General features: G+C 35.3%; 4 protein-coding genes, 1 long non-coding RNA gene and 1 other non-coding gene across 9 annotated transcripts in view; 3 read left to right on the top strand and 3 right to left on the bottom strand.

The window, feature by feature from the left end:
• Positions 1-1,039: 1,039 nt before the first annotated feature.
• On the bottom strand, positions 1,040-1,765 carry LOC140182794 (uncharacterized). The gene is made up of 3 exons (XR_011878923.1): positions 1,489-1,765; positions 1,322-1,389; positions 1,040-1,238 (listed from the first exon to the last, which is right to left on the bottom strand). It is a non-coding gene; the product is annotated as an uncharacterized lncRNA (long non-coding RNA).
• A 15,003-nt stretch (positions 1,766-16,768) lies between these two features.
• Positions 16,769-18,070, bottom strand: LOC112784919 (uncharacterized). Its single transcript, XM_025828282.3, has one exon. The coding sequence runs from the start codon at positions 17,726-17,728 to the stop codon at positions 17,108-17,110; it is 621 nt and encodes a 206-aa protein (XP_025684067.1). The 5' UTR covers positions 17,729-18,070; the 3' UTR covers positions 16,769-17,107.
• Positions 18,071-28,393: 10,323 nt separating this feature from the next.
• LOC114926097 (uncharacterized) lies at positions 28,394-29,059 on the top strand. The gene has a single exon (XM_029296551.1). The coding sequence runs from the start codon at positions 28,394-28,396 to the stop codon at positions 29,057-29,059; it is 666 nt and encodes a 221-aa protein (XP_029152384.1).
• Positions 29,060-40,624: 11,565 nt separating this feature from the next.
• On the bottom strand, positions 40,625-40,730 carry LOC112788371 (small nucleolar RNA R71). The gene has a single exon (XR_003195737.1). It is a non-coding gene; the product is annotated as a small nucleolar RNA R71 (small nucleolar RNA).
• A 10,366-nt stretch (positions 40,731-51,096) lies between these two features.
• Positions 51,097-60,343, top strand: LOC112783685 (protein STRUBBELIG-RECEPTOR FAMILY 1). Of its 3 annotated transcripts, none has more exons than XM_025826728.3 (19): positions 51,097-51,473; positions 51,862-52,311; positions 53,283-53,366; positions 53,524-54,093; positions 54,956-55,189; positions 55,490-55,619; positions 55,798-55,866; positions 56,018-56,083; positions 56,229-56,300; positions 56,533-56,604; positions 56,684-56,749; positions 56,875-56,940; positions 57,203-57,567; positions 57,692-58,080; positions 58,201-58,472; positions 58,683-58,821; positions 59,073-59,209; positions 59,301-59,457; positions 59,658-60,343. In XM_025826728.3, exons 4-19 carry the CDS (start codon positions 54,054-54,056, stop codon positions 59,718-59,720), a joined length of 2,337 nt encoding a protein of 778 aa, XP_025682513.1. In that variant the 5' UTR covers positions 51,097-51,473; positions 51,862-52,311; positions 53,283-53,366; positions 53,524-54,053; the 3' UTR covers positions 59,721-60,343. The 3 variants fall into 3 exon arrangements, with proteins under 3 accessions (XP_025682513.1, XP_025682515.1, XP_072086046.1); XM_025826730.3 differs by having other exon boundaries at positions 57,695-58,080; XM_072229945.1 differs by lacking the exons at positions 51,097-51,473; positions 51,862-52,311; positions 53,283-53,366; positions 53,524-54,093 and having other exon boundaries at positions 54,640-55,189; positions 57,695-58,080.
• Positions 60,344-64,895: 4,552 nt separating this feature from the next.
• LOC112782963 (katanin p80 WD40 repeat-containing subunit B1 homolog KTN80.1) overlaps positions 64,896-72,089 on the top strand; it is a 7,512-nt gene continuing 318 nt past the window's right edge. Inside the window, exons 1-18 of one of the 2 annotated variants that reach the window (XM_025825661.3) lie at positions 64,896-65,350; positions 65,827-65,957; positions 66,240-66,357; positions 66,615-66,841; positions 66,948-67,050; positions 67,844-67,914; positions 68,077-68,151; positions 68,236-68,379; positions 68,605-68,785; positions 69,093-69,587; positions 69,735-69,791; positions 69,872-70,353; positions 70,696-70,821; positions 71,043-71,117; positions 71,250-71,362; positions 71,504-71,620; positions 71,713-71,781; positions 71,933-72,089. The exon at positions 71,933-72,089 is cut by the window's right edge and continues 318 nt beyond it. In XM_025825661.3, coding sequence (XP_025681446.1) covers positions 65,326-65,350; positions 65,827-65,957; positions 66,240-66,357; positions 66,615-66,841; positions 66,948-67,050; positions 67,844-67,914; positions 68,077-68,151; positions 68,236-68,379; positions 68,605-68,785; positions 69,093-69,587; positions 69,735-69,791; positions 69,872-70,353; positions 70,696-70,821; positions 71,043-71,117; positions 71,250-71,362; positions 71,504-71,620; positions 71,713-71,781; positions 71,933-71,993 — 2,670 coding nt within the window. In that variant the 5' untranslated portion in view covers positions 64,896-65,325 and the 3' untranslated portion in view covers positions 71,994-72,089. Of the gene's footprint in view, positions 65,351-65,826; positions 65,958-66,239; positions 66,358-66,609; positions 66,842-66,947; positions 67,051-67,843; positions 67,915-68,076; positions 68,152-68,235; positions 68,380-68,604; positions 68,786-69,092; positions 69,588-69,734; positions 69,792-69,871; positions 70,354-70,695; positions 70,822-71,042; positions 71,118-71,249; positions 71,363-71,503; positions 71,621-71,712; positions 71,782-71,932 lie in introns of both variants that reach the window. The other variant, XM_025825662.2, reaches the window with a different exon arrangement.

A 72,089-nucleotide genomic window follows, 5' to 3' on the forward strand; every position in this document is an offset into this window, starting at 1 on the left:
AAGGATTTTTGTGAGGTGTCTAGTTTGAAAGTCAGTATTTCCAAAACAGCTATAACTTTCTCTAATAATGTGAAGGAAGAGGAGAGAGACCATAATGGGAATCTGTCAGTTCCAACAAAATCAAAGCTTGGGCAAGTATCTTGGAGCAATGATTACTAATCAATGAAAAGGGAAGGAGAAGTTTAAACATGTACTACAACGAGTGCATAACAAGTTAAAGGGATGGAAAAGACAATGTCTATCTTTAGCGGGGAGAGTAACACTTGCAAAGGCGGTGCTGAACCCTTTAGCATACTATGACATGCAACACACCAGAATCCCAAAAGCAATTTGTAGGGAAATAGAGAAAGCAATTCGATGTTTCGTTTGGGGGGATAATCAATCTCAAAAAAATTTCATCACATCGGGTGGGAGACGCTGTGCCAACCAAAACAACAAGGAGGGCTGAGTTTTAGAAAGCTACATGAGATGAATGAAGCATTTATTATGAAAATTCTATGGAGACTGTTCACGGAACAGGAAACTCTATGGACACAAGTGGTTACTCACGATAAGCAGGGAATGTTGGATGGGCTGGAGAATATAAACAGCAGTAATAAAAGCTCTCCTTTTTGGAGGGAACTGCAGAGAGCCTGGGCTAGAATGAAGCAGCACTGTAAGTGGATCGTAGGTGATGGTAAAACAATTCGATTCTACGATGACATTTGGCTATCAAGAGAGGAACCTCTTAGAGAAAACATCTTACAAGACATTCCAAGAGAGTGGGATCAGTACACGATTGGAGGCTTTGTGCAAATATAGATAATCAATGGCAGCTCAATATTTTGGAACCTTTTCTCCCACAGAATCTAATAGAGGAAATAAGAAAGACAGAGCCGCCACAACCCCAAAAATGAAAAGACACTATTGGGTGGAAATATACAGCAAATGGAGTTTTTTCTATTGCAACTGCATACAAGAGCCTAACTAGCTAGCAAGGTGAAAATAACAAAATTTGGAAAGCAACATGGAAATGGAAAGGCCCAGAAAGAGTGCGTACCTTTTTGTGGCTCATGAATCATGGAAGGCTGATGACAGCAGATAGAAAAGCTAGAATGATGGAAACTTCTTCTTACTATCATAATTGTCCCTAAGTGAAAGAATCGATCCTCCACGTGCTGCGAGACTGTCCTAGCGCATGTAGGATCTGGGCCAAATTAGTACACCCAAATGCTATTGCTCTCTTTTTCACAATGCCTCTGGAGTTATGGATATAAACAAACTTTAGCAATGACATGGACAAAAGCTCTGAGCACAATTGGATTGACGAATTTGTGCTAACCTGCTACTGACTTTGGAAGTGGCGAAATGAAGAGGTTCACAATCCAAGTTTCCTCCGCCCAGTGAATCCTATTTCAATCATAAGGGGAAAAGCTAAGGAGTATAAGAGAGCTCATCAGAAAGGCACGCTTCTATCTATTGAAACAGCTCAAAGTAGGAAAAACTTACATTGGAGCCCGCCCAAAAAGGGTGGGTTAAATTGAATATTGATGGCACATCACAAGAAAGAACAATGAAGGTTGGGTGCGGAAGTCTTCTTCGAACCCATAATGGGGAGTGGATTGGGGGTTTTCGAGCGAATTTTAGAAGATGCCAACCAGTGCAAGCTGAGTTGTGGGGTGTCCTCCATGGCCTTCACATGACGACAGACTTGGAAATGAGAAGAGTGGAGGTGGAAGTAGATGCAAAGGGGGTTTACAAAATCCTTCGTAGACCTTGGAAAATTGCTTTTATTCATATTGGAAGAGAAGCCAATCAGTGCGCACACTGGCTAGCGTGCAGTAGCATCAAGTTCACGGAGACTTTTCACTTTTTAGATGCTCCCCCGTTAGATTTAGTTAGTTTAATGAGAGATGATGTAAAAGGGGTTTTTTGCCCCAATAACCTTTAGTTTTGTAGTTTTTTTTTTTTGTGGGCCTGGTGCCCTTACACTTACCAAAAAAAATAAATAATATATTTATGTATAAAAAATATTTTTTAAAAAAAAATTATGCTTTGTCTTTCATTATTTTAAAAATTTAAAAAGTTAATCCTATGATTCACGGATACGGAATACAATATGACACACAACATGACACGTGAACACACAAATTTAAAATTCTTATAAGATACGGAAACACAGCATATATATAAAATATTTTTTAGATAAATTGTAATGATATTTTAATATTTTATTAATATTGAAATATAAAATAATTTTTAAACTTTTTTCATGATTTTTTAATTATATAAAGTATTTAAAATACCTTTTTTAATTATTAATAATATGGTTAAATACTTTTTTCGTCCCTAAGATTTGGGGTGAAAATTAAATTCGTCCTCGACCTTTTTTTTGTTATTAAAATCATCCTTTTGTCCATAAATAATATTTTTAAGACGATTTTGCCCTCTAAAAAAAACCTTCCCTTCCCCACTAACCCCCAACCCCCCTTTAAGGCTTCATCATCATAACCGAGCTTCTTTCTCTCTCTCTCTCTTTCTTCCCGTCTCCTTCTCTCCCTCATCACTAACCCCTAACCCCCTTCATCATCATCACCGAACCTCTTGCTCTCTCTCTTTGTCCCAAACTCTTACTCTCCCTGACCACTAACCCCACTCATCTTCTTCTCATTACCATCACCATCATCATTATCACAGAAACAAAGATTGAATCACACACAAATTAAAGAATCACAAAATAAAGAGACCATCCAGTAAAAATTTCTTCAAAAGCTTGAATCATAGGCGGTCATTGCTGCTGTCGGAGGAGGAGCCACAATAGATGGTGGCGGCGCTACGAACGATGCGGTAGAGGAGGGAGACGTTTGATGAGTTGTTGCCGATCTGGTCTTCATTCTGCCCAAAAATGCGGTAGTCGTCGAAGACAGTTCCACGGCAGAATTAAACGATGAATTGGAAGCGTTTTTTGAGAAGAATGTTACGAGATTGAGAAATGAGGGAACGACTCTGGGAGGGGGATGTTGCGAATAGAACGGGAATGCCAATAGAGGAAAAAACAAAAGGATTTTGGCTAAGGCATGGTACTGTCTGTGGAAAAGAAAGGTCTAAGGCAGTGGTGTGGTGGAGGTGGGAGGAGTGTTGAGGGTGAGAAGTAAATGGCAGAGACAGAAAATGAAAGAAAAAGACACTGTGGCTCTCTTTCTCTCTTCTTAGTCCTTTTTTTTAATTTTTGAAGAACATATACATGAGTTCTTTCTTTTTAATTTTTTTAATTTATGTTGTTGCTAATTTTGTGGATGTTGTTGTTGCTGGATTGTTAATTTATTTTGTGGTTAGATTTATGGTGTAACCATGGTGATGATGATAAGACAGATTTATTTTGTTGTTATGGTGGTTCATAGTGATGATGATTGGTGTGGAATTTAAAGTCCACAAACTAACCGGCAAGTGCACCGGGTCGTACCAAGTAATACCTTACGTGAGTAAGGGTCGATCCCACGAGGATTGATAGATTAAACAACAATAGTATTTGATAGGCTTAGTTAGACAAATAGAAAATAGTGTTGAATATTCAAAGAGCATTAAAAAGTAGACAGAAAAATGATTAATTTGGGAATAAAATATGGAGAAGATAGTTAAGGCTTCATAGTTATCTATTTTTCCGGATTAACTTTTCTTACTAACTATTTTAATTATGTAGGATTTAATTTATGGCAAACTATATGTGACTAGACCCTAATTCCTTAAACCTTACTAGTTTCCTCTAAAATTCATTAACTGCCAATTTCTTGGTCAATTAATTCCAATTAGAAGCTACATGATCAAATTCCAGTTTATATGCCACAAAAACTCTAATTATCCAAAAATAAAAGGATTATATGTCACGTATCCCGTTAAATCCAGATAATTAAAATTTAGGAGAATATGTTTTCAAGCTGTTGTTCAAGTAAAGAGCTTTTTCAAGTTATACAAGAACTCAAATAGAAAGAGGGTCATACTTTCGTTCCACCCAAATTCATAAGATGAAGAGCAAAAACAATTCTTATATTATAAATCCATGCATAAATTAAAATAGAAAAAGCAATAAAATCAATCCATATAAATAGACAGAGCTCCTAACCTTAACAGTGGAGGTTTAGTTGCTCATGGTTCAGAGTAGAAAACTAGGATTGTAAATTATGAATTATGTTGAAGTCCAATCCCCCTGTTAACTAATTGGGATCCTTTTTATAACTAATCCTAATAATTTAAAACCTATTATCTAAAAATAGAATAATATCTTTTCCTCAAAATAATATTTGAATTTAAATTTGAATTTAATTGACAAGTCTTCAGTTGATGGGTGGGGACCACATGTTTTGTCCATTCTGCAGCTTCTAATCTGTGTTTTCTGGGCTGAAAACTGAGTTAGAATAGCCCAGAAATCGCCCCCAGCGTTTTTCTGCATTTTCTGCACGTGGCGCATGTCGTGCGTACGCGTCAGTCACGCGTACGCGTCGATGGTCTTTTTCGCGAGTCACGCGGACGCGTCGGTCACGCGCACGCGTCGCTGTGCAAATCTTCAAATCACGCGTACGCGTCAGTCACTCGCACGCGTCGCCATGAAAAGCTCCAAATCATGCGTACGCGTCAGTCACGCGTACGCGTCGCTCCTCGCTGCCATCTCCTTTGATTCTTGTGCTGCAGAAACTCCATCAAATTCCGCCGAATGCTACCTAAAATAAACAAAATTGCAAAAGACTCAAAGTAGCATCCATATTGGCTAAAAGATAATTAATTCTTTATTAAATTCAATAAATTAGATGCAAATTTACTAGGAAAAGATAGGAAGGATGCTCACGCATCACAACACCAAACTTGAACTGTTGCTTGTCCTCAAGCAACCAAAACTAATATAAGCTTAGGATGTGAATTTGCATGAGAATGAGAGTTCGATTAAGCTCATGCCTCTTCTTATAGTGGGGTTTACACCTGCAATCCTGAATATTTTTGGCATCTCACTTTATCTTTTGAAGTTCAGAATGATTGGCATCCATAGGAACTCAGAATTCAGATAGTGTTATTGATTCTCCTAGTTCAGTATGTTGATTCTTGAACACAGCTACTTTATGAGTCTTGGTCGTGACCCTAAGCATTTTGTTTTCCAGTATTACCACCGGATACATAACTGCCACACACACATAACTGGGTGAACCTTTTTGATTGTGACTCAGCTTTGCTAGAGTCCCCAGTTAGAGGTGCCCAGAGTTCTTAAGCACACTCGTTTTTGCTTTAGATCACGACTTTAACCGCTCAGTCTCAAGCTTTTCACTTGACACATTCACGCCACAAGCACATGGTTAGGGACAGCTTGATTTAGCCGCTTAGGCCAGGATTTTATTCCTTTGGGCCTTCCTATCCATTAATGCTCAAAGTCTTGGATCCTTTTTTTTATATTTTTTTTCAAGCTTCGTGTTTTTCACTGCTTTTTCTTGCGTTTCAGATTATCAATAACATTTCTCTTTTTTTCATCATTCTTTCAAGAGCCAACAATTTTAACATTCATAAACTTCACTATAAAAAATATGCACTGTTCAAGTCATGCATTCAGAATCACAGAAAATACCACCACATTTGAATAAATGAGACTACTCTAAAAATTAAACTCAAATTCTCATGCACTACATCTGTTCTTCTTTCTTTTTGATTTCAAGCTCAGTGGGCAATACATGAGACATCTTTCAGAATTAAAGCACTTAACAGAAAATTAAACTAGAACCTATGAATCTACTAATAAAGGATCATGCAATAAACAAAACAAAGTAGCAGAAAACCGAAACATAACATATTAAAAGCGGGAAGGAAAAAAATGAAAGGAACTCAACCACCTTAGTTATCCGAGCGGTCGTTTTATTCTTCAAGTTGTGCTCCTTTGTGAAGATGATTCGCCTACCTTTGGTGCCATAAGAATAGACAGAAAACCTATAAGCGAAGCGTCAACACCAAACTTAAAGGTTTGCTTGTCCTCAAGCAAAGAAGAACTGAAAATAAAAAGAAACAATTATTATACAGAAATAAGAATAAAAGGATAAAAGAACAAGAGAGAATTAGGATTGGGAGAGAGAAAAAGAAAATTAAAGCTGGGCGGCAAACTAGTGTAATTGTGCAGCGCAGGCGACGCGTACGCGTACGGCATGCATACGCGTGGGTCGCGCATTTTTCTTAATGACGCGTAAGCGTCAGGCACGCGTCCGCGTGCCCTGGGTTTTGTGCGATTCGTGTGAAGCCAGCCGCGTGCATGCGCAACCCTCTGTTCGCGTGTCTTTGGGATCAATATTTTCATACAACGCGTGCGCGTCATTCACGCGCACGTGTGGATGGCCATTTTTACAGATGACGCGCACGCGTCAGGGACGCGTGCGCGTGATCAAATTTTTTCCTCTAGCACACTTTCAGCCCCAAACCAGCATAACTTTCTGCCCAAACGCATATTTACGTTGAAGTTCAGGGTCACGCGTATGCGTTAGTGACGCGCACGCGTTGAAGGCGAAAAGTACAAATGACGCGCACGCGTGATGCGGTTTGTGCTTCTAGCATGCTTCCAGCTCTACTCCCGCTCAACCCTCTGGTCATTTTTATTTTTCATGCACACCCATCTGACGCGTACGCGTCAGCGACGCTTGCGCGTCGTGTGCCTTTTTTTTTTGAGAGAATTGTCCGGCTCCTGTTCTAAGATAGCTGCATGATCTGAAAAACAGTAAAAACTTAGTAAAAATCAAATAGGGAAGAAAAATACTACTACTAAAGATAGCTAAGGATACGAATTTATCGGGTTGCCTCCCGACAAGCGCTTCTTTAACGTCACTAGCTTGACGGTCAGTTCTGCTAGTTCAGCAGATGAGTGGACCTCTGGCGATCAATCTCGCCTCCAAGATAGTGCTTCAACCTCTGGCCATTCACTGTAAACTTCCTATCAGAATTCTCTTCTTGTATTTCCACATGACCATATGGTGAAGCTCTGGTAACCACAAACGGTCCTGACCACTGGGATTTCAACTTCCTGGGAAAGAATTTGAGCCTTGAATTATATAGAAGCACTCTCTTTCCTGGCCCAAAGATTCTGATGGCAATCTTCTTGTCATGCAGTAGCTTGGTTCTCTCCTTATAGAGCTTGGTATTCTCAGAGGCTGAATATCTGAATTCATCAAGCTCATTCAACTGAAGCATCCGCTTAATTCCTGCAGCTTCTGAATCAAGATTCAGGTACCTGATTGCCCATTAAGCTTTATGCTCCAACTCAACTGGCAAGTGACAGGCTTTGCCATAGACTAACTGATAAGGGGACATGCCAATAGGAGTCTTGTAAGTTGTCCGGTATGCCCAGAGAGCATCATCAAGCTTCCTAGACCAGTCCTTTCTTGAAACACTGACGGTCTTCTCTAGAATCCTCTTAAGTTCCCTGTTGGAAACTTCAACCTGTCCACTTGTCTGAGGGTGATAGGGGGTTGCCACTTTATGACGAACTCCATATCTATGCAGAAGAGAGTCCAACTGTCTGTTACAGAAGTGGCTTCCACCATCACTAATGAGTGTCCTTGGAACACCAAACCGGCTAAAGATATATCTCTGAAGAAAGCTCATTACTACCCTGGCATCATTGGTGGGTAGAGCCACAGCTTCCACCTATTTGGACACATAGTCAACCGCCACTAAAAATGTAGTTGTTTGAATGTGAGGGTGGAAAAGGTCCCATGAAATCAATACCCCACACATCAAACAACTCAACTTCAAGAATCCCCTGCTGTGGCATTTCATGGTTGGCAGGGAGATTCGTGGCCTTTGCACATCTGTCATAGTGCTTCACAAGTTTTCTTGAATCTCTGAAGAGAGTCGGCCAGTAAAACTCGCTTTGAAGGACCTTTGTAGCTGTCCTTTCACCACCAAAGTGGCCTCCATAATCAGAACCATGACAGTGCCAAAGAATCTGCTGTGTTTCTTCATCTGGGACACATCTCCACATTATACCATCTGAACACCTTTTAAAAAGGTATGGTTCCTCCCAAATGTAGTACTTGGCATCAATCAATAGCTTCTTTACTTGTTGCTTGCTGTACTCCCTTGGGATAAAATTCATGGCCTTATAATTGGCAATATCTGCAAACCATGAAGCCTGCTGAATGAAGAACAATTGCTCATCCGGAAACGTCTCAGTCATAGCTGTGGGTGGTTGTTCTCCTGCTTCAGGCTCAATTCTGGAGAGATGGTCAGCTACTTGATTTTCTGACCCTTTCCTGTCTTTTATCTCAATATCAAACTCTTGAAGGAGCAATACCCATCTAATTAATCTTGGTTTAGAATCCTGTTTGGTTAGAAGGTACTTCAAAGCAGCATGGTCAGTATAAACAATAACCTTAAAACCAAGTAAATAGGACCTAAACTTATCAACAACATACACAACAGCTAATAATTCCTTTTCTGTAGTTGTGTAATTCTTTTGATCATCATTTAACACACGACTGGCATAGTAAATGACATGTACAAGCTTACCATGCCTCTGTCCTAAAACCGCTCCTATAGTAAAATCACTAGCATCACACATTAATTCAAATGGTAAATCCCAGTCAGGAAGAGCTATAATGGAAGCAGAGGTAAGGTTTGCTTTCAGAGTTTCAAAGGCATGCAGACAATCAGAATCAAAGATAAAAGGAACATCAACAACCAACAGGTTGCTCGATGGTTTAGCAATTTTAGAAAAATCCTTTATAAATCTTCTATAAAATCCTGCATGACCCAAGAAACTCCTAATTGCCTTAACATTAGTTGGTGGTGGTAATTTTTCAATTACCTCCACCTTTGCTCTGTCTACCTCAATCCCCTTACTTGAAATCCGGTGTCCAAGAACAATGTCTTCTGTAACCATAAAATGGCATTTTTCCCAATTTAAAACAAGGTTTGATTCTTGACACCGTTTCATGACAAGAGATAAATGTTTAAGGCAGGATTCAAAAGAATTACCAAAAACAGAAAAGTCATCCATAAATATTTCAATAAACTTTTCAATCATATCAGAAAAAATGGAAAGCATACACCTCTGAAAAGTTCCTGGAGCATTACAAAGTCCAAATGGCATTCTCCTGTAAGCAAATACTCCAAAGGGGCATGTGAATGCTGTCTTCTCTTGATCTTGAGGGTCCACTGCAATTTGATTATATCCAAAAATCCATCTAGAAAACAATAAAAAGCATGACCAGCTAACCTCTCAAGCATCTGATCAATGAAAGGCAGGGGGAAATGATCCTTCCTTGTAGCAGTGTTGAGCCTCCTGTAATCTATGCACATTCTCCATCCTGTGATTGTTCTTGTAGGAATAAGCTCATTCTTTTCATTCTTAATCACTGTCATCCGTCCTTTCTTGGAAACTACCTGCATAGGACTTACCCAAGGGCTGTCAGAAATAGGGTAAATAATGCCTGCTTCCCATAATTTCATTACCTCTTTTTGGACCACCTCTTTCATAATTGGATTAAGTCTCCTTTGTGGTTGCACAACTGGTTTAGCATCATCTTCAAGGAGGATCTTGTGCATACACTTGGTTGGACTAATCCCCTTCAAGTCACTAATGGTCCATCCAAGAGCTGTTTTATGGCTCATGAGCACTGAAACAAGTGCCTTTTCTTCTTCAGGCTTCAGAGAAGAGCTAATAATCACTGGATATGAATCATTTTCACCCAAGAACACATATTTCAGAGAAGGAGGCAAAGATTTGAGCTCAAGCTTGGGGACTTCCTCCTCCTTTATTGGCGTGTTCATCAGCTCCTTTTGGAGTGGTGAATCATCAACTTCAACTAATTTGTACTCAGAAATAGGATCCAGAACATCATCAAGTACCTCAGCTTTCAGTACTTCTTGAACAAGTGGTTCAATAACATCTATTTTCATACACCCCTCAGAATCATTAGGGTGCTTGAGGGCTTCAAAAACATTTAGGACCACCTGTTCTTCATTGACCCTCAGGGTTAATTCAACCTTTTGCACATCAATGAGAGCTCTACCTGTAGCTAAAAAGGGTCTACCAAGTATAATAGAGGGTTTTACCTCCTCTTCCATGTCTAATATAACAAAATCAACAGGGAAGATAAATGGGCCTACTTTCACAAGTAAATCTTCAACAACACCCACAGGTAATTTAATAGAAAGATCAGCAAGTTGAAGAGAAATACGAGTGGCTTTTACCTCCTCAATTTGAAGCTTTTTCATCACTGAAAGTGGCATTAGATTGATGCTAGCTCCAAGGTCACATAAAGCTCTCTGAATGCCGACATCTCCAATGGTGCAAGGAATAACAAAACTTCCTAGGTCTGGCATCTTCTCAGGAAGGGTGTGTTGAATAATGGCACTACATTCCTTGGTTAACACCGCTGTCTCTTGTTCCTTCCAATTCTTCTTGTGAGTCAACAATTCTTTCATAAATTTTGCATAGAGAGGCATTTGCTCCAGAGCTTCTGTAAAAGGAATGTTGATCTGCAGCTTCTTGAAGACATCTAAAAATTTTGAGAATTGCTTTTCCTTGGACGCCTTTTGAAGCCTCTGAGGATATGGCATTTTTGGCTTGTATTCAGGAGCCTTTGGCAAGGTGGGATAAGTGTCAAGAGAGTCAGGAAACGGGTTGTCTGCATGTTTAGGAGGGGCGTGCTCCAGTGGCGGAACTTGAAACAAAATTTTGGGGGGGGGGGGCACATAGAAGATAGTTGTCAAAATATTTCTGATATGGATCCCATTTAAGATAAGTTCGTCTAATCTCATCTCTCCGGTTTGGGTGATATTGCCAAATTTAAAGCCGTTTTTCAGGGTCTCGTTTCAAAAAATTAAGGTCAAACTCATCAGATGTAACTTTTTGAACTTTTGAAGGTTGTATCTCACTTTTTTCGTAATTCATTAAAGTAGAAGAACTATCTACAGGTGTTGATATTGTAAAAATTATATGTTTTCCTTCTTGAATATTAACCTTCCTCTTAAAAAATTATCAATTCTTTGATTTTTTATTATTATTTTATATAAAAATTTGAATATATATATCCTGTAGAATATGTAAAGAAGAGGTTAGAAGGACAAATATTAAAATTTATAATATTTATTGAATTTTTTTTATCAATTTATACAAATACAATAATATTAATACTTATTGAATATTCTATTTTTTTTATCATATAAAAAATTAAATTAAATAAATAGTAAAATATAAAATAATATTAAATTAAATAAATATATAATTTTTATATTTGAACTTAAAGGTAGAGAGAGTGTTGCTTATTGAACTTATTGGGTACTTTGAGTTATAATAAAGTATTTAAACCAATTAAATTATTTTTTATCTTTTAAAAAAATACTACTAATTTTTTTATAAAAAATTTGGGGGGACCATGGCCCCCCTTTGTCTGAACTAAGCTCCGCCACTGGCGTGCTCTACATCTCCCTTCTTCTTCTCTGGAGCTTCTTTTTCAACTAGCTCTTCATTGGTCTTGGTTTCAGAGCCAGCTACTTTACCACTTCTCAACTGAATAGCCTTGCAATCTTCTCTTGGGTTCACCACTGTATCACTTGGAAATATACTTACAGACCTCTCAGGTATTTGCTTGCTTAGTTGGCCCATCTGCACTTCCAAGTTTCTAATGGAGGCTCTGGTTTCCTGCATAAAACTCCTCATCAGCTCCCAATTAGAATCTTCTTGGGATTTAGAGTTTGCCTGCTGAAGTGGTTGTTGCTGCTGCGACTGAAATTGGCGGTTGTTGTAATTGTTCTGTTGGAAGCCGCCCTGAGAATTATTGTTGAAGTTCTGAGGTCTCTAAGGTTGGTCCCTCCATCCAAAATTTGGGTGATTCCTCCACCCCTGATTGTATGTCTTGGAATATGGATTATTGTTGGGATTCCTCGGACCATTCCCCATGTAATTGACCTGTTCAGAAGAAGGTTGAGCATAATCATAATTATCATTTTGCACAAAATTACATGCCATGTCATAGGAGGTCTCTTGGGGTGGATTTTGAGTGTTGATAGCTGAGACTTGCATGCCACCCATCTGTTGAGTAAGTAGATTTATCTGCTGGGACATAAGCTTGTTCTGAGTAAGAAAAGCATTAACAGCTTCTACTTCCAACACGCCTCTCTTCTGAGAGGTCTCAGAGTTCATAGGATTTCTGTTAGATGAATATAAATATTGGTTGCTTGCAACCAATTCAATCAGCTCAATAGTCTCCTCTGGTGTCTTCTTCTTGTGTAGTGAACCACCTGCAGAGGTATCTAAGCTCATCTTGGACATCTCACCCAAGCCTTCATAAAAGATATCTAGTTGGGTCCATTTGGAGAACATGTCTGGAGGGTATTGCCTAGTCAGTAGCTTGTATCTCTCCCAAGCTTCATAAAGAGTTTCACCCTCCTTCTGCCTGAAGGTCTGAACCTCCAACCTAAGCTTAGTCAGCTTCTTTGGTGGGAAAAATTTAGTGAGAAACTCCGTAACAACTTTTTCCCAAGTATTCAGACTCTCTTTTGGTTGGGAATCTAGCCATAGCTTTGCTTTATCCCTCAGAGCAAATGGAAAAAGCATGAGTTTGTACACCTCTGGGTTCACTCCATTTGTCTTCACAATATCACGTATCTGCAGAAAATCAGAAATAAATTGATTTGGATCTTCATGAGGAAGTCCATGATACTGACAATTTTGTTGCACCAGGGTGACCAGTTGTGGTTTCAACTCAAAGTTGTTCGCAGCAATATGAGGCACCACAATGCTTTTTCCATAAAGATCCGCAGTAGGGGCAGAATAAGAGCCGAGCACTCTCCTTTGTTGATCATCCCCATTCGGATTTGCTACATTGGCATTAACAGCATTATTATTATTAGGATCCATAGTTTCTGCAGTCTTGTAAAGTCTTGCTTGTTGTAAACGTCCCCTGAAATTTTTTTCAGGTTTAGGATCAAAGTCTAAGAGATGTTCTTTGTCTCTGTTCCTACGCATAAACAAACAGAAAATACAAAAAGATGGGACTCTCTACGTTAGAGTGCAGAGAAGTCCCTGTGAGGTAACCTGTGTAAAATAATAAAATAAAAATACTAAATAAAATAAATAAATAAATTTCAAAAACTATAGGTAAAATTAAGACAAGAAAAATAAACAAAAAAAATTAAAATAAAAATATATAGAAGACATCAAACTTAATTCAGTCACAAAAAAAAAAACTTAATTTTAAAAATTAAGAAAAAATAATATAAGATATAATTTTTTTTTCGGAGGTTAAAAATAGAAATAAAATAAAATAAATAAAATATTAAAAGATAAGAAAAATAATGGGAAGAAACAGAATGAAAATAAAAGAAAAGAAAAATAAAAAGAAAAAGAAAAATAAAATAAAAAAATTGGACGCAGGTTTTGAAAACAAGATTCAAAAGTTAAATGAAGAAAAATTAAAACGGGGACAGGGGAATAGGGGAAACAAGACGAAACGCACGGGGAAATGAAAAAATAAATAAAGAAAAAGAAAAAAATGAAAATAAAAATTAATAATATTAAGTTAAAACTAATTAAAAGAAAAATTATCTAATCTAATAAATCAAACAACGAGTAGTTGTCAATCACAATCAATCTCCGACAACGGCGCCAAAAGCTTGGTGTGAAATTTAAAGTCCACAAACTAACCGGTAATTGCACAGGATCGTACCAAGTAATACCTTACGTGAGTAAGGATTGATCCTACGAGGATTAATGGATTAAGCAACAATAGTATTTGATAGGTTTAGTTAGACAAATAGAAAATAGTGTTGAATGTTCAAAGAGCATTAAAAAGTAGACAGGAAAATGATTAATTTGGGAATAAAATATGGAGAAGATAGTTAAGGCTTCAGAGTTATTTATTTTTCCGAATTAACTTTTCTTACTAACTATTTTAATTATGTAGATTTAATTTATGGCAAACTATATGTGACTAGACCCTAATTCCTTAGACCTTTCTAGTCTCATCTAAAATTCATTAACTGCCAATTCTTTGGTCAATTAATTCTAATTAGAAGCTACATGATCAAATTCCAGTTTATATGCCACAAAAACTCTAATTACCCAAAAATAAAAGGATTATATGTCACGTATCCCGTTAAATCCAGATAATTAAAATTTAGGAGAATATGTTTTTAAGTTGTTGTTCAAGTGAAGAGCTTTTTCAAGTTATACAAGAATTCAAATAGAAAGAGTGTCATACTTTCGTTCCACCCAAATTCATAAGATGAAGAGCGAAAACAATTCTTAAATTATAAATCCATGCATAAATTAAAATAGAAAAAGCAATAAAATCAATCCATACAAATAGGCAGAGCTCCTAACCTTAACAGTGGAGGTTTAGTTGCTCATGGTTCAAAGTAGAAAACTAGGATTGTAAATTATGAATTATGTTGAGGTCCAATTCCCCTTTAACTAATTGGGATCCGTTTTTATAACTAATCCTAATAATTTAAAACCTATTATCTAAAACTAGAATAATATCTTTTCCTCAAAATAATATTTGAATTTAAATTTAAATTTAATTGACAAGTCTTCGGTTGATGGGTGGGGACCACATGTTTTGTCCATTCTGCAGCTTCTAATATGTGTTTTCTGGGCTGAAAACTGAGTTAGAATAGCCCAGAAATCGCCCCCAGCATTTTTCTGCATTTTCTGCACGTGGCGCGTACGCGTCGATGGTCTTTTTCGTGAGTCACGCGGACGCGTCGGTCACGCGCACACGTCGCTGTGCAAATCTTCAAATCACGCGTATGCGTCAGTCACGCGTACGCGTCGCTCCTCGCTGCCATCTCCTTTGCTTCTTGTGCTGTAGAAACTCCATCAAATTCCGCCGAATGCTACCTAAAATAAACAAAATTGCAAAAGACTCAAAGTAGCATCCATATTAGCTAAAAGATAATTAATTCTTTATTAAATTTAACAAATTAGATGCAAAATTTATTTTAAAAATAAGACTAAACACGCTGATACATGATGATATTTAGGTGTGTTTAAGTGTGTTTAGAAAAAAATTTATTTTTTATTAAGACACAATTAAACAGAAAAGACAGATGTATTAGACTGAATATGAATGAGTGTCATATTTAAAATATGTTTGGCACATAAATCCGGCGGTGTTCCATAAAATTAACCACTAAAAAATTGGTTTGATTCAATTGATGTATAGTTTTATTATATCATTTTTAATTTTTGATCAATTCATTTACAAACTTTTTTTTTTTTATCAATTTTCGATTAACCAGGTGAAATCAACCGATTCGATTGAGTTCTTGTATTGATGCTGAAAGTAGAGAGTTTAGTTTTGTTTAGGGAAGTTAGATAAGTAGCAATGATTACGAACTGATTAAGTAGATAGATATGCACGTTTGTTTGGGTGTGGATTTGGGTTTTGCAGGCTCGTGATATTAGTTATACGGCGAAGTTGTTCCACATGTGATTCCATATATAAATTCAAACATGGGATTAAGAACATAAAGTTATTTCTAAGTTCTAACATTAGTAGGGGGAGCTGGGCTTCCACGTACTTTACGGTACTACTTTTTCTTTCACTATCAATCAAAATTCATGAGAGTCGGTGTCCCTTTTCATGCTCTCTTCCAATTATTAAGTAAGTAAATATCCATATCAATGGAAATAGTTACAGAATATAATAATGCTAAATACCAGGCAGAGGAATATGAAGGCTTATTTTTTCGGTTATGGAAACCACGAATGTGTTGTATTTTGTTATGAATTTTTGAGGTGTTAGACCAATGTGTGGCGTAACTTTTTTTGAGTTGCAGTGTGAATAATTTAGACCATGCGAGTTGTGTATATGAAAAAGGTGATGATCAAGTCGGAAGGTCAGAGTTGTAAGTAGAGAAATTTTGAATCTTCGACAAAATAAATCGGACCGTCCGTGTTTTATGTATAGTTAATTTTTTTTAGAAATCCGTGTTGTTGGAGTAAATCGAACTGTCCAACAAGACTTCTCCCACTCGCACGGTTTGATTTCTCTTCTGCTGACACCACATACATGTAAAACACACCTGAATTCCATAACGAAGTCCTACCCATCCTCACCTCCATAATAAAATTAAAAAGTGGAATATGAACTAACTTTGTAATTAGTAAATGAGAATAAAGATAAGATGAGAATGAGATAAGCCTCGAAGTTGTTGATGATGCAGATTGCAGAGAGCAGGTTCCTTCTTAGTATTCTCTTTTTTATTTCCAATTAAGTGGACTCAAAGTAGAATTGTTAACTAATCTCATCCCAAAATGTACCACCTCGAGAAGCAGAAAAGCCATGTGCATGACAATTGACATGACACACACCACTTTCAGTTTGTGTTTTTTTGTGGGGAATGAGGATTGGAAACCCGCCAAAATAAGTAGTTCCCTTATTTGGTCACGGTTAAAGGAGATGTATTTGTATCCCCTATGGTTAAAAACAGGGGTTCTATTTATACTGTAACAAAAAGTTGAACATGCTTTGTACTTTCTATAATTTGTCTTCATGCTCCTCCTCTTAAATGCTTCAAAATATATTCATTGTCACAAAGCGGTAGGTGCTTAATTTACTGCTACAGACTGAATCATATATGCCAGGAATGCAATCTTTCCTAACCCTGCCATAGAAGCAACCCACTTGCAGTGGACGAAGCAGTCAAGTGCAGGTAGCAAAACAGATATCAATTTTACTAACTCTAACATGCAAAACATTTATTGTTTAATAATACAATTATTAACTTTATAATTAACTTCACACACACAAAAAACAACTAAATATGAATTTTTACTTGTAATTATTATTTGACAAAAAATTACTTAGTAGACAATTATGTATATTCTCATATAATTCCTCAAATGCAAAGGGATCATGTTGGGATTTGGGACAAGCCAGCTCTAATTAACTCTGATATCCTATAATTGGGTCCTACAATTGACCTTGACTTCAAATATTTACACCCAAATTTCATCACCTCCAAAAGTCCAAACACTAATCAAGGAAGGTACAAGAAATTATGACTTGCTAATAATTACTAATAGTACTATAATCTGACACTAAAAGTGGTGGCACCGCCCATAACCACCGCAACCGCCATTGCAGTTTGGGCATAACTAGAGAAAGATGAAGCATTCCAATGACACAAGAGGGTTTTCCAGAGACTCATTATTAGCTGAAGATGACCACTTTCCCTCCTCCATGGCCGGATTATCCATTTTCCGGTCACCACTCTCAACTGCCGGTGCAGGGGCCTGCCTCACCCTTGCAGGGGACTGATTTGTTCCTCTCCTCTTAGATGGGCTCCGACCCACGACAGATCTAGTTGCTCCGTTGTCGGTTCGGGTTGCCGGAGACATAGAACGCCGGCTGGAATTCTCGCCGGCGTCACGGCGGCGAGTCTGGTTCCTCGATAATCCGTTCCCCATTTGGTCCCTGCTCTGAACAAGCCTCACCGACCCACCATTCCTCCTCGCCGGAGACTGCTCCGACCTCCTGACCGGAGACTTTCCGACCGTCCTGGCGGCGAAGTCACCGGAAAAGGAGCGATTTTTCTGCGTTCTGGCGGGTGATCTGTTTACTACCCTTTGGCGCGTTTCTTCTTCGTTGAAGGTTGTGGTGGAGACACTCTCGCTCAAGCTGCAAACTTCCTCAGAGAGTTGGGAGATCTCTTGGGGTTTGGTGGTGGCCATTGTTGCAAATAATGCATCAGCATCGTCGTCCTCGTAATTCTTCATCTCTGTATGGAAGGTTTTGGGCTTGTGGGGTTGTTGGGGTTGGAATTTGGAGAAGGTTGGTGGTGGGTTCCATTTGGGTGTCTCTGAGAGGACTTCTTTGACGGTCTTTTAATAATATCATCATCAGCATCACAATTATCACGCAATGATCATGTGAAAGGAAAGGCAAAGGAATCACAGTGGTGATGAAGGGAGTTGATATGGTCGGCGACGAATTTGAAAGTTTTCTTATGAATCTTGAGCTTAGCGAGAGATTAAGGTTGGAGAGAGAGTTTCGGAGGAAGAAAAAAGAGACTGTGGCAGAAAAAAAACATAAAGTGGAGGAAGGACATACAATTGAGAGATTTAGGAGATAATTTGTTCTTATTATAAAAAAAAGAGCAATGCTAGGGGCCAGCAACTTTTGTGATTGGTAGCCATCAAATAGCCATCAATGATGATCTAATGGTGTGAGATTGATGTGAGTTTTCATCCAATGACTCACCTTTTTCTGCTGGCTACATGCTGGCCAAAATTCAACAAAACTGCTGGCCCCCTAAACTTTTTCAAAAAAAAAATCAGCTACATAAATACGTTATTTAACATATTAATATGTGACTTGCTGTCAACTAATTATAAGAATTGAATTAAATAAATACGAAAGTGAATAGAAATTAATTTATAGTTTTATAATTATTAGAAAATGTAATGTCTATTGGCATCAAACTAATTCACAAAATATTCTTTTTTTTAATTTGTTAAAAAAATTTCGGTCTGGCCCCTTTTATCGCTTCTTACTAGAATAACATGTACGCCTAAACAAAACAAAGAAAGAAAATTATGAGGCCCATGTGGCCTAACACTATAAATAAATTGTTGACTGTCGTTAGACAATTTTTCTTTTTAAAATTAGGTTTAACAGTTATCAATACATGTAAAGAAAAAGCTAGACAAAGTTTAATTATAGTTTATGTTTGGCACAAATTAATTTTCAGAAGAAGTATATTTTGGTGTAATGCTATGTTTGATGTATGTTCAGGAATAGTAGTTTTCAACATTAATCTTTTATTTATTGTACTTTTTTTATGGACCCCATCCCGCCATTACAAGATAAAAAATAAAAAATACAATGTGGATGAAGAATAGTTCTTTATCTTTTACTATGTCAGAAGCTTCGAACTTTCACTTACCATATTATAGAGGGGAATTTTCTTTTTGGTGAAAAGTAAATTTCATTGAAGAGACAAGTTTTTAATTAAAAAATAATATCCACTCTTTATTAAAACTCCATTTTCTATGGTAGTATATATTATCCATTATAAACTGGACATACTTTCGAATTATTGGATATTTTGTTTATTAGAATTTAAACCCAGGTTATAGCAGCAACTAAACTAATATAAGAAGGTTGATGTGGAGTGAGTATTTTGAAACTAGAAGTGTTAAAATCGCATTATTAATGGACATGTGGCATTGCAAGAGTGAACAATAAAAACATAGCGGACAGAGTTGAAAGTAGGTGATATGTAGTCATTGTCTTTGTCTTTGAACTTTGAAGGCATCAATGAGAGAGGTAGAGGCCCCTACTCATAACTCATCAGTGTCTGCAATTCCTTTGCTGTAATCATTCTTTCTTTTTTGGCCTCACATTGTCATTCAAAGTTTTAGAATACGTTTGTTTCTTAGAACAGAACAGGACAAAACACCGAAAATAGGATAGGATAAGATACTAATAGAAAGAGATACAAAATTTTGTATTTTTGTATTTTATTTAGTGATAAACTATAACAAATTATAAAAATTTAATTTATTCTCATTTTTTTTTCATTCAAAAAATTTGAGATGAAAAATATAATAATAAAAAAATATAATTATGAAAAATTAATAAAAATAATAAAAAAAATGAAAAATAAGTTGTGTTCTTTGTTAGTGTTTCCGTGTCCTTTCTGTCAGAATAGACACAAAATATACTAATTTAATGTCTTTAGACACACTGTTTCTGTCCATGTCTCCTCTGTCAAACATGATTTTGTGTCTGTGTCCATGTCTTAGTGTTCTGTCTTTGTAAACAAACGCAGCCTCATGGATCACCTCTTAAGGCTGAAAAATTAGAAAATGATGTATAAATTATATATATTCTTTCTTGGGAGTAAGGCTGGAAGCGAGTTAAGTCAACTCACGAGTCAGTTTAAACTCGATTCGTTAATAACTCGATAAGCTAAGTGAGCTTATGAGCTGAACTTAAGCCTCGAATTGAGTTCATAAAATAAATTAGCCGAGTTTGAGTTTGAATAAATTTAACTCATTAGCTCGCAAGTTGACTCGAATATATATTAAATTATTAGTACATATATCTTATATATATTTAGTTTATTATTATTTTTATATGATTTTGATGTAGGACATAAATAAAAAATTCATAATTAATAGATACAACACAACATATAAAATTAATATTTTTTAATATATATAAGTTATAATTTATTGATATAGAATTATAGATTATGTTCCTGTTATTTAAGACAGCTCGTGAGCTCGAATCGGCTCATGAACTTTCAGTGAGCCAAATTTAAGCTTAAGAAATAAGTTTGATTGTTAATGAGGTGGGCCGTGAGTCAAGCTCAATTTTCGTGAGTCGAGCTTGAACTTGGTCTAGCTCGACTCACTTTCAATCCTACTTGTGAGTGTGTGTGACCGATCATTAACTTTGTAGATTCAGCTAAAAGTAGATAAATTTTTTATGTAACTACTTAATTTAAGTGTTAGAGATATAATTATCAATGTTATTTTTTTTTATTAGTTTAAACTTTTGAGATGAATGATTTCATAACATAATATCAGCTCTATATCCAAAAAATTACGAATTTAATTCTTAATAAATTCTAAAAATAAAAAAATAATATAAGACAAATAAAAAAAGACTTATACAAATATAAGCAAACCTAATTCGTGTATTGTTGTTGTACAATATAATTTTTTTTTAAAAGAAGCCAGAGGATAATTGTAGCTGAACATGTGAAATGAAAATTTAAATGATTTTAAAATTTATTTAATTCATATTATTTTATAATTTATACCACTATATATATTATAATTATATATTTAATATATATTTTTTTTAAGTTATCAGAGATAACCAATTCTTTGAGTTCAGATTTCGATCGAAAGGAAGTTGGTTAACAATTGAACCCGAAACATAACGCTTAAGTAAGCTAAGTAACTACCTCTTGTAAATCCAATAGAGTAAAAAAATACTTTATTCTTAAATTATCTTTTAAATTTTAATATTAGAATAATTATTTATACATTTAGTCAATTAAACATTTAGTTATGGTTAATTGTGTATGAATAAATCGAATCAAAAGAAATCACCATTCAATTAAAAATAATGAACATAATCATCTACATACCTATTAAATTAAATATTCGATATATCCATTATTCACATTATTTAGTATTCTCATTATCTACCTATACTTTTCCTACTACTATATATATTTTAGTCACCAAAAAACAAATACTATTATATATACTTTATGGTTTATATTCTTAACTTTTTCTCTAATGTATAATAATTTATAGGAATTAAAGTTACTTAGTAACTTTTGATGTTTTTTATGTATTGAATGTTTTAAAGGTATAGTAATTATTAAAATCTAAATTTTTTTTTTTGGTTTTTTAATAAATACATTTTAACCAAATACTAATTTATTATTATCATAATTATTTTTTAACTAAACATGTATTGTTAGACTGCTACATGTTAATATAATTATTAATTGAGAAGCTTTTTCATAAAAAACACACAAAACTAAAATTTTTAATGTATTTATTTATATTTATTAAAGTAAAAACATAAAAAATTTATTAATAATAATTTAAATTTAACTAATATGTATTTTTAAAAAACATATTAAAGCTACTAATTGAAAAATATAATAAATACACAAAATTTAATTTTTTAAATATATTTATTAAATAAAATGTTTAAACTATTTACTAATAATAATTCTAATATATACCCTTAACCTTTATAATGATAAAATTATTCTAGTAATTTAACACATTTTTATAAATAAAATTAAGATTTAATTAATTTATGCATTAAAAATATAGTATAAAAATATAATAATAAAATTCTTTTAGTATTTTTATTGTATTTAATATATTGAAAATATAAAAAAATTATTTTTATAATAATTTTTATAAAATATTTTTTATAATATTTTTAATCTATATTCTTAGAACACGTATTAGTAAAATCCATAAAATTAAGTAGCTACATATACATATATATGATTAATTGATTATGGTTGAGGTGCGGCTCTCCATGTGAGACTCGAGTTTTGATCCGTGCTAGGAGTGGCAATGGGTAGGGTAGGGTAGGGTTTGGAGTCAACCCTAACTCTATTTGCGGGTTGAGATTTTTATATAAATTCAACCCTACCGTATTCGCAGGTTGAGAATATCTCAACCCTAACCCTACCCGCTCTTAACCCGCGGGTACCCGACTCTACCCGCGGATTACAAAAAAAGAAACAACATTATTATATAATTTGACGATAATTTAAAATAGAAATGACTTTTATGTAAAAAAAAGTTTATTAAATTATCAATTAATGATCTTCTTTTAATGACTAAGGATTTTTTGCATTTAATGAGAGGTCTTTGGTTCAACATCTACTTAAAACATATTTTTATATAAGTATATAACATATGCATATATAGAGTGCGGGTTGGTCGGGTAGGGTTGAGGCTCAACCCGCACCATACCCGACCCGTACGAGAATCCTACTCGCTATGGATCGGGTTGGCAACCCTACCCGACTGGGTAGGGTCGGGTTGGGTACCCGCGAGTAGGGTACATGTTGCCACCCCTAATCCGTGCGTCACAATTTTGTGTGTGCAAGTTAATTAGTATTAATTAATGTAGTGGATGCTAATTAAGTAAGCTGCTAGTGGAGCAGTAGAAGTAGACTTAGGGGGTGGAAAAATGTTAGGCATTCTATCCGAGATTTGTAATTTGGTCTGTATTTGATTTGATTTGATTTGGTTTGGTATGTTATAAAATAGGTACAGGTTTAGATTTTTATAAAAATTTTATTATGTTAATAGATTATGTCTAGATTCACTAATTAGTCTTATTGGCCTGTCAGGCCTATTTGGATTTGTTAATACATAATTATATATATAAATAATTTTTTATTATTAACAAAATTATGAGATATTTTAAATTTATTATATTTAATTATAAATAGTTTTGTATATTTTAAATATTTTAAAATTTAAATTTTTTAAATAATATTTTTATTTTTATGAAAAAAATTATTAGACTTTTTAACAGATTTCAGGTCAGACAAGTCTGAATAATAGATTAAATTTAGTATTTTAAAAAAAATCTATAGCAAGTTACAGGTCAAGTTCATGCGAATTGACTACATGACATGTCAGGCCTGTTAAGAGCAAAATCTGGTCTGGTCTATTTCCACCTCTAGAAGTAGTCAATGACATAAACATTGGCAGTAATGAGAAATATATATTAAGTATGAGTAGTATTTAAGGCTGTCTTTGATTTTAAGAACAGAAAAAGACAAGACATAAAAGATAAAAATATAAAAATTAATGTTATTATATTTTATTTGATAATAAATTAAAATAAATTATAAAAGTTTAGTTTTGTTTGTATTTAAAAAATTTTTAAAAATATAATAATAAAAAATATAATCATAAAAAATTAATAAAAATAATAAAAAAAATAATTTTTATTAATATATTTGTATTTTATTTTTCATCAATATAAATATAAAATATACTAATTTAATATCTATCTTTGGATATAATGTTTTTATTTATGTTTCAACTGTCAATAAACAAAAGCAGCCTAAGGACTCATGGAGGTGTGTGACCCACCATTAATCAAGTCAATCCTATATGGGCTACCAAAATTTCACATGACAAAGATTCATACAACCTCCATTGCTCAATATTTCATTACTCATTTAATCCAATGTATCTCAGCAGAAAAAAACAAAACATATGGAAGCATAAGCTTGCTAAGAGATTTCTAAGGTTTGGGTCAAGAAAAATGTTTTGTATGTACATTTGTCAAGGAGAGTCTATACATTTGACAAAAGTTTGAAATAATATATCTCAAGAACATGTGGATTCAATTATTTTATTATTATGAGAATGTGAGAAATATTTTTTATAGACAATGTGTAAATATTTTTAGAAAAATATAAAGAATTAATTTTTAGTTAATTAATATTAACTAATTTATTTTTTAAATTTAAAGTAAATACGATAATATTTTTAAAAAATAAAAAAACTAAAAAATATTGAATCTTTAATATTATATTATTCTTTAGTTTTAACATTTTTTTGTTGTTCACGGTATCCCCCAATCCGACATGCCAAGAACTAATCCGTTGCGGATCGGAACTCCATTTAAGGGTCTGCCGCTGACCAATGAGTTGTTGCATGCACAAGATGGAATTCGAACTCTCGACACTTATTTAAGCGGACGAGTGAACTGACTACTTGACCAACCCAAATTGGTTTTTTACTTTTAACATTGATATCCAGAAAATCAGATTCTGCAAGAACCACACTAGTTATTATATATTAAATTAAATGAGTAAAGTGTAGGGATCATAGTCATAAAGTGAGGTCTTTATTTATTAATATTATTGTTTTTTATGATAAAAAACGGTGTGTGGATCCATACCACGCCGCAATCATGGGTCATTTTACGTGCAGATTTTTTGTCCATTTAATAATTATAATTTATGATAAGATATGGCAACTAGTTTTAAGGATCCCTCGTTATATATAGCAAAAGCATTCACTAAAATTAATAATTAATATAAAATATATATTAAAATATAAAATACATATTAAAAATAAATTACATAATACATATATTTATACATAAATATATAATAATTAATATTAATATATAATTAATTTTTTTATAATAAATAGGAAATTGATTTCGGTGAGAAAAAAGAAACAAAAAACATATGATGTCTAATGAAATGGCAGAAGTTTGAAGCGGCGAAGTAAGAAATAAATAGGCATCAATTATAAAGGTTAATTATTATTGGAATTGCAAGCAATAATGGAGGGTAATAAATTAAATAATGCATGGGATCTAGGTCAAATGTGTGAAAATGTGCCTGCTTAAGTTTTTGGTTCACTTAACATTTATGCATGAATAGTGTAGAAAACGTGATGGCTACATGAATATTCTGCGTCAGCTTATTAAAATATGAACCCTATTGTACAGACACACATAACATGCATAAGCCAATATAAGCCATTCAAACATAATTTTTTTGTAATCTACACGGGGAATTTTATTTTTTTTTGGTCCCATAACCATAGATATGGTCTCATTTAACATTATTTGGTTGTACCTTTTTGCTTGGAGGTAACGTGATGTGGTTAATTTATTGAATAATTGATGTATTGGCATTAGATGTAACACCATTATTAAGTTTTAGTATATGAGTAGTGCTGCCACCCATGTGGTAGGCTCCCTCTAAGTATTTGATAAGGATGTGGAAATAACTACAAGAGAAGAATCCTATGATGAGGAGTTGTTTAATTAGTTGGCAAATTAATTAATATAAACTTTGTGTGTCAAGATATGAATAATTAAAATTCATTGTCATAGAAATCTAACTGAAGCTCAGTTGTCCAATCAGAGAATATTAAGATTTTTTTTTCAATTTATTTTTATTCCTATAAATAACAACAATTATAATGTCAGTGCAGAAAGGATAACATAAATGACACTATATTTTTGGTGACTAAATGACACTATATATATTATGAAAAGGGAGATATGGGACACTAAATAAACCAGGGGAGATTAGATATTACCAAAATAAAATATTTAATGTAATATGAAATTTGAATTTATTGATAATTCGGATTAAATACGATTTTATTCTTGAAGATATAGGCCGAAATTTTTTTTCATTCTCAATTTTTTTTTTGTATACAAAAAAATCCCTAAGATTTAACTTGGTTTTAAAATTGTCGTTACCTTAAGGACCAAAATCGTATGGAAGTGACAGCAGAAATGAAGATAGAGATGGATCCTAGACAACTTCTTCTTTTTCTTCGTAGAAGCAGAAACACTCAATTTCTCTTATTTCTTCTTCTTTTTTTGTTATATAATTTTTTTATAAGTAATTTGGTCCAAAATTTTAATATTTAAGTAAAAAGAACGATTTTTTATGAAAAAAGATTGAAGACAAAAAAAATTTCAACCTATATCTTAAAGACTAAAATCGTACTTGACCCATAATTTTACTTAACAAATGAGCTAAAAAAAACTAACTTAAGAAATATTTAACAAATGAAGAATTTAATTAAGATCATTGAATAATCATTAATTATGTATGTCATTTAGTAATATTTATTTAAATTACACATGATTTTAGGTTTCATAATAAATAAAGGTGTATTTAGATTGAATAATCATTAATTATGTATGTCATTTAGTAATATTTATTTAAATTACACATGATTTTAGGTTTCATAATAAATAAAGGTGTATTTAGTTAGAATAACAGATAAAAAAGAATAAGTAGAATTTATTTTTTAACTTGAAAAAGATAAAAGTTTTATATATAATAAAAGCTACATTAATAACTAGTTGTTTTAACTTTTGTGCTAAATATTATAAGTTAAAATAAGTAATTATAAATATCTTTAAATAAGATATATTAATAAAAATAAATTACTTTAATAAACCAAGTTCAATACAAAATTATGTAGATCTCTAAAACGGAATAGGCTACCTGAATGTCTCAAATTGTATTTCTATATAAATCGAATTGATTAAATTTAATATATGCAAATTTGTACTAAATTGAATCCAATAGATTCGAATTGCATGCAAATGGAAATTGTGTATAAATCGAAACAATTTGTTTCGAATTCAATATAAGCACTAAATCAAAACAATAAGATTCGATTTGTATTTGCATGTAAATCGAACCAGTTCAGTTCGATTTATAATGATACGTGGCCATTTAGGTAAATCGAATGCAATAGGTTAGATTTAGTATGTATTACACTATGTGAGTAAATCGAATGCACTTAATTCGATTTATACATTGCTGACGTCTATAAATACGAGCTCAACGTGAAATTCTCACCATAGTGAGAATCACAATGGTTAGTGATGAGAGTTTTGTAGCTCTTGTGCACTATAGAGGGTCTATTAAGAAAAAAACGCGATCAGATATTAAATTTACTGATAAGGACCCGCTGAGTATTTTTCTCAAACCTTCGACAAGTTTTGCTGAGTTTAAGGATACTATACTCCAGAAACTAGGTCTGCTTGGCGTCAAACGGGTGGAGAAGTTGTTCTATAGAATCCACATATCCGTGTTACGCGATGATGTGAAGTATGATTCATTTGTTATTGGCAGTGACCAAGACTTGCAAGTTCTGTACCATTGTCGCCGTCAGTTTCACGGGGTGAGGACTCCGGAACTGTTGCCTAAGCTTGTAGATGTGGTATCTAGTTTTGGAGGTTCAAATCGGAATCCTCAATCCTCAAGACATCCAACCTGCTCTAGTTCCATGCCTGTTGGTGCCTCGTCGGTTGCGCCGGTCATTGCACCTGAGGTAGTTTTAGTTGCTTCTCCTTCCTTTGCATTCAATCTAAACCGCAGTGGTGATACCGGAGTTAGTGGGTGAGCATGGCTCATTCGAGTTAGCCTCCGCCAGCACAGAGGTATTTGGAAGGTAAAATGATACAATAGTCCTCACACTTGTCTAGCCACATCGATATCTAGTGATCACAGGAAGCTTGATTATCATGTCATATCGGCCTTCATACTGCCCATGATTAGAGCTGATGTTGCCTTCTCGATCAAAGTACTGCAGAATGCCATGGAGGCACACTTCAGGTTCAGACCGACTTACAGGAGGGTTTGGATGGCTAAACAGAAAGTCGTGGTCTAGATTTACGGAGATTAGGAGGAGTCATACAATGACTTGCCACGATGGATATTGGGTGTTCAGATCACGATGCCAGATAGTGTTGCGGTGTTAATGACGAGTCCTGTGTGGGTTGGTGGGCAGGTGGATGACTCTGCAACTTATTTCTATCGGCTTTTCTGGACATTCTCACCGTGTATTGAGGCGTTTCGACATTGCAAGCCATTGGTCAGTATGGACGGTACCCACCTGTATGGAAAATACGACGGTACACTATTGGTCGTGATTGCATAGGATGGAAACTCCAACATCATTTCTATTGCATTTGCCCTTGTGGAGGGAGAGAATGCAAAGTCATGGTCATTCTTTCTATCTCACCTGCGACAGTATGTGACCCCTCATCCGGGTATACTTGTCATATCATATAGGCACAATGGGATAAAGGCTGCATTAGAAGCTCCTGACGGTAGCTGGCTTCCGCCTACTGCATATAGGGCTTTTTGCATCCGACAAGTGGCTAAAAATTTCGCGCTGAGTTTCAAGGGAAAGGATGCACAGAGGTGGTTAGTGAATGCTGCTTATGCCAAGACCGATGTCAAGTTTCACTACTGGTTTGACATTCTTCGTGCCGAAGATCCTGCTATGTGAGACTGAGCTAATTGGATTGACTATGCACATTAGACTCAGCATCGGGATGAAGGTCGGAGATTTGGGCACATGACTATGAATATATCTGAATGTGTGAACTCGATACTAAAGGGTGTGAGGAACCTTCCAGTTTGTGTGTTGGTCAAGGCCACTTATGGGAGATTGGCCGATCTATTCGTCTGGAAAGGCAGAGAGGCCGAGGCACAGTTAGGAACTGGGCAGCACTTTAGTCAGCGTCTGATTAAGGCGATTGAGGCAAATCTGAAGGCCTTAAGGTATTTTACGGTGACTTTGTATGACAGAGACAACTCAGAGTTTATTGTGGCAAAGACTACTCCGACAGGGAGTTTTTCACTGGGCATATACAGAGTATTCCTCACGGATCAAACACGTGATTGTGGCTATTTCCAGGCACTTCACTATCCATGTCGTCATGCCTTGGTTTACTGTGCATATGCACGCCTGACCTGGTCCACCTACGTACATGAGATGTATCGCCTTAACTCCGTGTTTGATGTTTATCGCATGGGGTTCACACCTCCAATTCCGGAGGGGTTTTGGCCGCCGTATGATGGTCCGACCGTCATACCTAATCCGGCCAAGAGACGTGCGTCTGAGGGGCGCCCCAGGACCACCAGGATCCAGACTACCATGGACGAGGCTGTCCCAAACAGGCCTAAGAGATGTGGGCTTTGTAGAAAGCTTGGCCACACACGTATGAGGTGTCCCCAGGAGGCATGACACTCGGTTCTGCATCTGCCAGTAATGTGTAGGGTTCACACCATTTATTGTTTCATGTTATCTTTTACCTGGTATCTATTAACCATTGTATGGTTTACTTCAGCGTTACTGTAGCGTGTTTAGGGTTTAATTTAAAAGCCATCACTTGTGTTTTCACGATGTTAATGTTATTTTACCAGAGATGCTTTATGTTAAATTTGGTTTGTTTGAGCAATTTATTTCACTGCATATGGACTCGTGTTTTACTAAAGATACATCGTATAATGTGAAGTAACGAACTCATCTAAAACTGAATACATAACATAACATGGATTACATGTTCTACTAAAGTCCTGTTAGTATTTTTTCATGACATAACATCACAATAAACTGAAATATATAACTAGCTGGCATACATAACTAAAACTGAATACACAACATGGAATGGGAAAAATATGAAATACATAAAACATGATACTAAATAGTGACATATCAATCCTCATAGCAGATGCGATCCAGTGAAGCATCGTCGAGGATGCCTGACCCACCGGACTTTGCGCCAAAGGAACCTCATCCTCCTCACCGCCCCCGTCGTCGTCGTTGTCTCCCTCCTGGGGGACAAACTCTGGTGTGCCAGCCTGTGCTGTAGATGGATCAGGCTGTGATGTACTAGGTGCTGGGAATGCAGAGCGGGTGTCTCGCTAAATGCAAATTTGTCGTCCATAGGTCCGAAAGGAGGCTCATTCAGGTCCACATCAACCCGAGCCTGGGATCCAACTACCGGAGACCTGCGTCTGGCCAACTCATCCTCCTGCATGATCATGTTGATCTCATCAAGGAAATGTGACCCACCACAATCCACGTCAAGTCCGTCACTGCCCATCAGCTTGGACAACATCTGACCTGGGCTAATGTACATCTGATGCTCAGCCAGACTGTCGTCACACGTAGGAACCCCGACGAAATAGTCTCCAAATCCGTGACTAGGGACACTGCCACCAGCGTCAGGTCCCCCATCCACTCCACCTCCTACATGGCTCCCCTCCCCACCCCCAGGATGACCATGACCAATATCCCTGCTAAACCCATCACCACCAACCCCACCACCTCCACCATGGTGTCCCCCTGAACCCCCTAAACCACCACCACCATCGTACCCTCCACCACCAGCACCACCTCCATGACTATCGTCGGCACCTCCGTCATCACCGTCACCACCATCATCGTCCTCACCACTAGAAGACATCAAATCTGTCTGGCCGAAAACCATGGAATCTTCAGAAGATCCATGAATGGAGGAGCTGCAGTGGACCGGTCAACTTGACGACATTTCTATTCGCCACACGGCACATGGACCTGAATAGTCATGACAGTGCAGCAGACCCCCAGCTATACTTACCCATGTCCTCTAGCCTGGCAACATAGGGTAGCCAACGAATTTGGAGGCGGGTACCTGAATTATCCCCAAACAGTTGTGTGGATAAGAGCATCATGACATACGCACTGGGATACCTCCTAACCGTCTCATTGTCTGTCCCCTACGGCAGCTCACTAAATGTCTCCTGGAACCATGTACACTTCACTGTGAACTTGTCGATGTAGTTCGCAGGAGGCAAAATACCCAACAGCTCCTCAAACCATACCCACGCTGGCCGGCCCCCGTTAATATGTCGCGCAAAGTCCGTAAGGCATCCACTAACATACTGACCGTCGATCGGGATCCCTAACTGGTATGTCACATCCTGGAGCGTGATTGTGCACTCCTCGAAATGCATGTGAAAAGTGTGCATCTTATGCCGCCATCTCTCGACGAATGCACTGACTAATGGCTCGTCCAGTCGAAACCATATCTCCTTCAGTCTTGCAAGATGGTATAAACCGGCCATCTCCAAGTACGGAACGATCCTATCGTCTAACGGCATACCGTGTTGTCGTCTCATGCTGCTGATGCAGCGACGAGGCTGCACAAAGATAGAAAATTCCTTATCACAACCGTCACAATACACTTTTCAATGCATGAAAATCCACAAACGATAAACATGGCATGCTTTAACTTTAAAAAGTTATTTACAATATCGCCCAAACTTTAGTAATCGAACCAAACACAAAACTCTGAAAACCTCATGAACAAATTCCATAAAAAAACCCAAAGCATTTAGTCCCACACGTTTATACAGAGAATACAAAAATGATTTAAAAACTGAAAAAATGTAACATATCCTAACATTTCTAATCATAACTATCTAACTCAAAAAATCACAATTACAAAAATATTTATATTACTTTTTTCAATGAACTCAAGAAATTTATAGCTATCGCTACTCATAAATCAAGTCTCATTGCACATAAGACTAAGAACTTTAGAAATCTAACATATCCTACATTCCAAAATAACCTTCTTAGGTACCATTTCAACTTATCAAAATCTAACCACCTAATAGCTTACTACTTCTAACATTCACTTATATCAAATTTTTTTCCCTAATCCCTAATTAAAGACTCTAACCAACTACCACACGATTTATGATAACATTACTAGAATGACTAATCAATGTTTAAAAAAGGAAAATTTCTTCACTAACCTCGAGGTGGATGGCGCCAGCAATATGCGCGACTCCATCTAGCCGATATAGACTATTTGGATTGTCCTCCATGTGTCCAGCTTTGATTTTTCCTCGGCGGCTTTCCAAAAATTTTGGATCTGGGTGGTGGAGTTAGGTGTGGGGTTTGGATGTTTTGTAGTTCGAATGAATGAAATTCGATTTGTATATATATATATATATATATATATATATATATATATATATATATATATCAACATTGAGCATAAATCGAATCCATTAGATTCAAACTACTTGAGGGAGATGTTGCTTGTAGATCGAATCTATGGGTTTCGATTTACAAAAACCATTAAATCGAAACTATTGGCTTCGATTTACCATGGGCAGCTCTTTCACGTGTCTAAATCGAATTGAATGGGTTTGATTTACATGCAAATACAAATCGAATCTTATTATTTCGATTTAGTGCTTATATTGAATTTGAAGCCAATTGTTTCGATTTATACACGATTTCCATTTACATGCAATTCGAATCTAATGGATTCGATTTAGTACCAATTTGCATAAATCGAATTTAATCAATTCGATTTATATAGAAATGCAACTTGTGACATTCAGGTAGCCTTTTTCGTTTTGGGAGATCTGGATAATTTTGGAGGAGACTTGGTTTATTATAGTAATTTACCCTAATAATAAGATTGGAAGAATTTCACCTGTACTAGAATATTTTATCGGTACACTGGTATTCATTGACTCTGCACCATCAAGATATTGATTTAAAAATGTGGACTGATGACATTTTTTATGTAACCTTTTAGGTATAGCTGCTAAAAATTGGAAGCATCGTCAGGTGTGTAGCGAATTTTGTGTTAACCGAGGTATGATTGTATGAAGATTATGCCCTGCTGTCCCTGGCGCAGGCTTCCCTTGTTGGTGGCTTGGTGGCTGGTTCCTTGGATGGCTTATCTTTTTTTTTTGGTTTGGCTGGTTTCTTGTTACAGGGTTAATGGACTTTTTTGGTGCATGGTTCTTTTGTATGATTTTGAGGGTAACGAATCCGTTTTTGGTGCATTATTTTTGTATGGTATTTTTGGCCAGCATTGTATGATTTCGTATGATTTTTGGTGCATTGTTTTTATATGATTTTCGGCGAACTTGTTCTTACATTTGTACAATATGGATAATATTAGTATATTTTTATTTTTTTTATTTAATCTAATTTGATTCATATAATTTAAAATTTGAATAAATATAATTTAAATTAACGATTCAATTTAATTTGATAAAAATAAATATAATCGTATTATTGTACTCATATAATTAATTATATTTATTCGGTTTCAAAAAAATTAACTATTTAAAATTATAATTTTAAATAAAAAATAATATACTTGTATTGTTTTTAAAAAATGACAAGCAAAACATATTTTTTTGTTTTTATCATTTTAAGCAAAAAAATATCTTTAACTATATTTTTGAGGAAAGACTTATTAGTCTCTTTCGATATTATGTATATGATACATTCTAATGTTATTAATTTGAAGGATTACATACATCTATTTTTTTGTTGAGATACTTGAAGGCCATATTTGACCGCTGAGGTCCCCTTTAAAAAAAAATAATACGAGAACCTTTATGTAATTCTAGGGTGTATATGTAATACGCAATGAATGTATGTAATCTTTCAAATTAATATATGTATAGATACATATATCGATAAACCTTTTGAAAAACTAACTTAATAACTATGTGTTATGTCTAAATTGCTTTTATAGAATAAAAAAATATAATTAAAAGAATAATTAAAAATTTCGTCTAAACTTCAGCCCCTCTATATTAAAAGTTTAAGATCGTGCGAGTTCATGGTATATTCTATCATACTCTATCTATACCCGTAATATATTATATAATATATATTTAAAATTATATTTGTAGTGAAAGAAGTAGATATTGAAACCTTCTTCTTGTAAAAACTCAAAGTAACTACTAAACTAATCATTTAAATTATTAATTTAGTATGTTAGTTTTTTTTATAAAGTTAACTTAAAATAAATAACTAATTTATCTTTGTTTGTGTTATTTTAATTTTATTAAGAACTTGATGATCATGCTATTTGTATTATGTTAGATTTTTTTAAGATTTTATTGTTTTTAATTTTAATTTGAACTTAGTATTTTATTTTTTATTTTGTTAATATGTATGAAATATAGAATGATTGAATTTTATATTTACTTGAAAAAATTTGGTTTTTTTTATAAGCAGGGTCGCCCGATCGAATAAAATAGGATTGAGAAATTTAGGATATAAGTAAAGTTAGAGTTGAATTTTTAAAAAATTTTCAACCCACAAATAAAATTATAGTAAAATTTAAACTCTATTTTACCTTACTTCACCATTATGCATACAAGACTAAATAAAACGAATTCTAATATAACTGATTATATTAGTCTACTGGAGCCTCAAGCACATAACTTCCAAATTTTCCTAACTTTTGAATTGTTTATTGCATTTTGTTTGACCATTCCTTAATTTTTTATTTGCTAGCCTTGTATAATTAAGTTAAGAAGCTTATTCGTTCATGTTGTTTTTTAACGTTTTAAAAATACTTTTGTAAAAGCCCATCAAGTTGAGGATCCAACAAAGCAAACTTTTCAAATACTTATATGGCTAGCTAAGGAAGAATCGGCTTTTCTCTCGTAAGGAGAGCTGTTTCTCTCTAGGTAGCTAGAGATGTGACCTTAAGAAGAATACGGTGCTTCTCCGATTGGCGGAGCTTCATCCGATCTTGTCATTCCACTTCAAACACGTTATCAACATCTTTAGAGTCTACAATCACTTTTGTCTGTCTGGAACCAAAGACGAGTGTGGTGGTGAAGCCAATGTCTAATCCCACAAGAGAGGGTTATAGAGGAGATGTTTTGGATCTGCAAGACAATGCAGAGGCTAGGAAAGCGCCAGCAAATCAAAAACTAGTAGGAAAGGTGCTAACAAGCAAAAATCTAAATGCAACAACAGTTAAAAAATTCATAGACAAAATGTGGGGTAACCCTCAAGGTTTGGTCATCTCCAACACAGGAACAGAGTCTTATATTTTCAATTTCAGCAATCAAGAGGATGCCAAGAGGATTTACAACGACGGTCCATGGAGGGTGTTGGGACATATGCTGAGCCTGCAATGGTGGAGACCCGAGGTGTCTAAGTATGAGGTAAATTATGATCTTCTTCATATTTGGATTCAAATATATGATTTATCCCTAGATAAGATAAATAGAGAGAATGCTGAAAAAATAGGAGCTACTGTGGGAAGAGTGATTGAAGTGGAAGATTCTTTTGTGGAAGAAAATTTACTCAGAACCTTCTTTAGAATAAAGGTAGAGTTAAATACCCTTATTCCTCTAAAAACTGGATTTTGGTTTCAAAGGAGAGAAGAAAATTATTCGTGGGCTAAGATAAAGTATGAAAAGCTGTGTGATTACTGCTATAATTGTGGAAGAATTGGCCATGATAGGAGAGTATGCAAAATGGAAATGGCTATGGCAGTTGAAAATCCAGAACTACCAAGATATGGTCCAAATCTTTCAATTGCAGGATTAAGACCGATTGCTGCTTCAGCTGCAAGGTTCGACATTCAATTACAGAAGCAAATAAACAGTGATGGGGAGAACCAGATTTGGGAGGCGTGTGAAGAAAGCCTATGGAATGGAGAGTCCAAGCAAACGAAGCCAAGAGATGAGATAGGGTCAAATCAACAGCATGGTATGTTTGCAGAAGCTAGTATGATTAGTGACAACCAAGAGAGGGTAGAGGATACAGATAAAAGACAGAGATTGAGACACATGGAAGAAGAAATTGCAGTTGGGGAAAATAAAGGGCTAGATGAAAAGTATGTGACTGGAGAGGGTGACATGACTTATTAGAAAAGCAAGAACGGACAGAGTAGAGACAGATGAATGGAAGTAGAAGGAGGATATGAAGCAGAAGAGACTGATGTTATGAGTTGTCAGAACCCCTTTCAAGAAAGATCTAGAGAGGATGAAAGGGAGAGAAGAGCTAATGAATATATTGGGCCTAACCAATTGGGCCTAAGTGGGAAGCACAAGTCTCAAATAAAGCAAATTGAGCTAGACATAGAAATATTAAAAGGGAAGAAGGCCTTGGAGATGGAGGTTATGAAAGTGGGCTGGGCAAATGATAATAAAAATTCCAATATAATAGGTCAAAGCTTTTCACTAAACAGATCAGTAGAAAAGAATACTGGTCCTAAAAGCATAGGAAAAAAGGGAAAGAAGACACAAGTGCATGGAACTGAAATAGGGGAGTATTATTTTGTGGAACTTCCGAGTGATGATGACGATGATGATAAGACACGAACTAGCAAGGAGGAGAAGATACCAGAGGCATTGGAGATAAAGCTAGTGCATGGCATCAACCAAAAGCTGAAGATCAAGAGAAAGTAGGAAGAGATTAGGCAGCAAGAGATAATAAGAGCAGGGACAAGTATTGATGAGCAAGAGAGTGAAGAAGAGACAAGTAAGAGAACCAGAAGAGAACTAGTCAAAGGAGGTGAAAATGATGGCATAATGGGTTTATATGAAGATGTTACTGGTGAATATGGACACAAGGCTGAGGAGGCGGGCCTAAACATGCCCCACCCTCAGCCATGAGTGTCATTAGTTGGAACTGTCGTGGGATGGCGGCTCCCGCAACAGTATCCGAATTGTTTAATCTGTGTAGACAGATAAAACCCGCTATGGTTTTTTTTTTTTTATGGAAACTAGAGCTAAACAAGAATATATCAATAGAGTTAGGAGAAAGTTACATTTTGATAAATTCTTTTGTGTAGAACTCCGGGGGATGTCTGGCGGTCTATGTCATTCTGGAATAACAAAATTAATGTTGAAGTTTACTCGTAGACCAATAATCTTATTAATGTAAATATGAGGGACAAAAAAGGGAATAAATATATCAGCCACTTTGTTTATGGAAACCTAATGTATTCACAGAGAAAGAAGCTATGGAGAGAACTGGCAGCTAATACGGAGGATCCGCTGACTCCGCAAATGTTCATAGGAGACTTTAATGATATCTTAAGCCAGGAAGAGAAAATTGGGATGCATCCAAAACCAGTTAGTCAAATGATAGAATTAAAAAATTTTGTGGACTACAACGGCCTAATGGACTTGGAGTTGCAAGGGGAAAAGTTTACGTGGTTCAGTAATTCAAGAAGTGGGTTCATCATGAGGGAGAAGATTGATAGAGCTCTAGCAAATTGGGAATGGCGGAAATTGTTCCAACATGCCAAATTGGAGTCCTTGCCTTCAGTAAGCTCGGACCATTGTCCTATTGTCTTAACACCGGAACCAAAGAAAAAATGCAAAAAAAATTTCAAATTTGAAACTTTTTGGAAGGATCACAAGGAATGTGAGGAGATCGTTAGAAAAGGGTGGAATAGGAGAACAAAGAGGGTTAGCGGATGGGGTAGCTTAATTGATAAGATGAATAATTGCAAAAAAGAATTATAGAGTTGGAGTAAAAAAATATTTACTAGAGCGGATAAAGAGATAACTAGGCTACATAAGGAACTTCAGCATCTTCAAACAGCAAATTTTTCAGTAAATCAACAAGAAAGGATAGTGCAAATTAAGGAACGAATTAAACAGTTATGGAAACAAGAAGAGATGTATTGGGGGCAAAGGTCAATATTAAAATGGATACGATTTGGGGACAAAAACACAACATTTTTCATGCAACAACAATCCAAAGAAGGGATAGGAACAGGATTGAAAAGCTTAAGAACTCACAAGGAGAGTGGGTCTGTGGAAGCGTGGAGGTGATGAAGCTCATTGAAGACTATTATACTGATCTATTCAGGGCCTCACAAAGCAAAAATTTGAAATAGTGTGTACAAAAAATTCCAAAGAAAGTGACTCAAGAGATGAATGAGGGGTTAACAAAGCAAGTAACAGAAGAGGAAGTTAAGGAAGCAGTTTTTAGCATGGGAGGTTTAAAGGCACCAGGTCCGGACGGGCTCAACGGTTTGTTTTATCAGAGGCACTGGAATGACATAAAAAAACGAGGTATGTGATGTGGTTAGAGAGTTCTTTATAAATAAATCTTTACCTGATGAAATTAGTGAAACAACGGTAGTCATTGTTTCTAAGATTAAACAACCAGAAAGCATGAATCACCTTAGACCTATCAGTTGTTGTAACTTCATCTATAAGATTATTTCAAAGATTCTAGTAATGAGGTTGAGGAAGATTCTAGACAAAGTGGTGTCCCCGACCCAGAGTGCCTTTGTAGGAGAAAGGTTAATTCAAGATAATATAGTGATAGTTCAAGAAGCACTACATAGTCTTAGAAGGAAAGGAAGGAGGGAATCAAAAAACTTAGTTATCAAGTTAGACATGAATAAAGCATATGATAGAGTGGAATGAAATTTCTTAAAAAGAATGTTAAAGGCTTTCGGGTTTACTGAGAATTGGGTACAACTAGTCATGAAGTGTGTCAGAAGTGCGAGCTACAGGTTCAAAGTGAATGGGGAGTTGTCACAGAAGGTGATACCCTAGAGAGGTCTGAGGCAGTGATGCGTGAGCATCTTGTCTATCTTTTCCTAGTGAATTTGCATCTAATTTGTTGAGTTTAATTAAGAATTAATTATATTTTAGCCACTATGGATGCTATTTTGAGTTTTGTGCAATACTGTTTATTTTAGGTAGCATTTGGCGGAATTTGATGGAGTTTCTACAGAGAAAGAGAAGAAGCCAAGGAGATGACCAGCGAATACCGACGCGGACGCATGCCTCACGCGACCGCGCGGAATGGAGGAAATCGCAATGACGCGATCGCGTGCCTGACGCGATCGCGTGGACTGGAATCTGCACAAATGACGCGAACGCATGGACGACGCGGACGCGTCACATGAGCGATCTGGATAATTGACAGAAAACGCTGGGGGCGATTTCTGGGCCGTTGTGACCCAGTTCTTAGCCCAAAAATCACAGATTAGAAGCTGCAGAATGGACAGAACAAGTGGTCCCCACCCATCAACTGAAGATCTGTTAATTAATTCAAATTTAAATTCAAATCTTAAATTAGGAAAAGATATTATTTTAAGTTTAATTTTAAATATTAGATTTTAAATTTATTAGGATTAGTTATAAAAAGGGATCTGATGCCATCAGATTGGAACGCGGTACATTTTTACCAGAATCCTTATTTTCTCTTTTCCATAAGCAACTAAACCTCCATTGTTAAGGTTAGGAGCTCTGTCTATTGTATGGATTGATAATATTATTTTTCTATTTTAATTCATGTTTTGATTTATATTTCAATAATTATTTTCGTTCTTTATTTTATGAATTTGGGTGGAACGGAAGTATGACCCATGTTCTATTTGAGTTCTTGTAAAACTTGGAAAAGCTCTTTACTTGAACAATAGCTTGAAAACATATTATTCTGAATTTCTAATTGTTTGTATTTAACGGGATACGTGACATATAATCCCTTTATCTTTGAATAATTAGGATTCTTGTGGCATATAAACTAGGATTCGATCATCACCCTCTAATTGAAATTAATTGACCAAGAAATTGGCAGTTGATGAATTTTAGAGGAGACTAGGAAGGTCTAAGGAATTAGGGTCTAGTCATAAATAGTTTGCCATGAATTAAATCTTGTATAATTAAAATAGTTAATAAGAAAAGTCAATCCAGAAAATAGATAACTCTGAAGTCTTAACTGCCTTCTCCATATATTATTCCCAACTTAATTACTTGCCCTTCTTCAATATTTTTTATATTGTTTAATCTCTTTTATACTGCATCTCAACACCAATTTTTGTTTGTCTAACTAAACCTATCAAACACTATTGTTGCTTAGTCCATCAATCCTCGTGGGATCGACCCTTACTCACGTAAGGTATTACTTGGTACGACCCGGTGCACTTGCCGGTAGGTAAGTGTGGTTGTAAAAATACCGCACCAAGTTTTTGGCGCCGTTGCCGGGGATTGATTGTGATTAACAACTACTCGTTGTTTGATTGCTTAGATTAGATAATTTTTTTTATTTTTTTATTATTATTAATTTTTATATTTTTTTATGTTGCATTTTTTTTACGATTATTTTTTTTCTTTTTTCTTCTCTTTACGTTTATTTTTCTTTTTTTTATTTTTTTATTTTCCCTTTCGTTTACGTTATCCCCCCTTTTTTTTCGTACCTTTTTTTTCTTTTATAAAAAAAATTTATATTTAAATAAATAAAATAGCACAAAAAATTTTTCTTTTTTTTATTTTTTTATTTCTGAATTTAAGTTTGGTGTTACCCAGTTAATTTTATTTTTCTGTTTATTTTTTCTTTTAAATTTTTGAATTTATTTATTTATTTATTTAGTATTTTTATTTTATTATTTTACACAGGTTACCTCACAGGGACTTCTCTGCACTCTGACGTAGAGAGTCTCATTTTTTCTTGTTTTCTGCTTGTGTATGCGCAGGAACAGAGACAAAGAACTTCTCTTAGACTTTGATCCTGAACCTGAAAGAACTTTCAGGCGACGTTTACAACAAGCAAGACTTTGCAAGACTGCAGAATTCACTATGGAAAATAATAACGCTAATGCCAATGTGGTAAATCCGAATGGGGATGATCAACAGAGAAGAGTGCTTGGCTCTTATTCTGCTCTTACTGGAGATCTTTATGGAAAGAGCATTGTAGTGCCTTCTATAACTGCAAACAACTTTGAGTTGAAGCCATAATTGGTCACCCTGGTGCAACAGAACTGTCAGTATCATGGACTTCCTCATGAAGATCCAAATCAGTTTATTTCTGATTTTCTACAGATATGTGATACTGTGAAGACAAATGGAGTGAACCCAGAGGTGTACAAAATCATGCTCTTCCCATTTGCTCTGAGGGATAAAGCAAAGTTATGGCTAGATTCCCAACCAAAGGAGAGTCTGAATACTTGGGACAAGGTTGTCACTGAGTTTCTCACAAAATTTTTCCCACCAAAGAAGCTGACTAAGCTTAGGTTGGAAGTTCAGACTTTCAGACAGAAGGAGGGTGAAACTCTTTATGAAGCTTGGGAGAGATACAAGCTACTGACTAGGCAATGCCCTCCGGACATGTTCTCCAAGTGGACCTAACTATATATTTTTTATGAAGGCTTGGGTGAGATGTCCAAGATGAGCTTAGATACCTCTGCAGGCGGTTCATTGCACAAGAAGAAGACACCAGAGGAGACTATTGAGCTGATTGAATTGGTTGCAAGAAACCAATATTTATACTCATCTAACAGGAATCCTGTGAACTCTGAGACCGCTCAGAAGAGAGGCATGTTGGAAGTAGAAGCTGTTAATGCTCTTCTTGCTCAGAACAAGCTTATGTCTCAGCAGATAAATCTACTTACTCAACAGATGGGTGGCATGCAAGTCTCATCTATCAACACTCAAAATCCACCCCAAGATACCTCCTATGACATGACAGGTAACTTTATGCAAAATGATAATTATGATTATGCTCAACCTTCTTATGAACAGGTGAATTACATGGGGAGTGGCCCTAGGAATCCTAACAATGATCCATATTCTAAGACATACAACCCGGGATGGAGAAATCACCCAAACTTTGGGTGGAGGGACCAACCTCAGAGACCTCAGAACTTCAATAATAGTTCTCAGGGCGGTTTCCAACAAAACAATGATTTGGAAGCAATATTGACAGGTTTTAGACAGGAAACCAGAGCATCCATCAAGAACCTGGAGATTCAAATGGGTTAATTAGCCACAAAGATTAATGAAATTGATCAGAAGACCACTAATAGCCTTCCTGGTAACACAATTCAAAATTCAAGAGAGGAATGCAAGGCTATCACCGTAATAAGTGAACAAGTGGTAAGTACAGAAGCACAAGTTATACAGGAAACCATAGCCTCTATTAGAAACTTAGAGGTACTAGTGGGCCAACTGAGCAAGCAAATACTTGAGAGGTCTGCAAGTACATTTCAAGAGGATACAGTGGTGAACCCAGGAGAAGATTGCAAGACTATTCAATTGAGAAGTGGTAAAGTAGCTGGCTCTGAGACCAAGGTCAATGAAGATGTAGTTGAAAAAGAAGCTCCAGATGAGAAGAAGGAAGAAGTAGAGCATGCCCCTCCAAAGCGTGCAGACAACCCATTCCCAGACTCTCTTGACACTTATCCTACACTGCCAAAGGCTCCTGAGTACAAGCCTAAGATGCCGTATCCTCAGAGACTTCAAAAGGAGACCAAGGACAAGCAGTTTTCAAAGTTCTTGGAAATCTTCAGAAAGTTACAAATCAATATTCCTTTTGCTGAGGCTTTGGAGCAAATGCCTATCTATGTCAAGTTCATGAAGGAGCTTTTGTCAAAGAAAAAGCGTTTAAAGGGAGATGAGACAGTAGTCCTGACTAAGGAATGTAGTGCTGTCATTCAGAATAACTTGCCAAGGAAGATGCCAGATCCAGGGAGCTTTCAAATTCCATGCACCATTGGAAGCACAACCTTTGAGAAATCCCTATGTGATCTAGGGGCAAGCATAAATCTAATGCCCTTATCTGTGATGAAGAAGCTGCATATCCAAGAGGCACAACCCACAAAGATAGCATTACAGATGGCAGACAAATCTATGAAGCCTACATACGGATTAGTGGAGAATATCTTGGTCAAAGTGGGTAAGTTCTTCCTCCCAGCAGATTTTGTGATTCTTGATACAGGGGAGGATGAGAATGCCTCTATAATCCTAGGAAGACCATTCCTAGCCACTGGAAGAGCTCTGATTGATGTAGAAGTGGGTGAATTAGTGCTTAGAGTGCATAATGAGCAACTGGTCTTTCATTTCTTCAAAGATGTACATTCAACAGGTGAAGAATAGAGGTGCATGTAGGCTGAGCTCATTGATCCAAACCTTCAAGAACCCCCTGATGATGCACAGCAGAATTTGCAACTCAAACCTCCTGTGGTGACAACCGATAAAATTCCGCCTGACATCAAACCTAAGTTTGGTGTTGGAACTGCATCATCCACCAAGGAGGAGGTCCCCAAAAAGAAAAAAAATACCCAGAGGATGGAGAAACAAAAAGATCTCCACTGAAGGTTTCTCCCCAGGAATGAAGGTGGTGTTGACCAGCAATCCAGCATGGGTTTATACAGTAATCAGAATCCTCTCTCTGGAGCATATTGAGCTACGTTATGGAGACACAGGAAAGAAGTTCAAGGTAAGGGGTGAAGAGCTGAGCCCCTATGATCCTCCTCCTTAGAGGAGCTGACCATCAAGCTAGTGACGTTAAAGAAGCGCTTGTCAGGAGGCAACCCGATAATTTTGTATTCTTAGTTGTTTTTCTTAGTAGTAGTTTTCTTACTTATTTTATTTTTATTAAGTTCTGACTAATTTTCTGATCATGCAGTTATTTTATCACAGGAACCGAACACCTCAGGTTAAAAAAAAAAGGGGCACACGACGCGGAAGCGTCGCTGACGCATACGCGTCAGTTGAGTGTGCAAGAAAAATAAAAAGTTACAGAGAGTTTAGCGGGAGTGGTGCCAGAATGAAGCCTTTCGCACAAACAAGCCCACGCGGACGCGTGCCCCACGCGTTCGCGTCGCTTGTGATTTTTGTCACCCACGCGACCGCGTCACCGACGCGATCGCGTGACCTGCAAATTCGACGTAAAAGAACGTTTGGGCAGATAGTTGTGCCAGCTTGGGGCAAGAAGTGTGCTAAAAGCACAAATTTGGTCACGCGGACGCGTGGCTAACGCGTTCGCGTCATTAAGGAAGTTCCATGACGCACGCGAGCGCATGCTCCACGCGAACGCGTCGCTTGCGCCGCCCAGTTTTCTTTCTCTCTCCCTCCCAATCCTAATTCTCTCTTATTCTCTTATGCTTTTATTTTTTTTATCATAATAAATTATCTCTTTCTATTTTCAGTTCTTATTTGCTTGAGGACAAGCAAACCTTTAAGTTTGGTGTTGACGCTTCGCGTAAAGGTTTTTTGTTTATTCTTATAGCACCAAAAGGGAGGCGAATCATCTTCACTAAGGAGCACAACCTGAAAAATAAAACGTCCGCTAGGATAACTAAGGTGGTTGAGTTCCTTTCATTTTTATTCCTCCCCTTTTTGTCTATGTTATGTTCCGGTTTTCTGCTATTTTGCTTTGTTTGTTGCATGATCCTTTATTAGTTAGAATCCTAGGACTAGTTTAGTTCTCCCTATTGCTTTAATTCTGAAAAAAAAATTGTCTCATGTATTACTCACTGAGCTTAATTTCAAAACAAAAATACAGGAGAGATATTGCATGAGAAATTGAGTTAATTTTAAAAATAATCGGATTTACTTAAATGTGGTGGTATTTTCTGTGATTCTGAAAGCATGACATGAACAGTGCATAATTTTTGATAGTGAAGTTTATGAATGTTAAAATTGTTGGCTCTTGAAAGAATGATGAAAAAGAAAAATGTTATTGATAATCTAAAAAATCATAAAATTGATTCTTGAAGCAAGAAAAAGCAGTGAAAAACACAAAGCTTGCGGAAAAAAAAAAGAAAAAAAGAAAAAGAAAAAGCAAGCAGAAAAAGCCAATAACCCTTTAAACTAAAAGGCAAAGGGTAAAAAAAGGATCCAAGACTTTGAGCATTAATGGATAGGAGGGCCCTAAGGAATAAAATCCTGGCCTAAGCGGCTAAATCAAGCTGTCCCTAACCATGTGCTTGTGGCGTGAAGGTGTCAAGTGAAAAGCTTGAGACTGAGCGGTTAAAGTCGTGGTCCAAAGCAAAAAGAGTGTGCTTAAGAACTTTGGGCACCTCTAACTGGGAACTTTAGCAAAGCTGAGTCACAATCTGAAAAGGTTCACCCAGTTATGTGTTTGTGGCATTTATGTATCCGGTGGTAATACTGGAAAACAAAATGCTTAGGGTCACAGCCAAGACTCATAAAGTAGCTGTGTTCAAGAATCAACAGACTGAACTAGGAAAATCAATACACTATCTGAATTCTGAGTTCCTATGGATGCCAATCATTCTGAACTTCAAAGGATAAAAAGAGATGCCAAAACTGTTCAGGATTGCAGTTATAAACCCCACTATAAGAGAAAACATGGGCTTAATCGAACTCTCATTCTCATGCAAATTCACATCCTAAGCTTATATTAGTTTTGGTTGCTTGAGGACAAGCAACAGTTTAAGTTTGGTGTTGTGATGCGTGAGCATCTTGTCTATCTTTTTCTAGTGAATTTGCATCTAATTTGTTGAGTTTAATTAAGAATTAATTATATTTTAGCCACTATAGATGCTATTTTGAGTTTTGTGCAATACTGTTTATTTTAGGTAGCATTTGGCGGAATTTGATGGAGTTTCTACAGAGAAAGAGAAGAAGCCAAGGAGATGACCAGCGAATACCGACGCGGACGCATGGCTCACGCGACCGCGCGGAATGGAGGAAATCGCAATGACGCGATCGCGTGGTCTGGAATCTGCACAAATGACGCGAACGCGTGGACGACGCGGACGCGTGGACGACGCGGACGCGTCACATGAGCGATCTGGATAATTGACAGAAAATGTTGGGGGCGATTTCTGGGCTGTTGTGACCCAGTTCTTAGCCCAAAAATCACAGATTAGAAGCTGTAGAATGGACAGAACAAGTGGTCCCCACCCATCAACTGAAGATCTGTTAATTAATTCAAATTTAAATTCAAATCTTAAATTAGGAAAAGATATTATTTTAAGTTTAATTTTAAATATTAGATTTTAAATTTATTAGGATTAGTTATAAAAAGGGATCTGATGCCATCAGATTGGAACGCGGTACATTTTTACCTGAATCCTTATTTTCTCTTTTCCATGAGCAACTAAACCTCCATTGTTAAGGTTAGGAGCTCTGTCTTTTGTATGGATAAATAATATTATTTTTCTATTTTAATTCATGTTTTGATTTATATTTCAATAATTATTTTCGTTCTTTATTTTATGAATTTGGGTGGAATGGAAGTATGACCCATGTTCTATTTGAGTTCTTGTAAAACTTGGAAAAGCTCTTTACTTGAACAATAGCTTAAAAACATATTATCCTGAATTTCTAATTGTTTGTATTTAACGGGATACGTGACATATAATCCCTTTATCTTTGAATAATTAGGATTCTTGTGGCATATAAATTAGGATTCGATCATCACCCTCTAATTGGAATTAATTGACCAAGGAATTGGCAGTTGATGAATTTTAGAGGAGACTAGGAAGGTCTAAGGAATTAGGGTCTAGTCATAAATAGTTTGCCATGAATTAAATCTTGCATAATTAAAATAGTTAATAAGAAAAGTCAATCCAGAAAATAGATAACTCTGAAGCCTTAACTGCCTTCTCCATATATTATTCCCAACTTAATTACTTGCCCTTCTTCAATATTTTTTATATTGTTTAATCTCTTTTATACTGCATCTCAACACCAATTTTTGTTTGTCTAACTAAGCCTATCAAACACTATTGTTGCTTAGTCCATCAATCCTCGTGGGATCGACCCTTACTCACGTAAGGTATTACTTGGTACGACCCGGTGCACTTGCCGGTAAGTAAGTGTTGTTGTAAAAATACCGCACCAGGCAGGGGGATCCTTTATCTCCTTATTTGTTTATAATAGCAGCCGAGGTTTTCACGGTTCTTATGAATGAGGCTCAAACAAATGGGGTTATATCTGGATTCAAAGTCACACCCAATGCCCCTACCTCACTCACCTCCTATTTGTAGATAACTGTATTATTTTAGCTGAGGCAAAGGAAGAGGAGATATACAAGATCATTTTGATTCTAAATGAATACACTGAAGCATTAGGTCAACGTATTAATTTAGAAAAATCAAGTATAATTTTTGGAGAGCAGGTGTCGATACAAGTAAAAGTGAATATTGAAGAAATACTTGGTATAGCTGCGTGGGATAATCCAGGAAAGTATCTTGGTTTACCAGTACAATGGGAAAGATCCAAGAATAAAGCATTGGCATGGATAGAAGAACGAGTGATGAGTAAGTTGGAAGGATGGAAAGAGAAGCTATTAAATCAAGCAGGGAAGGAGGTATTGATTAAAGCAGTAGTCCAAGCAATTCCAACATACGCGATGAATGTGGTTAAATTTCCCAAGAACTTTTGTCAGAGTTTAAGCGCCAAAGTGGCAAAGTTTTGGTGGGCAGCACCTGGCAAAGAACGCAGAATACATTGGAAGAGTTGGGTTAAGATAACTATGAGTAAAAAAGATGGAGGTTTGGGTTTCAAAGATTTTCATGTTCAGAATTTAGCTCACTTGGCCAAGCAAGCATGGAGGATTGTAGAGAATCCAAAGTCTCTGTGGGTTAAATTTGTGAAAGCAATATACTTTCTAGATTGCTCTTTAAGAGGCCCGAAGGAATACAAAAGCATCCTGGATATGGAGTAGTATTCTAGAGGGGAGGGACTTTCTGAGGAAGAACGGTAGATGGAATATTGGGAATGGAAGGAAAGTAAAGGTGTGGGAAGATAATTGGATTATAGGTTCCAAGAAAATTCAAAAGGAACAACATAGGGAGGTGCAACTTGTTAGTGAACTGATTGATCTAGGGAAGGGGTGAAATTCTAGGAAGATCAATTCTATCTTCAGTTCAGAGTTAAAAGATAAGATTATTAAAACTCCTATTAGCTTATTAGATAGGGAGAATTGGTTGGTGTGGCCATATACTTTAGATGGATCCTACTCTATTAAGTCAGGCTATTACGTGGCAAAGAAGGAACAAATGGAATTGAAGGGGGGAGAAGCGTCCAGAAGCAGTGACCTAAAGGAGTTATGGGCAGAAATTTGGAAGATTAAAGTTTCTCAAAAAATAAAGACATTTGTGTGGAAAGCTGCACATAATATCATTCCAGTGAATGAGAACCTGTTCAAGAGGAGAATCGCTAAGAGCCCTACGTGTCAAATTTGTAACTTAGAAATTGAAAGCACAGAGCATGCTATTCTGTTGTGTCCCTGGACGAGGGCTGCCTGGTTCGGTGCCCAGTGCCAGAAATGCCCAACTACAGATACAGTTTCATCATATGGAAAGTGGGTTTTGGAATGTATAAAGGAAATCAAACGAAGCGTAAAAACATGGCAAGATGTTTTGATTAGCAGGATAGCCTATCTTAGCTGGAAAATATGGAAGACTAGAAATCAAGTAGTGTTTCAGAAAATAGGGATTAATCCAGCCAGCACAATTCACAAAGCAAAAATGGCAGAGATACATTTTATAGAAGCAACACAGGATAAGCAGACAGAAAATCAACAACTAGTAAAAAGAAGAGATAGAACCATTACCTGGAGACCTCCCCCAAAGCCTTGGGTAAAGGCAAATATTGATGCATCCTTTAAAGCAACAACTGGGACAGGAGCCACTGCAGTGACAATCAGAGATAGCACAGAAAATCTTGTATTTGGAGCAACAACAAAAATTATGGTGTGTTCTAGTCTAGCAGCAGAAACTTTAACAATCAGGAATGCCATTATTCTATCAAAAAACATGGAGATAAAGAAGATGTTAATAGAATCAGATAATTTAATGCTAGTGCAGACGTTAAAATAAAAATGTAGAATAGGTGAAATTGATCCCATTTTATTAGATATTTTTAAAGTCACAGGCGGGAAACTGAATTTGGTTTCACATGGACTCCAAGAGAAGAAAATCGGCTAACTCACAAGGTTGCAGCATTGGAGGCTATGGGAGCACTGGAGAGATCGTGGATCATCAGACTGCCTTCAGAGATAATTGTACAAATACGCAAAGATGCACCCTGCAAGTTGAAACAGCATAATCGTAATGGAGGAGCATCCACGATAGAAGTGTAGCGATGGCAGGAGAAGAAAGAAGATAGCAAAACGCGGAATCGGAATATCGACACAGCAGTTTATAAAGCGCGGGTATCAAAATAACTTCCGATGGAAGGCGACGATAGTTTTTGGCAAGCTCACGTTGCAAGAGGCTCTGGCGACGTCTTGTAGAGGTCTTGCGTGGTGTTGTCATTAGGAGTGGTTCTTTATTGTGGAGCCAGATAACCCATCAACCACCATTACCTAGTGGCTGCGGCGGTTACCTGAATTAGAGATGAAACGTGAACGAGTTGGCTATTTTGAATTTTGAATGTGCTACGAAATTTGATTCATCAAAAAGATTAAAGGAAAAAAGTGAAAGTTGGTTTTACATAGGAAAAACCATATTGGATTCAGGTTTTGGATGGGTTATCTTGTTGGGCTCATAGCCCATGACCAAAAAAAAAAAATGGCTGGCTCAGCTCTACACCCATCGTATACTCATACATGCCTTGCAAAAGAACTACCATCAACCGTCTTTATCATGTCCTTTCAGGTACTTTTTTGCTATTATAATAATTTTAATCATTGATTTTAATTAATATATATAGTATATATATTTTATATAATTAAGATTAATAGTTAAAATTATTAGAACACCAATCTGGTACAGTTAAAATTCTTCCAATATCATAACATTAGATATTTTATTTATTATAATAATAATATTATATTTCCCGTACTTAGTACCATCAAAATTTAATAGCTTCTCAGCCAATCATCTTGAGATCATACCATTTGACACATGTCTTACATTCTTAAATTAGTTGACCTACCAATGCCAGATTTAACATAGGACACAGAAACTAACAATGAAATCAATGATTTGAAAAAATAAAATAAAATAGTTGAGTACAAAAACATTAAAGCTTAGGCCTAAAGAGTTTTTTTTGGGTCTGATGCTTATGACCAATCCTTACCAACAACATTGCCTAAATCTTAGGCCCAATGGACCGAGGTTTAGAAGGTTTTTGTGCTTTGTTTCCTTAGGCCCAAAATATTTTAGGCCCAATGGCGCTGATGGTTTGTTAATTGCAAGTGAAAGCTGTGATCTTCACCTGACCAAAAAAAAAAAAAGAAAACTGTGATCTTCCCGCAAATCAAAATTCTATGTTGCACCGATCTCGGACTAGAAATTTAGACAGATGAATTAAACGAGTCAGTTGGTTTGTAATCATACATTGTCTTGTATGAGAACTTTTACTAGTTTTTTTTTTTTTTTTTTTTTTTGGGTAAGGGACCTTTACTAGTTTTTATTTTAAGAAATCTTTTCTCCACAACTATTCATTAAATTATCCAAGTGAGAAAGAACCAGAACATGTGGGAAAATTAGGGTGTACATGGGACGGACCACATCGGATTTGGCTTAATTCAGACTCGATCTAAAATATAGAACGGACCTAATTTTTAAACTCTAACCTGATCTTAGACCCGATGAAACCTACGCACCTTCGGACTGGGTAAAAACCAGGTGAAAACCGGGTCTTTAGCATGTAAAAATCACATAATCTCCAACTATTATTTCACAATTCACATAGTAAAAGTCACTTAAAAAAATATAACAAGAACCAACAATTCTCTAAAATTAAAACATAACCATAACCAATACTAATATTGTCTAATAACACCAAATATTTAAATCAATACAAATAACATAATATTATGCATTAGTCTAAAGTCTTATGCATTTTAAACATAAAACATTAACTTATAATCTTATAATGACTAATAACACAAAATATTAAGGTTTATAATATTTAAATTCTACATAAGAATAACCATCATCCATCACTAATAACACAAAATATTAATTGTGTATGATGATCGAGCCACTGGACTGAGTTCGGATGATCCGAACTATGGTTCAGATCCGACCCGAAATAATGATCGGGTCTATTTTTGAGAACCTTACTCAGTCCTAGACCCAATAAAATTACACTAAATTAGCCTCTAAAATATTTGGAACTGGGCCGAGTCTACGAGTCGGATCGAACCATGTACACCCCTAGGAAAGTTAAGTAAGAAAGGAAAGAGATAATAAGAAGGTTCACCATTAATTCTAACCATGTCAAAAGTAGTATTCTTCGCTTCAAAAACATATGCTGATATTTAAAGCTTTTTCTTCCCATGATTCTTTTTTCTCTTTTTGTATTATTGTAATTTTTTTTATTTGTCCCATTTTAAAGCATTTAATCAAATTTTGCTCCGTTTCAAGATTTTTTGGCCTCGTATATCACCATATTTAATTATTCATAATAATCAAAGTCGTCTTCCAATGATAACTAATGAGTATTGAAATCATGTTATGCTATTTAAATAATAGTGAAGATTTTGATATAGTTATTTTATGAGTTAAATCTCAAAGTGGTCCTTAAAATTGTACTCGAGTCTTATAGTAGTCTTTAAACTTAAAAGTTACTCATATTCATCCCTGAAATTATACTTCGGGACTCAAACTCGTCCTTCCGGCACATTCCATCTATCTGGCGCTACCGGAAAGTTGAGTTGGCTTCCTTCGTGACATGTTGGCCAAGAAACGGCTAGCTGACGTGGTAGAGAAACTTTTCTTATTCAATTTGGTCCATCAATTTAAATTAAAAACCTTAATCCCTAATCTTGAAGAACCATCTCCACAGTGCTCACACTCTTCTCTTCGCTTCTCTTCTGTTCTCTTTTTTTGTCTTCTCCATCTTCAAAACCAAACCGTTATGGCCAGCGCGAGCAACGCGGTTGGGAGCTCGAACAACCACGATCATTTTCCCCTTAAACTTGAAGGAAGTTGCAGAGACATTTTTCAAGCCTGGCTTCATCCTGACACAAGAGTCTGAGTGATTGGAAATGAATTTGGTTGTCCAAGATAAGCAGATCCTGGTGCACACTCACAAGCTTGTCAATGCTAATCTTGAGCTCTTGCTCTGGATCAACTGAGCTCTCTGATTTTTCCAGCAAGTGAAATACACAGCATGCCTCCACTATGATATGATCTGCGTATACAGTAGGTGCATCATATAAGTTTGCCACATAGGTTTCAGTAACCATCTTTTCATTCTGTTGTCATCACAAATTTCCCTAAATAAATCTTTCACGTTTAGATTAGTATCCTTAAGATACATTGCTGCCCATGCTTTCTTATACTGCTCTCCTTGTATTGTTTTTGGATTAAACACACCAAGTGAAAACATCTGTGCCTTGTAATATCTATGAAACTCCGGCTTTTAATAATCATTATACTGCAGTTGACCCATGGTGTACCTTCTTCAGACTAAAATCTATCACTACCACAATGCTTTTATTTATTCAAGCACCAGTTATCTGTTTATATAATTTGAGTATTAGAAGTGAATTTTCATGTTGAACTTAAAAGTTTCCCGTGTATTATGTAGGTGATTGATAAAGTGGTTCCTGCATTAGTTCACCTTGCCGAAATTACAACTCTTGGTGACCACAAAAATCTTGGTGATTTCATTGTTGGTGTTCGTCAGGATTGCATCCAGTCACAGGGTCAGGAAGAAGCTCAATTAGTGATCGCACTAGTGAACAAATTGAGGACCTATTAAATTCAAAGCAAATGTTAAAATGGAAAAAGAATATGTCCAAGGAAGATCTACATATTAAGCAGGCTGTAGCTCTGGTGGTCAAGTTTGAAGGAAATTCTCTGTTCTCATCTGAAAATATTTCTGGAGCTGCATCAAAATACTCAGAAGCATTGTCATTGTGTCCAATGAGATTCAAGAAGGAGAGAGTTGTTCTATATAGTAATCAAGCTCAATGCCATCTTTTGCTGCAGCAACCTTTGGCTGCCATACGTGATACCTTTGTCTTCTACTTTACTGGTAGTTGCTATATCTGATTGTAATGAATATTTCTATATTGGTTGAAATTTTAAAATGAACCCTCCTCTGATTGATAGAGAACCATTTTGTTGCTGGAGTTCTATTTTCTGTTTTCGTTTTGTTTTGTTAAAAGTGATGATGTGAAAAATTTGTGGTCTGTTTGATTTGAGGAAACCAATTCTATTTTTATACACTGTTATCAATTTTGTTTAGCTAGAATTCTTTCATTTGCAAGATCTTTTATAGGATAATTCTAGGATTGTTTCTTTTAAGAATATAATGGTTTGGAGAATTCCTTATCACTTGAACTGGTGGATTGCTTTTCTTTTTCTCTTTTGGTGATGGGCTGTCAAGCTTCCCTTTTCATTTTTTCTTGTTGAATTAATTGTGTTTTTTCTAGCATTTTGATAAAGGGTTCCTGTGAGAATTGAGAAACTTTGCAAAAGATAATAGAAGAGATAAAATACCGTTTGTTGTATAATATGTTTATACCCAAATATGTGCCCCGGAGATAATTTTCTTATGGTATTGTGTTTACAAACATTGCTTATACTCCTACCTTTTCCATAGCTATATAATACCGTAGTAGAATACTAGCATTCTAATTATGCTATACACTATAATAATCATTAATTAAATAAAATTCAATATTCTTGCTATAAGTGTGTTGTAAGATTGTGGACATGGTAGCATTCAGTGAACGTTCAACTGTTCAAGTTCTTAACTCAAACTCGAGTCTCAAATTTAGTTTATTAATTCTATAAAAAATGTAGAAGGTATTGAGATTTTAGACTAAAACATGACTGAAATCAGGATTGTTTAATTCTAATATAATTTAGTGGCTCAAGTTCATAACCACCAAGGTGGTTCTTAATATTGTGGGTTTATTTTTCCTATTTATGATTATATAAGTACATTGTGCCATTTTATATTGCTTGAAAACTGGAACTAACTTGCATTTGCATTTTCAGCTCTTGCCGCTGAAGTTACTGTAGTCCCTTCGTCTCGATTAATGACTCTAATTGGTCAGGCTTTGAAGTGGCAGCAGCATCAAGGTAATCACCCAGTAATATGTTGATGTCACTTTGAAGTGTGCATTTGTATCCAATTCACTATTTGCAATTTCGTTTTTGTTTCAATTCAGTGCAGGACATCAACTATTCTACTTTTCTTCAACTCATTGATGCGGTGTTTTCTTTTGGGATCTTTCAGGGTTATTACCTCCTGGAACACAATTTTATTTGTTCCGTGGAACAGCTGCTATGAAACAAGATGTAGATGACATGTACCCGACAAATCTCTCACACACAATAAAGGCATGGTTAATATATATGGCAATAATGCTTTCAATCAAATGAACCTGATCTCTCACAGAGACAAAATAAAGTTTCAGATCATGCTGAGCGATTAGTCAAGAAAGAGATGCGTGCTACTTGGTTATTTTGAGAGGCAGCTATTAAATATGGGGGTGTCCATCGTGGGTTGTTCGAGCTCCCAGTTGTGTTGCTCGTGCTTGCTCGCGCTTGCTCGCGCTGGCCATAACCGTCTGGCTTTGAAGATGGAGAAGATAAGAGAAGAGAACCGAAGAGAAGAGAAGAGTGTGAGCACTGTGGAGATGATTCTTCAAAATTGGGGAATTGAGGGACTAAATTGAATCAGAAAAATTTTTCTGCCACGTCAGCAAGTCGTTTCTTTGCTAACGTGTCACGAAGGAGGCCAACTCAGTTTTTCAGTAGCGCAAGATGGACGGAATGTGCCGGAAGGACGACTCTGAATCCCAAAGTACAACTTCAGGAATAAATATAAGTAACTTTTAAATTTAGGGACTATTATAAAGTTAGAGTGCAACTTCAAAAATCACTTTAAGACTTAACTCTTATTTTATTTTTATATCAAATTAATATTTAAAAATTATTCGATAATAATTTATTTAAATTTATCAAATTATTTAATAATTTTAAATATCAACTTCGTATAGAAATAACTAGGTGTGAATTTAATACTCTCTCAATTTTGATTTTGATAAGCAATAATATTAACTCTCGTCCTTGTAGGTTTAAGTAGCAACATTGTATTGAACTTTGTTCCTTGTTCCTCGTCACAACTAATAATCTATCTAATAATAATATAAGAGAAAAACCAAACATGATTACATTTGACACCATACAATACAATCATACAACGTGAGAAGAGTTACTACTTATGACATGTTGCAGAGATACCATCATTCTGTGAATCTGTCACAATCTTCTGATGTGGCGGGTGGTGGACCCCAAAATCCACCATTTCAATACACAAATTTTCTTTCTCCAAATACACTGCTCCTTTGCTTTCGAACAAGTGAAAAAAGAGAGAGCAAAACATAGTTCATGACATACTCTCATATACACACACACAAACAGACACAAATTTTCTCTCTCTGTATGTATATGCGAGTGTGCTTTATGCTTTGGTTGGACCATGTTAGGGCTTTCCAACTCTTCTTATCTTCGTTTCTAAGTACCCTTAGACTCCCATTTTCACTTTCCACTCACCATGCCTAGTACCTACCATTAAACAACAAAAAAGCTTCTTTTTTTTGGGGCTGCAGCTCATTTTTGGTTTGTATAGCTCTTCACTGAAAAGGGTTTGTTTCCTTTCTCAGAACTACCTCAGGTTCTCCACAAAGTTTCTACCTTTGTCTTGTTCAGTGGTGTTAGTTCAACTTGGTGTGTGTCTTTGGAGTTCATTGTTGCAGTGGAGGCCTCAGTTTTGGAAACTTTACCCTTTGAAGAAATGGGATGTACAAATTTGGTGTTGCATGTTCGACTCTTTGTTACTCTGATGGTGATTCTTGCTGGAACTTTCTGTGCAGTTGGTGACACTGACGTAGTTGATGGTAGATACTTTCCCTTTCCATAGTTTTATTTCTATTTTTGAAATAAGAAATAGGAGAAATAATCTGTTGTTTCCCTTTGAAAAAAAAAAAAGGAAGACGACAAAACTCATTTAACTTTCAAGTGTTATTTGTTTTGCTTTATTGCACTATATTATCATGAAAGAGTTGATGATAACTTGTTTGCAATTTGAAAGATGATGGTTATAAATTTAATTGGGAAGCTCACCTAATTAAGTAACAAGTATCATGTAAGTGCAGAATTTGTCTAAACTCTAAACTCAATATGTTCTATGGTCACAGTTGCAGCAATCAGTAGTCTATATGTTGCTCTTGGCTCACCACCTCTTCTAGGGTGGAAGCCTGTGGGAGGAGATCCATGTTTTGAAATGTGGCAAGGTGTTGGCTGTGTATTTTCCAACATCACTTCCATGTATGTGAAGTTCTCTTTCTAAACTATTTTTGGTTAATATTGTGTTATTGTTTGCATGCTCTATATAATTGGTTGGAAATGATAATGTTATTATTTTCAATGTTTCATTAGTTGTTTGATTGATAGAGCTTAATTAAGTGCAATAAGACTAAGTAAAACTTGTATTTTGGGTTGACAGAAGACTTGATGGCCTGAATTTGGGTGGAGAGCTTGGTAGTAATTTGAATTTTCCATCCATCTTAGAAATGTAAGTGTTGTTTCAATTTCAATATTGTGTTTACTGATGAGTGACACATTAATCGTGGTTCTGTTTGATTAATCGAGAGAGTTTAGTACCTCTTAAGCACCAATTGTGTAATTGTTTGAACTAGAAATGAAGCTTTCTGTTTCTTGTGCAGTGATCTTAGCAACAACCACATTGGAGGGCCCATTCCATTCACTTTGCCCCCTACTCTTACGAGCTTGTATGTTATCTTTTTCACATCTGAATTTTTTATTTTTTATTTATTTATTTTTTTTTATCATGGACATAGTAATTAGTCATCTTTTTGCCATATGCATATCTAGAAATGTACTTAAAGCAGTTTTTCTTTCGTTCTGATATTTTAGGTCTCTCTCAGGAAACCAGTTAAATGGAAGCATTCCAGATGCTTTATCATTACTAACTCAATTGTCACACTTGTGAGTTCATGAGTTATCTCATCCCGAGATGCCATATTCATTTGTTAATTTTTCCCTCCATACTGTATTTCTTCATTTCGAAGGAGAATTTACTTTCTTGATATCAGTAAGCAATAACCTTTTAACTGGATAAATCTAAAGTGTACTTTGTATTGGAGTTTGATTTCTATGTAAGAAGATTGTGTTGAATCATATTGGTATTCAGTATTGAAAATCATGTGCTATGCTTCAGGGATTTGTCAAATAACAACTTGAGTGGTCAGCTGCCTTCCTCAACAGGGACTTTATCATCCCTTACTACATTGTGAGTAAATTTTATTGCGTATAGTTTGCTTTCTATCGGATGAGGATGCTTTCTTCATTACTTATGTATTTACCTACAGATACTTGCAGAACAATCAACTCTCTGGGACCCTTTATGTTTTGCAGGACCTGCCTCTTCAGGATCTGTAGAATTCTTTCTACCTATATCTTTCTTACAAAACATATAAATAAATATTATCAATACTTTGCAATCAGTGCATAGGAAGTACAAAGTATACTTTTTGGTTGACCTTGTGAATTTATTATGTAGGAATATTGAGAATAACTCCTTCTCCGGGCCAATTCCGCCAAAACTGCTGAGTGTCCCTATTTTCAGGTGAGGAATTCTTTGAACTTCGATAAGTTCAATTTCCATTTGAAGTCCATTTTAAGCCAGATATCCTGTGGGAGGATTTCATATTGTATTTTTATTCCAGTATAAGAAGCAGAAAGAAAAAATTGAAATACTGCACTAGGAAATGCCATTTCGTTATATTTTTCTATACTTAACTCCTTTGTATATGGCCTTAGGCTAAGTGAATTCATAACCTTATTCATAGATATTCATTCATGTTAACATGGTGGCATGTTCCTTGCAGAAAAGATGGAAATCCATTTAATACTAGTGTTATTCCATCACCTGCTGCAGCCCCATCACCTGCAGCTATGGCTCCATCCCCTGGGAAATCACCATGGAGAGTAGCAAATAGTCCTTCTTCCCCAACTGCATCAATGCTTGCAAGTGCTAGGAAGTCATTTATAGCTAAGAATATCATTTGGATTGCTGGTGCTGGTCTTTTGATATTTATTTTGTTAGGCGTTTGTATTTTTATGCTGTGGTGCTTTAAACGAAGGCCAGAGAAGAAAAATGCCAAGAAGCAAAATGTTAGTGTCTTCGAAAGTCCTTTACATAAACCTACTTGCAGTGACACTTCCTTTGAAGCAACCAATCAGGAGGTGAAAGGTAAACATATTTCATCCGTTTCGATTAAAGTAAATCTGTGTTACCTTGGTCTAGTTCTTTCTTTCCTCTTTTTCATTCTGTTTTGAAGTAATCTCTTAATACTGTTTTGCAATGGCAAATGCAGCAGTTGAGAAACCATCACTTGTATCTGAAGTGCTAAATAGAAAAACAAATTTGATTCCAAAGGTTCAGGATGAACAAGGAAAATATGTGAAAACAGCATCTGCAACTTCACAATACAATCATGGTTCTGAGTTAATCAACACTAGTGAGGCTTCCAAACTTTCACACCTCCAGCCACCACCGCGTCCTTACCCAATGACACAAAGTCAGAAGTTGATCCTCAATCCAGCTATACCTGCCAAAGGGTCTGAAATAAATGACAAAACATGTTCCCTTGAAGTTTATTCTATTGCATCACTTCAACAATATACCAATAGCTTTTCCCAAGAAAATTTTATTGGGGAAGGCACCTTAGGGCCTGTTTATAGGGCTGAGTTCCCTGATGGAAAGGTAACAAGATTCTTGTGTTCTTAATTTGCTGATGATGAATTGTTTTCGATTAATATTTTAACTTACAAAAGCATAAACCTGGTGCTTCACATACTTATATCTTTCAAATAATCTTTATAGATATTGGCTGTGAGGAAATTAGATGCCACTGCTTCTATGGAGCAGAACCATGAACAATTTCTCCAATTAGTGTCCAACATCTCAAAAATTCAGCACCCTAATATTGTGAAGTTTACGGGCTACTGTACCGAGTATAGCCAACGGCTGCTTGTGTACGAGTATTGCAGTAATGGAACCCTGCATGATGCACTGCATGGCGATAGTGAATGCCGTATTAGACTAACATGGAATGCTCGAATTCAGGTGGCTCTTGGAGCTGCAAGAGCTTTAGAGTGAGTTCAGCAACCAACCAATCATCATAATCTAATTTTTTCCTTACCATCTATATAAACTCAATTACTTATAATTTTGGTGAGAGGTTGTTCAACATTTTGATGTAAACTTAATATTCATCCACATAAAGCAGTTATATCTTTTAGATGCCAACACTAGGTGAAGGCATTGGTTTTCTTTACTGCCTTAACTTGAATCTCCATGACTAGGTATATGCATGAGAACTTTCGGCCACCTATTGTGCACCGAAATTTTAAGTCTGCCAATGTACTCCTAAATGACAACCTTGAAGTGTGCATCTCTGATTGTGGATTAGGTCCTTTGCTATCTTCTGGCTCTGCTGGTCAGGTATATATTAAGCTTTTATTTCACCACCTATAAATTTTCAACCAATATGTTGTTTGAGCTCATAAGAATATGTCTAGTATCTTAAGGCTTCTTAATTATGTTTTGAACATTGTTAGCATACTATTGAGCATTTTGGAATAAATAAGCCTTAAAGAACATGGTATTCTTATGCAAAATGTATAATGGCAAAAGTAATGTTTACAGATGTAAGCCATAAACATTTCTCACTAGCATTGGTGCATGTATCTCAGTTATCAGGACGACTCCTCACGGCTTATGGTTACAGTGCTCCAGAATTTGAGTTCGGAAGCTATACACATCAAAGTGATGTATTCAGTTTTGGAGTGGTAATGTTGGAACTTCTCACGGGACGAAAATCCCACGACAGGTTAGCTACCTGTAAAATGTTGATAGCAGATGAACAAAATGCTTATCTAAAAAAAAAATTGCATTTGGCTAAGTCACCAAACATATTTTAGGTCACTTCCGCGAGGGGAGCAAATATTGGTGAGATGGGCAGTCCCTCAACTCCATGACATTGATGCATTGTCGAAAATGGTTGACCCCAGCTTAAATGGAGCCTATCCTATGAAGTCCTTGTCGCGTTTTGCAGATATTGTTTCTTCATGCGTCCAGGTAATTTTCTGCAACATGCACTATGTACACACACATGCATGCACACACTTTTGCTTTGGTGTAATTGGAATATATGGTATATGCAACTAAGACTTGAAGTGTCACCAGTTATATTGATGTGATTGCTAAAAGAGCTTTCTTGTGCCTAGAATTTTATTTAATCTTTTCTCATTTTGATTATACTATTCTTGTTCCATCAGCATGAACCTGAATTCAGGCCAGCAATGTCTGAAGTTGTTCAAGATCTTCTAAGGATGATGTAAGATGCATGATGGATTTCATTAGCTAGGATGTGGACTCAAACACAGGTTGCCTCCCAAATTTCTGGGTTACTCCATTCTTTCTTTATTAATTTTGGTGTGGAGATGTTGATTGTATTCTGCATAGCAATGTAGTTATCAGTTAGCAGGAATGTTGTGTTGTAGTTTATGCTCTGTTCCCCTGTTGTATTAGGTGAACTTACATACAGTTGTCTTCACGTGAAGTCGATAGTTGAAAATTATTAGATGATTTGATATATTTGATTAAATTGACATTTAACAGTTTTTAACTATCAACTTCGCATAAAGACAATTGTATGTCTGTATTTACAGTTCAATTGTTATGATTTTTCTTTTTGGGTTCACTATTTTGTATTTTAGGTTTTTATTTTTCTGTCTAAGATGTTTTGGGCTTGGACTCATTGAGTGTGTCATTGTCAAATATCCTTTTCCACAACCTGTTTACACATGCTTTTTGGGTAATTCACTTTATGTCATTGTTTGGTAGGAAAGTAAGGAGTAGGGACCCTAAACATGTGTGGTAACCCTAAGTCAATGTCCATTAGAGATATAAATATGTTAATATGGTGTAAACTGTTTGTTTAATAAGATATAGATTTTGTAAAGACGTTCACACATAATTACACACACAAAATACACGCATTTAGTATTTTATTAGAAAGTTGAGATATTTATTTTTGTTTAATCATTTTCATCACCAACAATAAGAGTAAAATTAGTCTTAAATAACAACTTTATTTATGTTTCTTTATTAATATCTTATAAATTAAATAAACTATATATATTCAAGAATAATATAACTAACAATGGAGCCTAATCTTTAAGCCCATAAGTAAGCCCGTACGTAACTAACAATGTTAGTTAGTATATACCAAACAAAAAAACATTGGTTAAGGTAATCCCTCTGCACATGGTAATGCTTAAACAGTGTTGCATGTTGTCGCAATGTAACTAACCCCTTACTTGATGCAATGAATCATTGTCTTTCTGATTGTTTAAAAGCTGAAAGGGTGCATATTGAGGTAAAAGCTCGTGCCTAATTACCTCGAAAACGACGCTACCAAAATCAAAATTTGAAGTCATACGATAAAAAGACTTAAACGACAAACCGTATCTCGTGCCGTGACGGTGCCATGGGATATGTATTCTGTACGACTATTCTTTTATTTTATTTTCTCTTGTTTCTTTGTGTCGGTCAAAATTATGTTTATTGTACGATAGCAAATGGCAGATAAAGAATAATAAATAATTACTTTCTGTGTTTATTTTTTAGTTGCCAATTTTTCTTTTCTCTAAGTAGCATTTTTGATACACATGATAAACAAAATTCAAACAATAACTTACTACTATGCTACTGTATATTAAAATTAGTTATTAAAATTAATTATTAATATAAAATATATGTTAAAATATAAATATATATTTAAAAATATATTAAACTATAAATATATTAGTGATTAATTTTAGTAATTGATTTTAATATTTAAATAATATTTTAATATTAGCAATAATTAATAAGAAGGATAATGCATTATTTTACTATCACCCATGTGGCAATCCATCATTGATTGATAGATCTGGATTTTTTTAATTTTAGTTTAGACTATTTAAATTGTAATGAGCTATAAAATTTTCAGAAAACTATCATAACAAAAGTTAGCTCAAATTAGGGGTGTGCATGGCCCGTCCGGTTCGAAGATCCGACCCGATCCCAAACACTTTAGGAGCTATTTTAGTGTGATTTTACCGAGTTTAGGATCGGGTAAGGGTCTCAAAAAAAAACTCGGTCATTATTTCGGGTCGGGTCCGGGTCATGGCTCGGGTCACCCGAAATCAGCCCGGTCATCATACACAATTAATATTTTGTGTTATTAGTGATGGATGATGGCTATTCTTATGTGGAATTTAAGTATTGTAAACTTTAATATTTTGTGTTATTAGTTATTATAAGACTATAAGTTAATGTTTTATGTTTAAAATGCGTAAGATTTTAGACTAATGTATAATATTGTTATTTATATTGATTTAAATATTTGGTGTTATTAGACAATATTAGTATTGATTATGGTTATGCTTTAATTTTAGAGAAGAGTTGGTTCTTGTTATATTTTTCTAAGTGAATTTTACCATGTCAAATAATGGTTGGAGTCTTGAAAATTTGGATATTTTCACATGCTAGTTTATAAGAAGCTATCAAGGTAATGTAGTGTTAATGGCCCGGTTTTTACCCGGTATAATCGTGGCCCGAAAGTGTATAGGCTTCATCGGGTCTAGGGCCGAGTTCGGGTCTAATAAATAGGCCCGGTATATATTTCGGGTCGGGTCTGAGTCACATCAAACCCGATTTCACCCGACCCATGCACACCATAGCTCAAATAATAGGAGAATTCAATATCTTATAAGACTTTTTCTTTCCAGATATTAATTCTTGGGATGCTTCCATAAAGACGCGTAAAACATCTTTTTGTAAAGACGCTTACGTGCCGCATTATTATTGGACGTATTAATAAATCGGTTATTTTTTAATTTCTTAACAAATTAGAATAAAACCGGTTTTTTTTATAACAATAACAATAAACCCAATTTTTTTAGGGATCTAATTGTATTTTTAAGTTTTTAGGGATTCAAATGTCTGCAAAACAAAAAGTCAGAGATATATTTGTCTTTTTATCAAAAAATTTAAAGATATTCGATTTAGATTGTGTAATTCAATTGGATCAAATCGGGTCTAATAATTATAATGCAGACAATTGAGTTTATTCTTATTGCTATAATAAACCGATTTTGTTATGGTTTATTAAAAAATAAATTATTAACCAGTTTAATAAAAATATCCAATAATAACGTAGCATATATAAACATCTTTAAAAAAAGATATTTTAGTGTCTTTATTAAACTGATCTCCTTAATTTTTTTATGAGATACTCCTTTTTAAATATTGATCTCATGAGACTTATAACATAAGCTTATTGGAAATAAAAATTGATTTTTCCTTTCTCTAAGAAAAAAGAAATTATTACTAAGAAGCTTGAAGCAGGATTATTTGTATGAGCAATAATATGTTTCGTTAATTGCAGCAGAATAATAGTGGAATGTCATGTGACTATATATATATATATATATGTGTGTGTGTGCGCGCATACTATTGGTGATATTTTTCTAATTTCTGAATGAATAATGGGGTATTATTGCCGGAAACATTCTCTTGCTGTCTTCAACTCAAAAAAGAAAAAGAAAAACATGCAGTCACCGATTGAGTGAAATGAACCCCACTACTGCCATCAAAGAGTTCATTGCAAACTTTTTTTTTTCCCTCTCTTACATAATCAATTTTTTTTCTGTCATTTCCTTGTTTATTACCTAGTTGTGATGAGTAGTTGAATAACAACATTGGTGGCGGATACACTATTGAGAATTGAAAGATGTATCTAACCTAATAAACTTGTGAACAGTTAGTTGATTGGCACCGTCCATTATTATTAGTAGTATTTGTATTTTACTTTGTTTTTTCCACAATATCTCATCAAAAGGGTAAAATAATAATAATAAGTGCTAATGGGCAGGAGTTATTTTGAAGCAAAAAAATTATAATTATTAATTTTTATTGTTATTGGTTGTCCCTATATTATAACTAACTAGTTTAATTATTAAATGTTGATATATCCATATTACTGAACGAAAACGAAGTGAAATATCCTCTATATACTAAGTCTTTATCTAAATAATGAAAAATTAAAGATGAAGAAAGGACGATTATGTCATAAGGAATCTCCCATGGTTAGATACAAGTCATTTTCGCGGTTTTATTTACTCCTTCAAATATCGCTTCTTCCTTAATTGTTAGTTGATTTACTCCTTATATTTGGTAGATATGGATTTACAAGTATCCGTAAATATATTTAATTCATTTATTTAAGAATAATTTTTTTTTTTACCAAAGATAGGAAACTCGAACCCATAACCTCTTAATTGAGTATGGGGAGACTATGCCGTTTGAGCTATAATTCATTGGCTAAAATTTGGAAAGATAGGAGACTCAAACCCGCAACCTCTTAATTGAGTATGGAGAGTTTATGCCATTTGAGCTATTACTCATTGGCCTTATTTAAGAATAATTTACTATAATAAATAATATGAAAACTAATTTTATCAAATAAAATAAAAAATGAATACCAAAATATATATTTTTTTGGTGTCATGATTTATGCTCATTTTTTCGTTGTACGTAATCTGCAACATTCTAAAAGTATAGGTAAACAATGAAAATATTAAACAATATAAACAATAGATATATGGGATGTTCATTTTACTAGTGTACGGATAGTTATTTTAATATTAAAATTTAGAGAATTAAATTAGAGGTGTAGTGTGTTTTGATTTGATTGGTGGTTGTTCATATTGTTCGATAAAATCATTGTCCCCTAGCATTCCCCTAGCAAATTATATACATTCGTAAATCGTAGGACTCTTTTCAGTTTACATAAATTATAAAAAAAAAAAAAATTAATATCTATTTTTTATTTTGTGCATTCTAGTAAAATTGGTTTTTATATTATTTATTAAAGTAAATTCTCCTTTATTTAAGGTTGATAGTATATACATGTAATTTTCATGCAGGAAATATTGATTCGAACGTGTGCTATGTAAATTCTATCATAAATGCATGTTAGTTGAGATTAAAGGTTTCTTTTAACTTCTCGCTTCTCATAACAAATATATATATCCTTTCAGTCTCTAATTAATAACAAAAATAATATTTATGTATAAATATAAATATAATTTAATTTATTTTTAATATATATTTATATTTTAACATATATTTTATATTAATAACTGATTTTAATGTATATGTCATATAAAATTAATAATATATATTAAATATATGAATTAGAACAATTTTAGATAAACTACCAACCTCTAAGAGATTTTATAGACCACCAGAACCATAATGGATGAAGCAATTCCTACCTCACAGCAAATTGAATTTAAATACTAGTATTGATTTTTTTTTTTTATATAAAAAAGTAGAATCCTTACCTCAAATAATTTGAATATTAATTTTCAACCAAAAAAATTAGGCCAATAGAAATGACACGTAAGCAAAGTAAGAGACAAGGTCATAGTCTTAATAGGTAACTTAGCAGAGGAATCTGCATTGGAGTGCTTCCCTAATTAATAAATAAGCTGTCAAATTCAAAAAAGAAAAATAAATTAGTTATTAATAGAAATTAGAAATTAGACAGGAAACTAACAAAATAAAAAGGAAAAAATCAAATCATTTTCCATCTTCACTGTGCTTGAACATGAAATTTCTTCCCTTTTTCTTTATTTGTTGTTGAGTTCTTCTTCTTCTTCTTACCCATTTCTCATCTGACATATCTAATCTAAACTCCTATCTTTCCGCTTCCGATTTCCATCTTCCAACCACCAAAGGAAGCTGCTTTCTTCTCTTCTTGAAAATCGTGGGTTGAGGAGTTGTAGCTGCTGAAGCTTTGAAGTAGACCCAAGTCCCTAATTGCTTCTTTGCCTCCAAAAGGAGTTTCATTTCATCTCACTAAGCGGGTTTCTTAGGTGCCCGCCAAAAAAAATGGCAAAGCGTGGATACAAAATACGTATCCTTTTTTTTAATTATAATTTTGAATTTTAATCGGAATTCGGAAATGAATAAAGTTAGCTACTTGAGGTTAAGTTTCTATTGAAAACCTGGGTCAGGTGTTTCGTTTCCTTACATCTTGAAAAGTAGTTTGTTTTTCTGCCTTTTTAATTTGTTTCTTTTTTTGGAGTTTCTGCTTTGTTTGTTTTCTGCTAGAAGTTCTTACTTCTGGTCAAAAGCTTAATTTTTTTAAATATTTATTTTAATAATTATTTCCATCCGTTTGATTGCCAAGGTAAGTTGGTAGAGTTCTCATGTTTGTCTTTGAATTCTGTTTTTCTCATGCTTTGCTATTTGAAACAATCAGCATTTTTCTTTATAATTGTTTAAAATCAGGGGGAAAAATGTCAAAGTTGCACTTTTATTGTTTTTTTAACTGTTGACTCTGCTTATTATGTATTTGATAATGTGGTTTTCCTGAGCCAATAACCGTAGAGGAATTTGTGGCTCATGCGGGCAGTGTAAATTGTTTAAATATTGGAAAGAAGAATTGCCGTCTTTTCATTACTGGAGGAGATGATCACAAGGTCAATTTGTGGACTGTTGGTAAACCAACTTCTTTAATGGTCAGTGTGATTTGCTGCCTTTGTTTCTCTTGCATTTTGATTCCTATATGGTTACATTATCATGAAGTGTTTTATTGCTGATATGCACTACTTGCTTAGGTTGTTCATATTAAACATTTAGTGTTGTTATGTATTCTAGAACGTTGTATCATCTATACATTCTTTTCACCCTCATTGGATTCCTGATCATGACTTGCGTGTGCCTTTCTTTCGATGGAAGCAGTGTCATGTAGCACATATAAATGTGACCTAACAATGCTGTGTTACTGTAAATATATGCAGAGCCTGTCTGGCCATACTAGTCCAGTTGAATCTGTGTCTTTTGACTCAGCAGAAGTGTTAGTTCTTGGTGGAGCATCATCAGGTGTAATAAAGCTTTGGGATTTGGAAGAATCAAAGAGTAAGTTCAGTAGTTTATGACATAGGCTGCATAACATTATAGAACATGGACTATAGGTCAGGACAATGGAAACTTTCTTATCAAAAGTTAATAACTTGTAAGCTTAAATGCAAGACCCTATAATGAAATCTACATGAATAAATATGAGAAATAGCATCTCAATCTTATGTTATTGGGGACAATATAGGATGAGGATCTCCAACTTTTAATATTTTTCCAATATGCCTCTGATATGTGTTATTGTTCTTTAAGTATAGTGGTTCGCAGTGTTGCTGGACACAGATCCAATTGCACTGCTGTTGAGTTTCATCCGTTTGGTGAGTTTTTTGCATCTGGTTCCATGGACACTAATCTGAGGATTTGGGACATCAGAAAAAAGGGGTGTATTCATTCATACAAGGGTCATACCCAGGGCATTAGTACTATCAAATTCACTCCAGATGGCCGGTGGGTAGTTTCTGGTGGACTTGACAGTGTTGTGAAGGTAATAATAGATATGAACTTTTGATGTACTATAGCTTTCAATAGCTTTAACTTAAGCAGATTTTGTATCAAATAAACCATTAATATATGTCACTAACAATGTACAGGTGTGGGATCTAACAGCTGGAAAACTCTTGAATGACTTCAAGTTGCATGAAGGACCAATTAGGTCCATAGATTTCCATCCTCTTGAGTTCCTTCTAGCTACGGGTAATTTAGCGACTCTAATTGACTTTTGGACAAGTGAGAGTGGTTGATGCTGTTATATGTGCAATATTAATGAATATAAAATGATCCAATACCCCAACTCGGGGCATTTAAAATATAAAATCATATTAAGAGTTTAATAATTATGTTATCAAGATCAAATCATGGCTAGGCTGCAATTTTCAGTTTATTTATGATTGTTTGACCATGGTTCTGCCTTCTTCTAAGCCTTTTTTGGGCCAGTTTTAGTATTATTCTTAGCATTTTTAATTCCCTTTTTGATAACTTCCATTTTATTTTAGCTTCCAAATTAGGTGTAGCGATCATCATTGTATAAATATATCATGTTTAGATCTATACAGCAAGTAGCAACTTTTGGAATAAAAATTTACCAATGTTACTTGAAATGTTAGTGTTTGGGGTATTAACATGAGGACTTACTCAGTTGCTAATCCTTGGTTCATGTTAATCTCTCTCCATCACTGTCTTACACTAATCCTATAGTCCTATTTGTTGTAATTTAATTGGGCCTAAAAGTATAATTGGCTTTCTTCTAGGATTTTGTAATGTATAGGTTCTGTGTTGCCATGCAATCTTTGAGCACCAAGGAAAGTAGATTTTTCCCCTCTTGGAGTCCTCCAAAGTAATGTGTTGTGGGACTGTATAATGTATGTTAATATTTCCCAAAATGTCAATCAATCTGTTTTGTTTTGTGCCTTTTGTTTTTAAGAGTTCTGCAAACTTCTTTTGTATACTAGTGCAAGTTACGGAAAAAAGTAGCTATTGAAATTTGCAGGTTCAGCTGATAGAACAGTGAAATTCTGGGATTTAGAAACCTTTGAACTGATTGGTTCTGCCAGGCGCGAGGTACTTAAATGTACTTAATCTTTAGTTTCTATTCAAAAGGAAACAATTATGTCCATTTATGTCATAATTTGTGCCTCTCTCTGTCACTCTGTCATAAATATAAATGTCATTGCTTTAAAGTTATGTTGCTTCTCTGAAACATATTATATTACTTTAAATTAGGCTACAGGGGTGCGCTCAATAGCATTTCATCCTGATGGAAGAACCCTATTTACTGGACATGAGGATGGTTTGAAGGTAAGAGATTGTGAAAGATAATATAATGAAGAACTTGGATAAGGATAAAAGAGTCATGTATAATGCCGATATGATATGTTGCAGGTGTATTCATGGGAGCCTGTTATCTGTCATGATTCTGTTGATATGGGATGGACAACACTTGGTGACCTCTGTATTAATGATGGGAAACTTTTGGGATGCGCATACTACCGAAACTCTGTTGGAGTCTGGGTAGCAGATATATCGGTAGGATTGTCTTTTACTTTAGATGATGATCTCTCTGCTATAATCTTGTATCTATCTCACTTGTTTTGCTGTGTAGTTCCCCATTTGTGAACCGCTTGTAATGAAACTGATTCTGTCTGATTTTTTATTTTTTATTTTATTTCCCCCCTACATTGCATTGCATTGCATGCACTATGCTTTATCTCTCTTTAACTATATTATTATGTGTTAATTTCAACGTGTCAGCTTATTGAACCATACGGTGAGGGTTCCGGCTTGGATGCCAAGACAAGTGAAGGCATGGAGCACAAACTTAATCTTAAGGAAAGTAAACAAGAGCAAGTAGAGGTTGATGTGGGGCCAACTACCAGATTCCGCAGTGTGTCCCCTGATGAGTCAAAAGAGATAAAGAATATATATATCGACTGTAAGCCGCTGACCTTTTGTCTTCTCTTATTTGGTCTTCGAGTATTGAAACACTGTTAATCATTCACAGTGTGTTTCTGAAACTGCCAAATTTTATACATTTCAAGATTTTTCAGAAGTGTCAAGTGATAACTCTTGTTGAGTTGCTTAACTTGATAGCCCAACTTGACCTATTGGATCCTTTTATAACTGTAAGCTATGTAGTGGTTTGTGTCTGTGAAGGATGTCTGTAGTGACTCAAGGCTAGAAACTTAACTTCTACATGCATTTATGTGCATCTAATGAATGCTATTTTCTTACATATGAAGCTTCTGGAGGGAAACCGATTACATTACAGAGATCTGGATCTGTTAATTCCCAAAGAATAGACATTCCAGAGGAGCCCAAGGAAATTTGTAACTTTGGAACACAGAAGCCAAGTCCTGCAGCAGGAGTTAATGCAAAACCAAATGAACAAGTGCTCAGAAAATCTTTTGTTGTGCCAAATGTTGTACCTCGCGATGTTCCCAATGTTAAGGACTCAGCAAAATCTGGGGAAGAGACCATCACCTTTACAAAGACAAAGCCTGGGATGTTACTTAAACCAGCTCATACACGGAGAGCATCCACAGGCAGATTTGATATTGATAAGTTTTCCGATACTACAAGTAAATTAGACAGCCCAAAAGATACCAAGTTCCAGAGGAATTTAGGATCTCAGAATGAAATCAAAGAATCTTGCCAAGATAAACATCCTATAAAGAATGTTACAGAAAAGTTTGACAAGACTATATCTCCACAAATATTTTCTGATCAGCCAAAACGTAAGTTTTTGTCTCTACTTTAAAGTGCTGACATAATATGTAGATCACTCAGCAAAGATATTAAGTGTACTTAGACTTATAATTCAAGATGTTAGTCTTGAGTCTTGTGACTCCTCTAATCTCTACTGATCTTATCTTATATTTCAGGTGATGAATCTACTCCTCGTAATGAAGAGAGTAGTCCGGTTAAATATATCAATGGAGGTTTGTAATCCCTTGTAAGTTTAGCTTTCTTTAGTATAAAAGCCACTGAAAATTGAATGTTTTTAGATGTATTCTGGCAGTTGCTGTTGTACATGGGAGGACCCGTTCTCTGGTTGAGAGGTTTGAAAGAAGGGAAAGAATTCAAACCAATGAAAACCAAACCGACATGCCCCTTCCCACTATAAATGAAGGGAGGGAAAAAAGTCACAATGAAGATCATGTTAATGCATCCCCCGCTGTAGTATTTGAGAAGAGGGAAAGAAGTCAAATCATTGAAGACCAAATTAATGTGTCCTTTCCAAAGAGTCAAAAGGAAGATCAAGTTAATGCATCACCCACCATAGTATTTGAGAAGAGGGAAAGAGTCAATGAAGTTCAAACAAACAGGTCCCTTCCCACAAGATATCAGAGGAGGGAAAAAGATCACAATGAAGATCCAATTCATGCATCTCCAGCTGTAGTATTTGACAGGAGGCAAAGGATTCCACTCAATGAAGATGGGAACAATATGAGCTGTATTTCGATCACAACCTCTGAAACCGATAAGTCTCCCAACAAACTGGTAAACTTCCAGCTCATGGGAATTGGATCATTAGCAAGTATTATTGCCCTCTTGCTGAACACCTATTTCATGGAAATTTGGATCATTATCAAGTGTTATTGCCAATATTTCTGTTTTAGTTTCCTCTGTCCCAATGTCTCTTCTCTTCTATAATGTATAAATGAGGAACCATATGTCAAGAAAGCATGTGAAAGTTCAAACTTAGGCATGAAGCCCTTACTCTATTTTGGTTAGGTGTAGTTCCACCAAATCATTTTTATCCTCATGTATGATATTTATTAAGAAGTTGAACCACCTATATGTAGTTAAACTGAATCCTGTTTACCCTTGTATGTTTGTCAGAAAGTTGAGCCTCAGTTATGCAGAGGGGATTCAAAATCTACAAATGAAGGGGAAATCATTGAAGGTCTGATGGAAAATCATGATGTAACTTTGAGTAATCTTCGTTCACGCTTGACAAAATTACAGGTAACTTTAACTAGTTGTTGCTTTTAATTTTATTTGTTTGCTTACTAGGTCTCTACTAGTTACTATGTCATTCGTTGATTCTGTATTATTCATTGCCATGGAACTTATACATTTGTTTTTTCTGGTATGCTTCACAGCATCAAAGAAAAAAACATGAGAAAAACTGGAAACTTTGTAATAAATGTTACTGACGAATTAGTGGTCATAATGTGTATTTGCAGGTGGTGCGGCATTTTTGGGAGCGCAATGATGTTAAAGGGGCCATTAATGCTTTGAGGAAGTTGCCAGATCAATCTGTGAGTACTTTTTGAAGTGCCTCTCGCACTTTTGTTGACCTGCTGCTTGTTTTGTGTCTAATTCTTCTAACCAGAGATTCATGTTTTTCTTTTTGAATATATAGTTCTGAAAATAACTTCAATCTGATGCAGGTTCAAGCAGATGTTATCAGTGTCCTTGTGGAGAAGATGGATGTACTCACCATAGATTTATTTGCTTGCTTGCTTCCTGTGCTCTCAGGCTTGCTGGATGGTAAAACAGAAAGGTAAATTTACATTATATTTGCCTGCGCTTTAACACGCCAGCCATGATCTGAATAATCAAGACTAGAGATTGAAATCTTATCTATAGACTGATGGATGCTTTTGTAAATTCATATATTATTTTTCTGGTGTTAAATGTGCAGGCATGTAAAGTTGTCGCTGGATATGCTATTGAAGCTTGTAGCGGTTTTTGGTCCAACAATTCATGCAACTGTTTCAGCACCTCCCTCTGTTGGGGTTGATTTACATCGAGAGCAAAGGTACTGTCGATTTTCACTTGATATTTCTTTAATTATCTTGTGTAGTTTGTGTGGCAAGTAACTGAGTATTACTCTTAAAATGTTGAGAACAGGCTAGAATGCTGCAACCAGTGCTTCAAGGAACTGCAGAAGATACAAATGATTATTCCAATATTGATACGGTAATGAAGTCTTTATGTCACATATATATGTGTACTTTGTATAGAAATAAGTGCCTTGGCAGTGTTTGTTAGAAATTTGCATGATTTCCTTTTCCTGCAAGATAGTGAAAACCATAATGAGAGGTTCCTTTGGCCTTGTATCTTGCTGCAGGAGGGGTGGCGCATTGGCCAAGTCTGCCTTAGAACTGAACCTAGTTCTTCAACAATCCTGACTGAAGATGTTGAATGAGGTTCAACCAATTGAAGAAGGAGTAACTTTGGCTCAACAAAACTCTTAAGCAGGAGTGTGTCGCGTCGAGATATTGAGA

The sequence above is a fragment of the Arachis hypogaea genome, chromosome 20, assembly GCF_003086295.3.
Source record: "Arachis hypogaea cultivar Tifrunner chromosome 20, arahy.Tifrunner.gnm2.J5K5, whole genome shotgun sequence".
In the NCBI taxonomy this organism is placed as follows: Eukaryota; Viridiplantae; Streptophyta; class Magnoliopsida; order Fabales; family Fabaceae; genus Arachis; species Arachis hypogaea.

What these genes read in the sequence shown, in the direction of transcription:
- LOC112783685 (XM_025826728.3), top strand. Translation starts at nt 54,054, where the DNA reads ATGGACGGAATGTGCCGGAAGGACGACTCTGAATCCCAAA. An exon ending in TTTCCATCCATCTTAGAAAT is followed by an intron (nt 55,867 to 56,017) that starts GTAAGTGTTGTT and finishes TTTCTTGTGCAG; the next exon opens with TGATCTTAGCAACAACCACA. An exon ending in CCCCCTACTCTTACGAGCTT is followed by an intron (nt 56,084 to 56,228) that starts GTATGTTATCTT and finishes CTGATATTTTAG; the next exon opens with GTCTCTCTCAGGAAACCAGT.
- LOC112784919 (XM_025828282.3), bottom strand. Translation starts at nt 17,728, where the DNA reads ATGAAGAATTACGAGGACGACGATGCTGATGCATTATTTGCAACAATG.
- LOC114926097 (XM_029296551.1), top strand. Translation starts at nt 28,394, where the DNA reads ATGAATATATCTGAATGTGTGAACTCGATACTAAAGGGTGTGAGGAAC.